Source organism: Leiobunum rupestre, chromosome 1, assembly GCF_980474605.1.
Source record: "Leiobunum rupestre chromosome 1, qqLeiRupe1.1.hap1, whole genome shotgun sequence".
NCBI classification, from domain to species: Eukaryota; Metazoa; Arthropoda; class Arachnida; order Opiliones; family Sclerosomatidae; genus Leiobunum; species Leiobunum rupestre.
This window is the reverse complement of record NC_143384.1, coordinates 45,129,248-45,190,195: the sequence shown is the minus strand read 5'-3', so window position 1 is coordinate 45,190,195 and position 60,948 is coordinate 45,129,248. Positions and strand designations below refer to the sequence as shown.

The 60,948-nt window shown below is 36.7% G+C and overlaps 3 protein-coding genes across 3 annotated transcripts; 1 reads left to right on the top strand and 2 right to left on the bottom strand.

Moving 5' to 3' along the window:
* Positions 1-939: 939 nt before the first annotated feature.
* LOC149963062 (uncharacterized) lies at positions 940-41,938 on the bottom strand. Its single transcript, XM_090170444.1, has 8 exons — positions 41,857-41,938; positions 41,664-41,794; positions 24,546-24,627; positions 13,802-13,963; positions 13,131-13,266; positions 9,857-10,071; positions 4,122-4,420; positions 940-1,757 (listed from the first exon to the last, which is right to left on the bottom strand). Exons 3-8 carry the CDS (start codon positions 24,558-24,560, stop codon positions 1,496-1,498), a joined length of 1,089 nt encoding a protein of 362 aa, XP_090026570.1. The 5' UTR covers positions 24,561-24,627; positions 41,664-41,794; positions 41,857-41,938; the 3' UTR covers positions 940-1,495.
* On the top strand, positions 14,867-21,417 carry LOC149963064 (uncharacterized). Its single transcript, XM_090170443.1, has 3 exons — positions 14,867-14,974; positions 15,695-15,874; positions 20,934-21,417. The coding sequence occupies exons 1-3, from the start codon at positions 14,930-14,932 to the stop codon at positions 21,312-21,314; spliced, it is 606 nt and encodes a 201-aa protein (XP_090026569.1). The 5' UTR covers positions 14,867-14,929; the 3' UTR covers positions 21,315-21,417.
* On the bottom strand, positions 33,242-40,250 carry LOC149963063 (uncharacterized). Its single transcript, XM_090164517.1, has 4 exons — positions 39,830-40,250; positions 36,549-36,766; positions 36,067-36,500; positions 33,242-33,380 (listed from the first exon to the last, which is right to left on the bottom strand). The coding sequence occupies exons 1-4, from the start codon at positions 40,248-40,250 to the stop codon at positions 33,356-33,358; spliced, it is 1,098 nt and encodes a 365-aa protein (XP_090020643.1). The 3' UTR covers positions 33,242-33,355.
* Positions 41,939-60,948: the final 19,010 nt, after the last annotated feature.

Sequence of the window (60,948 nt, the reverse complement as noted above, 5' to 3'; positions counted from 1 at the left end):
AGGAAAGTTGCGTAAAATTTATCAAATTCGGCAAATAGCACAAAATTGTCTAATTAGGAAAAGTTGGGTAAAATCGCTTCAAGTTCGGGAAAATTGAATTAAAATGGGTAAACTCATATATCTTTGAATTAATTTTTCAAATCTACAAATTTCTTACTTTTTGGGTAAATTCCGAACAATATTCGGTAAATTTAAACAAACTTGGATTTATAGGAGTAAACTTCGATAAATATGAATACATTTCGGTAAATGCGATAAATTCCCAAGGGGACAGCACTGTTGATTTATAGTCGATTAAAGGTCTAAAAGTAGGATAACAGACAGGTCGGTTTTACCGAAGGCAATCTACTGCAATTCAACGGGAAATTTGGGTAAAATCCAATAAAATTGTAAAAATGGATGAAATTAGACAAACAAACTATATAGAAAATTAAACAAATTCCAATAAATTGCTAATATTTCGAGCATTTTGAGTAAAATTAAGGAAATTTCAAATTTGCGTAAAATCCATCAAAGTTTGGGGAAATTGGGTTAAATCAAAATTTGGGATTATTCAAGTTTAATTATTTATTCTTTAATGTAGGAAAAATCCATCAAAAAATAGAAAATTGTGTAAACCTTTACAATATGGGATAGTCCAGATTCAATTAGGTTAATATCAATAAATATGAAAAATTTCAGGCATTTTATGTAAAATTAGGAAATTTTCTGTAAAATCGCTTGAAGTTCATGTAAAATGGATGACACAAATGTTTAGGATTTTAATTGTGTGACCCCAACCTCTTGAACCAAAATCCTGGCTACGCTGGTGAGATAGGACATTAAGAAATGTTGGATTTTGGTGTAATATGATATAACCTGATTATTCTAGTTCTTCATTTTTTAAATGTTTAGTATATTCAATATTTATCCATTTAAAATACAAAATGTCGTCCCGTAATGTCTTATTTATTGTGGAATTTATCTTTATTAAATTCTAACAACCTCGTACAAGAAATATTTGTAAACAAAATATATTAAGAGAAAACTTATATTTTGTAGCGAACAATAACTTTGTTAATGGGAATATAACCAATAATATTTCTGTAGGCCCTCTAAAGGGATCCAACTTAGCACATTCATTCCTGTGGATTTTGACATTTTCGGCACTGCTTAGTGTTTTATTGAGGAGGTATTAATCTCCTAAATTATTTTGGGGTTTCCGTAACCAACGTGTTGGGGATATATTCCCTTTAAACGCCGTTGCAGTACAGCAGCCACGACAACAATACTCGGTTTTTTTATAGATACATTTCATTATAGCAATAAGTCTATAATGTATAGGTGCTATAGATATGCTTAAAAGGAATAAAATGGTTTAGGTTATACGACAATTTATACAATTTCAGGCTAGCTTGGCATTTCTGGATTTAAAGCATAGGCTAAGAAAATTTGTATCTTTTGAACATAGTGCAGGGTAAGTGACAGAAACAAGAATCGATGTGCCTTAGATAATTTAAGGTGCTGGCGCAATTTTGTAGCGTTTTGAATTTTTACAGCCAGATCTATAACATTTCCATAGAATCAGAATAGCAGACACAGCCGCGGAAACCTCTATTCCGAAGAACAGAATCCGGAAAATGGGCATTAATCCGTCCAGCTTGACTGTGTCGTAGGCGATGGTGGTGCCCAGTTGAGTGTCAATATATTTCACCATGTCCATGCTCCTCTTATCTAGCGAACGCTTCTCGTGTCCAGACTCCAAGTAACGGTTAATTCTGCACGATACAATAGGTTAATTATTCATTTATAGAATAGACTAGTGTTGTTAATTTTACGGAAAAATAAAGTGCATAAAAATTTCCAAAAAAATTTCCGCAAATCGGATAAATAAAAAATTGAAATATAAATTACTTTTTAAGGGTTTTTAATTTTTTTAACTTTTTATCGATATAAAATGTCTAATAACAGTAAACATACTACAAAACATTAATAGTGTTACATTGTTAATCAGTTTTAAGGTAGTCTAGAGGTTTAGTTTTACTTTTAGATTCGAAAAATTGAGGTGAAAATGCCGCTTTATTTAAATTTGCAAACAATATTAGACTAATCATGGGATGAAAACTTTTTTTTTTCAGAAATTTTTTTTGAAACTAGCCCTCGGTCATTTTCCGAGCGGAACATTTTCCTACTTACAACACTAGAATAGACCAGCCATAAAGCATTTTGAAATACAATTTTTTTGCACGATTGCATTTCATGAAATACATTTGAGTTATTTTGAAATAATCGCCTCTGATTCCTCACATTTTTAGATTTAGTTATTACTCCCTTTAAATGGGCTTTAAACTTCGAACATAATCGAAAAGCAGTCCTTCAGCTACTAAGAACAAGCTTATAATTTATTTGATGTCGATAAATACCAGTCCAAACTAATTTCAGAATAAGTACCTCCAAAGGTTTTAATTCCTCCAGCAAATATTATCTGTTGATGAAGATTTATTTTCATCCTTACATTTAAGTTACACACAGCGCCAAGTTCGTGGGCGTCGCATGTGTAAACTTCATAATCTAGTCAATAGTTTTTTAGGTGCTAAAGAGGTTTATAGGGCCTTTAAGCTGAAATCCCAAAAAGGCTTCCTGGGATATTAGCAATTCGTCAGAACTAGGTTGAGGCTGAAGGATGAAATATTTAAAAACGCTACAATTTAGATGATAATACAGCATTTTATGTATTTCGAACGTTGGCCACTACGTGGCTTTATGTAAACTGAAAATGCTAATTAGCCGCATCAAGGCAAATTTTATTTGGATTTCTTGGTATTTCTTGCTTTGCAAGATTCTTTATAGCTTAAAGGGAGTGTATTCTACGTAGAAAATCACCCGATAAAACTCGCTACGTCTTGTTTCTAACGTAACCAGCACCTGTTACCCCCCAGTTATGTTACCCGAGGTGGCCGAAATGTGAAATTAGGTATTCTACCAGAAATATGAATTTTTCTACTCCCTTTCGTCTTAGACAAGTTTTGCGAACATGTAAATTGATACGTAAGCATTTTGGAAAACCACACTGAGTCCTGTCAATTAAAAAACTTCTCATAGCTAGTGGGACGGTCAATTTCGGCTAATATCGAGGATACACTGAGCAGAAAAATGAGAGCCGTCTTATAATGTAGTCATCATTTGCTTCGCATATTAGCCTCCAGAAACCGGTCTTAATCGGTAATGTAATTATACAAAAATTACTGTTTTACATATTTTGTACTGTTTAGTACCAGAAGAATTTACCTCGTACGAAAGAAATATCCATTTTGCTAATATTATTATCTGAAAGCAAGCACCTGAGCAGGCTATCTGATACCGGTTTCTTACTGAACTCATTTTCATGTGTAACGTTACACTGCTCGTTGGTTGCTCATTGTAGTCATCCAACAGATCTAATCATAATCAATAATAATTATCAGCTAGGCTAATACCCAAGCTTAAGTCATCAAGCGACTTTTAAAGCCATTAATTCAGGTGGCCGGGTTACATTGCGTAGGAGGGTGGTGGCAACTAGGAGCAAGAAACACAAGGAGAACGCAGCTAGCCTTTAAACACGCTAAAGAAAGGTTGTGTACGAATTTCACTGGACGAGCGTCACGAGCCTTTACGCTGAAAGTTTTACGGGCGGGGGGAAGGCAATTTCCGAATTTTTCCCTTCCGACGGCAGCAGGCGCTAAAGCGTCTAGCCAATGAAAACTGTACACAAGAAAATCCACGACTTTTGACGGGTTGCGTTCTCCTTGTGTGGGGTGTTGTGTTTGTTCCTCCTAAGTGGCAAGACCTGCATGCCCCGTGAGCCAACAGCCCCTACATCAACGATTACCGTTAACCTCAACACGTTTTTATGGAAGGGTAATATAAATTTAGCGTTTTGTTTTAAAAAAAAGTTAAGTTTCTGAAAACAACATTGTTATTCATTGATTAGTTTCAACGTATCTAAGAAACCTAATCATATCCCATTACTATTATTATACGCTTTCTAGGTATTTTTTGAGCCGAGGTATGCCCCCAATAGAATCTGCGTTAACGGCCTTGATGGATGATAATTTCGTAAGAGATATAAACAAAGTATGCTTTTATTTAACATGAATAAATACCTCTGATTTATTCTCTCCAAAATAATAGGATCGCAGTTAAGTTTATTAGCCATCAAAACTATGGGAACAGTGAAATATTTCGTCGATCCAATATGCAGAAAATTTTCCGTATTTCCTTCGGTGAGGTTGACAAAGTAGGGGAGCAGAACTTCTATGATCTCGCTATTTTCAATGAGCACGCCGAAATTCTCCATGATGTCCTTCAGTATTTGCCAGACATCAAATTGGTCGTCAGCTCTCAACCCTCTCGTGCGATTCATCTGATTGAACAAGTGAACTGCAACGTCCATATGACTTCTCTGTTGAGAAAATACAAGGATTCGTCAGGAGGCATAGTACCCAAATTACCATCGGAACCACCGCCCCAAAGAAAAAAATTTCGCAGCCCCTATGGGGTTTTGCACACATCGCATATATATTATTAGATCCGTCAAAAACTCTAAATGCAAACTAGATCAGGGTTGCCACGGTACCTGGAAAACCTGGAATTCCTGGAAAAGTCGGGGAATTTCAATATGGGTTTAAAAATCAGGAAAAAGTTAGAGAATTTTAAGAATTAGTCTAAAAATCAGGGAAAGGTCTGGGAATTTGAATATGGGTTTAAAAATCACGGAAAAGTAGGGGAATTTTAAGAATTAGTCTAAAAATCAGGGAGATGTCAAGGAATTTAATTTCGGTTGCAAATAGGAAACCTTTACTAAAATTCAGGGTAAAAAAATACAAAGTTTTTCCACAAAATAAGTCAGGGTAAATCTCCGGATATAGTAAGGGAAAAACCTGGAAAGGTCAGGGAATTTGAATGTTAAAACACTGTGGCAACCCTGTAGATACATTAAACTCAAACTAATATGAGTTCATTATAAACAGACAGAAGGTGAGCACATTTCCGGTGACACAGATTTATCGATTTTACATATACACTGATCAAATTATTTTCGTTATTTTAACAGCAGTTACAATGCCGTATTCAAATTTAAAAAAAGGAAGAAAATTTGTTACATAGGTGGCGCACTAAGCGAAATATCGAAAAGTACGTTTCCCCCGAAAAAATGCTTCGAAAATACGTTCTGTGATTGGAGGAGGTATGTTCCTGAAATCGCTCGGAACAACACTGGTGGGAAGGTGAAGGAATGCGAAGTCGAGCGTAGTGAACGCGTCCAGTCGGCGTTGTGAAAAGCATCAAGCCCCAGCGCACGGAAAAAGGTACCGTTCCGTGGGTTACAGTCAACAGTGACGTATATACAATGACGTACATGTACACAGTTACGTAAATGCATTTCCCGGCAATGAATTCTTATATATCACGTAGAAATAATATGGCCGACCGTTAGCGAGAATATATAAATGTTCCGACGGAACGGGTTTAGTTTCTAGTCAGATTCAAACATAATTGACGAATTTGGAAATGACGTTTACAGGTACATGTCTTGCGCACACAGCCTTCTTTGCGTGCTTTTTTGACGCGCAAAATGAATTTTAAAAGCCATCAATTAAGAACTAATACAAAATCAAAAGTCAAAATTTAGGCCAGAGATTCCAACAGTAGACCGGTTTCGCCCTTTTGGGGCTCATCAGTACTGTGTAGGAACTCTGGCTACATATAGGGAACTCTGAATGTTTAATACAAAATCTATTTGCAAATTGAGTTTTTGGAACGATTTAACCAGGAAGTAATTGTAATTTCGTTATTAATCTCTATTTCGCTCGCAAATCATAATTAAGACTTGGCTAGTTCTATACATTTCCGGTTTTTGAAGGCCTCGTATCAACGGCGATTTAGCGTAGTGGATAAAGTGATTGATTTGGATCTCCGTTAGGGATGATTTTTTTATTAGATTTTAATTTTACTTTACACTAATATTTAATTTTAGTTAGAATAATTTTAATTTTAGTTAGAATAATTTTAATTTTAGTTAGAATAATTTTAATTTTAGTTAGAATAATTTTAATTTTAGTTAGAATAATTTTAATTTTAGTTTGAAAATTTTCTCATCTGTAATATCAAATAATTTATACTACTTAAAACTATAATATTGTTTTACCAAAATGGAGCTTAATATTTTCAGAGTTAAAAAAACTATTCTCAGATTTCTAAGGGCGATTTTCTCCCTTAGCTCTCTTCATATATTGTGTAGCGTCAGTCAAGATTTCAGTTTTATCTTTTCTCTCGCCATCAATTTTATATCACATTTCAATATTAAAAAAAAGTAAGAAATACACGTAAGTAAACACGGGTACACGATTCATATTACAAAAATTTATTTTTTGTTTCCTTGTTCTTTGAAGGCTTTCACCATTTGCTTATTTTGAGAAACGTAGCACCCGAGGAATTTAAAACTTCAAGTGGTTTTCGCGGCTCTTCAGCAATGCACTGCAAATACTAAGATTTAATAATATATTTAAAATTAGGGCGTTTCCTAGAAATCTTTTCCAATATTGTACAATCGCTACTTCGCAGCCCTTGCATCGGGTTCATCAACAGTAATGTATAAAATAACATTTTGAACACAACACTACAAAGAAATTGAGCTCTGGACGACAGTCAATGCACATAGAAATCGGATAACAAACTAGAACGCTTAATCGAATGGCTGGCAGCCCACCGATTAGATTCTTTGCTAAAACGACAGTAACACCAACTACGCCGCGCGCACGAAGCTTATTTTATCTAGTTCTAAAGTTCTAAAGTATTTTAATTCTGACAAAAGGCGATGCCCTGATCAGGTCTACTTTGTGAATAACGTAGGCACTGATGCAAATAAGTCTTTTCCACTTTCTTTAACGGTAAGTACAAAGCGAGAGAAGGCTGCAACTATCCAGAATATGGTTTTTGGATTCATATTTTTCGAAAGGTACATACAGCAATTTTTTGTTATTTTACGAGATGATAGATTATCTTTTGAATAATTGTTGTAACTTATCTTTATTATTAAAAAATAGTTTACTGTATTTAGGGCTAGTTAGGAAGGCTTAGGCTTAGCGTTTGCTATCTGATTCTGTCACTCTTGTAAGCAGTGGCGGCGCCAGGGGTAGGCTACGCAGGCTACAGCCTACTTTTATTTCGCTTGTAGGGCCCCCAAATCTAGATGAAGGGGCCCCGAACAGCCCCCTACAATGATTTGCGAAACTAGAAATATCAAAATCCGAATTAAAAGCCTGCTGTTTTTAAGTTGCGAACACTGAACAGTGATTTCTAATATTGTTTCGAACGCAGCCTTGATTCGTTGTAGTTGCTAAACTAGCTACTTCAAAAAGTGTTGCATCGTTAGACCACGGCCAACTTTGATCACGCGCTGTTCGCGCTACTACGGCCAACACATTCGTCGAAATTCCGCGAGCAAGGATTTTCCCCCTATAAACTGTACTATAATATGTAGGAGTTCAGCGCCACGCTCGGTGGTTATATTGTCCCCAATGTAAAAACTATACTAAAAATAATAATCCGCTAGGGGCGCTGACGTCATACACATATTTTGCTCATAGGTTAACACAGAAACGTCAACGAATGAGATGGCCGCTGTAGCGCGAGAGATGCGCGAGAAATCAAAGTTGGCCGTGGTTAGACAGATGATAAATTGCGCGGTTTTCCGACTCTCCGAGTCCCAATTTCCAAAATAAAGATAAAATAAAGCGTGGCAACTGGCAAGTGTTATTGCAACAATTGTAAGTAAAAATGGAGAATTCTGTTGGAGGATATTGTCCATATGTGCATTGTTATGCTCATCGACTACAAAAAAAAAATAACTTCCGAGTACATTTAAACAGTCATGTACATTTCTTTTGTAAATTATTAAAAATAAACCGGTTTTGTCACAGTTTTGTTTAGTTAGTGTATGGAAAGGGGGGCCCCCAAATTAAAGAATTAAGTAGCCTACCCATAATAATATCCTGGCGCCGCCACTGCTTGTAAGCTAATGTTATGCAATTATATGTTACCTAGCTAGCACATATCCAAAAGTTAAATTTTTTTTCACTGTTTGTTTGGGAATTTTACATTGGTCACATAGGACTAACTATTTGTAAAACTTAGTTTATAGTAGGTTTTCAGTTTGCTTCTGTTAAAATTAGATGTACTTTTGTTTAGAGAAACTGTCTTTGCTAAAGGATTATATAAGGTATTAAGTTATTAACCAAGTATATTCTTGCTGGCTCTGAGGTCTACATTTAGCGTTGAAATAATAAACAATGTAAATACTAATTTAAAGTATTAAATATAATTTATTATAGTTTTATTAGCTCGCGTTCTACCGGTAGAGCAGTCTTATCGGTGTCGTGTTTTCTTTTCAAAGCATTGATACTGGTCTTGTGGATTTAATCCATACGGCAGTCAATATGAACAAATTGAAGTGACCCATTATTCCGACTTTCCCCAAGGTTCATAACTTTCCCCTCTTTTTCTTTCACACAACCTTCACAATAGTTTCATTTTCAAGCGATTTATTGCAGAAATAACAAGAGTTAGCTAGGTGGTAATTTTTAAACATCGTTACACGAAGAGCGGCGGACGCGTTTCAAGTCAACGAAGGCGAAAAATTGTAAGACGCGTTTCGCGTACAACGTTAAAACCGCGAATACGACACTACGAGTGCTCGTATGTAAAATTTAAACCGCCATTGGCAAAATAAAATGAATAATAGTTCGTATTTCTTAGGATAGATGGCGCTGTAGTTCTCCACAAAATGACGTTACTATTTCATATATCTATGGTAGTAACGTGATTTTGGGGAGAACTACAGCGCCATCTATCCTAAGAAATACGAACTATTATTTATTTTATTTTGCTAATGGCGGTTTAAATTTTTATCGATTCTTCTAAATTATCTAATTATTATTATTATTATTATTTAAAACATCTTATAATAGAAAGGTGGAAGTTAAGTTTCTGGAAGCTAGGAGCAACAAACACAGCACCCCACACAAGGAGAACGCAACCCGTCAAAAGTCATGGATTTTCTTGTGTACATTTTTCATTGGTTAGACCTTTAGCGCCTGCTGCCGTCGGTAGGGGAAAATCAGGAGATTGTCTTCCTCATGACCTAAAATGTTCAGCGTAAAGGTTCGTCCAATGAAATTTGTACACAACACGGCCTTAGCGTGTTTAAAGGCTAGCTGCGTTCTCCTTGTGTTTGTTGCTCCTAGCTGGTAGGAATTATTATTTTTTACCGTCTCACGGCCAACACCAGTTACCGAATCGAAGTTGGCTGTGATTTGGTAGTCAAGTGATTTTGCTTCCCCATTTTAACAAGATTGTTAAGAATAAATTTACTTTATAGTTTAACCTATTGGGATAATCTAAATATTGCAATTTACGGATCCTGGCAGTTAATTATTTTTTTTGAAGTTATATCAGCGGGATAGCTAAGAATAATTTTTGTCAAGAATGATCAAAATAATTCTTTTTTTTTTCAAATAAACCAATTTTTCCAATTTTAGCCATTTTGGTTAATTTTAACCCATTTTGTTCAAATTTTCGCAGGTGCAGGGGGGGGGGGCTAGGAATCGGTCAGAATCCCATGTTATTTTCAATACGAATCCTTTGTTGTCAAAAACATTTTTCGTTGCCATGGCCAAACGGTTGCCTATTGCATAAATTCCCTTTAGGATTTTTCAAGTTACTTAATGGTCTATCAATCCCCGAGTTTGAACAAAATCGGTGGGTTACACTTCGGGATGTCTCCTTGTATGTTTCGTTTTGAAAAGTGTGACTATCGATTAGACTTTTACAGTAGAAGTACCTCGGTCAGGTAATAGGATGGCGAGTAGCGAACCATAATTGGCACGACGTTTGGCCGTTGAACGATGTCCTCGAAATGGTTGATGTTGCAGTCCTTCGAGACCACGTAGCTGGTTTTCATGTTGCCCGAGTAGGCGGAGACTAAGATCAGCAATCCCAACACCCAGTTGAGATTCAGCAAGCGAACGGTCAAAGTTCTCGGTAATTTCTGGTATGCTAAAAATATCAAGAATATTATCATTAATATCAGAAGTATATAAGGAAATTACCGATGGTCGCGATTTTCCCGCCAAACCGGGAGTAAATACAACCAAGTAAATAATATTGTTACATAAGTGTGACGCTTCCTATTCTTCACGTGCAATGGTTTTACTGAGAGCTATTCACAAGACAGACTGCATTACGGGCTTCGTCGCTGTTTTGTGTCCGCTTCTAACGCGTCACACGTAGCCTTTGACAGTGCCCTGCTAGGGGTAGATTTTGTTTATGTGATGACGTCACTCCGATACTAGCTCTCAGTAAAATATTCCCCAAAGTAACAAACTTATGGAACAATTAGAGGTCGGTAACGGTTAATCATTATCCATGATTAAATTGGTTTTTTTTGGGAAAAAAATGTAAACAAAGAAATTTACCGGATAATATTTCGGAAAATGGTTAAAAAACATGTATTATTCGTAAAATTTTAGCTTTTTATCGAAAAAACGTCTTTTTTCCGATTAATTTTACAAATTTATCGAAAAAATTAATCGGATAATACAGAAATATAAATTACTTGATCAAAACATTTTACGAATAATTTTGAGAGCTTTATCTATTGAATAAAAGTTAACCATCCCCGACCTCTAGGAACAATATTAAGGACTTATGATACAACGCATCACGGACCAACGTTTACCGCCGATATTTCACCCGACTAACAATGAAAATGTTGAAAATAAAGTACGAACGGATCTACGTTATTATCAAGGCCCGTGCGCGCTCCCATTAGAGGGGAATACAATATTTTTTTTTAGTTTTGCTTGCTACAGATGGCGCTTTGAATAGTTTTTTTGAAATCATAAAATAAGGGGTCTTCTATGCATTTCCAAAATTATATAAATAAGGGATGGTTTACAAAATCTGACTGTTGTAATATTTTAGTAGAATATTTAAGCTTTAAAATAATAATTATGCCATAATTTCTGGTTAAAACCAATTCAAGGCTAGAGCGTTATACAATAAAATTAAATAGATAAATTAACAAATTAAAAAAGGAAATCAAAATCAAACTTCCTTTCTTTACGATTGCTATAGTATCATCAAAAGTGGATATGATTTCGTACAAAAAGTTTCACTCTCGCTTGATTTCGTACCTTTGGCTATGCTTGTCATGATATTTCTTAAGCATAAATAATAGCAGACAACGCTTAATTTTTATTATCCAAGAAGAACTCGAATAGCTAAACCACGTGATTTTTAAAGAAAAGTACAGTCAGAAGGTCAACCCAGTCCCGGTTTTATTAATTATTATAGCGAAAATTGGGAGGTTGTAACTGTTTGGCGTGAGTTTAATTAAGTTTTAGCTAATTTATATACGAATTTGGAAATTTAAAATTTAGCAGTTGTATTAAAACCACAATCGGCAGTGTAAAAGCACAACTGTAAAGTCAGTTCAGTCAAGCCTTGGCCCAATATCGAGATCAAATTGTTATTATTAAATACAAATTGAACTAATAATTATTTACGTAATAAATAAAACTGAATTATTCAAATAGCAATTAATTTTAGAAAGCAAATTTTAAAGATATCATGAATTTTACGACTGAAATTCATTGAACTCTTTTTAATCACGGTAGAACCCCTATAAGGTCGTATGTACCGGTGAATGTCGGCTTCAACTCTGGCGGTAAAATAGTATTCATCCGCCTAGCCTATGAGGGGGGAGCAATAGAAATAACACGTTTCTTGACTTTTTATATGAAAACATATCCACTTTGGTATTTGTCATGCCATCTGCATTATGGATTTCGCAAACAATTTCTATTTTTTCGATATGTTTTCATCAAATACCTATACTAATTTATATAAAAAGTAATGAACAATACTTATTACCATTCCCACTATTAGAAAAAGCGACGGCACTTATACATACAAATACAGAGAAAGCATAATAAGAAAACCACATAATGTATAATAAACTACTTTTATATAAATAAAAGTAGTTTATTATATATTATGTGGTCTTCTTATGATGCTTTCTCTGTACCATTACTACATTACTAACTCAAATTCGAAACAACGTCCTTGGGAAATTTCAATTCGCCAAAAGTTAACGCTAGATGGCAAAAATTCCATAATTCAAGTTCTAGATTTGTATCGGTAAGGTGGTAAAATAGAGGGTGTGGAAAACCAGCAGCCTTGTTTGAAACAAAGGTGTTCAGTATGCTAAAGGAGTACCAAAGTTCGGCACTTTTGCAAAACGTGGTGCAATACCTTGCAAAATCGCCCGCGAAATATAATTGTTTAAACTATCAAGGGCGAGAATGAACTGGAGTGATTCGGAGCACGCCCAGCGGTGAAACCTTGCGAACTAAAATGTCGGAAAAATAGACCTTGATAATAACGTAGGCAACGATTAATATTGATAATTTATCGATGTGTAAATTAAACTGTTTATTTAGCCTAGCTGATTATTATTATTATTTATTTAGAAACCATATTTATTATATATTTTTATGGTAATAGTAGAGGACGTATTTCGTGCTGCAATATTTTTCTTTCAAAATGCATTTTTAAAATATATTATTAAGCGTATTTTTCTTTCTGTAATAGTTAAAACGATTTATTTTTCTTCAGAAACGTATTTTGATAAATCGTCCGAAACATGCGAAAGTACATGATTCAAGCAAATAGCACTATCAGTATAGTAGGTCTCTTTCAAAGATAGATAACCTCCTTCTGATAATACAATATTAAACGTACACAACAGCGTTTGAATTGAAGTCGCTTCCCTAAGGACCTTAGCAATGGAAAAATCTTGAAATTGTATAATTGGTCTATTCCGTATTCGAATTCAACTTCAATATTTTGTACTGTTTTAAGCTCTCGAAATTTTTACCGAATATCAAATTTATAAATGGAAATCTCCCGAGTTTTCTATCGAAAACTAGATTTAGATTGTTCATTGAATATAGCCCCAGGTCTGAAATCCGAACCTGAATATTCGGGGAAAAGTTTGAATTTTGACAAAATTTTTCAAACGCTGTTGCGAATCTGTAATGAAATAAACTAACGTTTCTGCAAGAGGCTAGAAATGTTAAACCAAAAGTGATCCATAAATCTATTGTAAGAAATGCCCCGTCTGACAATTTCTTCCAAATACGAGAGCAAAGAAACGATCAAAAGGGAAGCGCACAACGACATCCATACCTAGCAACAAATAAAAATATATTAGCTGAACACTTTTGCGCGGTTCTAAGGGATGACCCAACGGGCCCGTGCCCACCCAAAAATATAAGATTTATATAAACTTCCAGTTCATTTTCTCCCCCACCCCTTATTATATCCTGAAGTATGGGCCAACCTAAAAGTAACTTTCTAGAGCCGCGCCCACAGTAGTTTTACCTCGTTCTAAGCTACCCTTAGCTACACATAATTAAAACTAACCTATTAATTGTCCAAAGTGTACCTTACAAATAGGCCATATTACAAAGTTTAAAAACAGTAACACAAAGGGGGTTCTTATAGATTCCTGATATAAATTATCTCCTAAATGTATTTTCAAAGAAATAAGGATTATTTAACACCAAACTATGGTAGAATTATAGATAGTTGAAGTGGAAAAAATTTCAATTTTAAAATTAGGGAACTGAAACTGTAACATTTGAATTTTAAAAGTCAAAATATCAGATTAGTCTAGCAAATTCTAGTGACTAATGAAAAAAGTAATTAGCATTTTTAATACTTCTGTGGAAAGTATCTTCAGCAAGAATTCCATGGAAACTTCTTGAGCACTGCAGCTCCTGGACAGTAACTGAGTTCTGGTGACTGAGTAGGCGTTGGTGCAAGTGCACCAACGTTGGTAACTTCCGTCGTAAACCGTAGGGTGGAAAAGTAGGTTCGTTTGCTAAAGAATATTCGATTAAGTAAAATATTTCAATTATAAGAGCTAAATTTTGAAACTATATAGTTTAAACGAATAAAGGCCAAGTTTCGAATTCTAAGTATTCAAGTTTCATGTAGCAGTATTTATTACAGATATTTTTTATTATATGATTTGAGTATATTTTCAGCTTTTAAAAGTCGTGATTGACCATTTCAAGGTCTACGTCACCCTTTCCACTGTTAACATCGCAGCTATCATTGCAATTATTTATTATAATTATTTTGAAGGTCGACATAAACATTACACAAAGTCAAGATCGCTGAAATTCAAACTAATAAGAGGTAGTTTGATTTTCTCTTAATATCGTAAATAATAAGTAACAACTATGTTAAAATTCGACACTTAAAACCTCAACGTGCAATTTTCTAATTCTTAAGTCTTGTTCACACTGGTTCAATTTTCCATTTCCTAGTTTTCTTATTTCCGTTCAGTCTAGTATAGTTTTGTCATAAAAAGGGACAACAAGCAAATCAAGAAAATATTTTAGCGTGCGCGCCTGGCTTTTGAGCAAATAAATTATCGTTGGAAAAATAGAATTATATTTATTTCCCCATTGCATTAGTGGAAAAAATGCTATATTATATTGGTAAGCTACTCGATATTTTATCGCAACTTTCAAAACCACAATAGCGTTTTTCAAAATATTTCCTTTGTATGTATTTCGAAACCATTGGACGCGGAATTAGTGATAAGGTCAATGAGCAAAAACTGTTCATTTTTTAATCTGAACGTTGTAAATGATGATGATTACTTACTTTGAATGTTTACATACAATTTCGAAAGCCGCGGTTGATAATATTGTTTATCACGAAAGGGGTGAAAGTATAAGCAAACAAAATCGAGCATCCCTTCTGACGACGACCACACGAATCTGCTCGCCCAACCGCGGAAGTCGATCTATACCCCGACGTCCACCCAAACCCCGACATGTTCAATATCACGCTCTTCGTTCTGATTTCTTTCGTATTTTCGGTAAGTTTGAAATTTTTATATTAATCTTCACGTTTCATTATTAAATTCAATGGCCTAGATTTTTTTAATACATTCTTAGACCTATTTAGTAATAATATTTTAGACATTTTGCAAAGGCGCTTGAAATATGAAAAGAGTAAGACTTGTTGACAATAGCCAATAGCCTGAATAGTCTTAACTTAAGGACCCGGAATTTGCCAAAACCTATTTTGAATATTCCACCGAAACTCTCTGACCGAAGCGCCACATTTTTAATATTTCAAACGCCTTTGTAAACCTAGCTTGATGATAGATTCATAAATTCTTAAGCACCTAAAACCTTAAGTAACATAATAAAAATAGGTGTGTCAATCAGGAAATTATCATTGAAACAATAGGAAGGATCATACTTATAGTTATTATGTTACTCATGCTAAAACGTAAACGTGTTTGATACCAATTAAATAGAGTAAAATCAAAATCTGCTTAAACGCGTTACGACGTATTTTTAACTTAACTAGCGCCAATAACCTCTAGCTTCTGTAGCAGAAATGTGCAATTCTTTGATACATCATAAATATTAAAGTTAATAATACTCCTTTTAATTTGAATTTAATGTAAAGGTAATTCTACTTTTTTTGGCCAGTGATTGGTCCGTAGAATTTCATAATTAAATTCTTCAATTAAAAATGGTCCGCTTAATTTGGCTTAGTCAGATTCATAATATGTTTCTTCACAAAGGTCAAGATGGCACCAGTCCCGCAGGAGACGACTATTAACCACAGAGATTCTGAGCGAGAGAACGAACTCGCCGAATTGTTCAGTGTGCCAGCGGACGGAAATGACGAGGAAGCTGAATTTATCATCATTCCTGAAATGATTTCGCCAAATCAAAATGTTTCGCTTCAGCCGAGACCCGAGGTATGTCCATTTTTCCTCTTTCGAGTTGTTAAGTTTCGTACTAGAGTTGTTAATTTCCGGAAAAATAATATGCGCAAAAATTTCCCAGAAATTTTCCGCAAATCGTAATAATAAAAAAATTAAACATAAATTACTTTTTAAGGGTTTTAAACGTTTTTAACTTTTTATCGATATAAAATGTCTAATAACAGTAATAGTGTTACATTGTTAATCAGTTTAAACTAGTCTAGAGGTTTAGTTTTACTTTTAGATTCGAAAAAATGAGGCGAAAATACCGCTTTATTTAAATTTGCAAACAATGGGTACGTTCAGAAACAGTCAACAGAAAAAAACCCGATGGATTTGATATTTTCCACCGATGAGCTTTTTCGTCATAATGACGTCGTAAGTTGCTGAACGCTTTTATTCAGTCATCGGTGTTTTTTAAAATAGCGTAGCATTAATAGTAGTTTTACGTCAGTAATGACGTCAGTCATCGGAAAAACCGACTATCTCTTTCGGTGACTTCGGTGTATCACCGATGACTATCGTGACGTAAATACCCGAAATTAAAATGCCGTTCAGTAAAACACCGGTGTCAGCGGTGACTCAACGGACTCACCGGGGAGCGTTTCTGAACGCAGCCAATATATTAGACTAATCATGAAATGAAAACTTTTTTATTTTTTTCGGAAAAATACGGAAAATTTTCCGTAAAATTTCCGACTGAAAACACTATTTCGTACAAACATTGGCGCACGTTGCGAGTTGGTTCTCAATTTTGACAAATGTTTTTTGCGCATCGATAAAAACGTTATTAAAGGGCCACACCAGCGTTTGAAAAAATTCGTCCCAGATTTACCACGTGATAGGAGTTAAAATCAAACGCCGGTGTGTCCCTTTAATCCAAGCACGATGAATATATTTTTTTAATAATAATCAGCTAGCTAGGCTTATACCCAAGGCACCACCTTAGGCCTAAGTCATCAAGCGACTATTGAAGCCATTAATTCATGTGGCCGGGTTACAATGCGTAGGAGGGTGGTGGCAAGCCCTTCATGCCACGCTATCGAGCCAACAGCCCCCTACACTCACTATTACGCGCGTAAAGACCGGGCTACAACGATTATTTCTTTACAATTCTCTCAATTTAATTTTCTGGTTCGCAGGCCTATTAGTAAAGCCATAAGTTAATCATTAACTTATGGTAAAGCATAGCACCGATTTGATTTGGGTTGGCTGCGGCGTTTCGCGAAAATCACCCGGCGGCGTTGATTTTTTTTCGGTGGCGGCGGCGCGAAGGGGCAAAAGTTCCTTCTCCCTTTTGAAAATCCAAAATGTTGTTGAATGAAAAAAAATTAAGTTACGTAAAAATTCTCAATAATAAATTCGGCGGTGGGATCATGAATTAATAGTAGGGAGGGGAATTCCGTTAAATCCAACACCATAGTGACCACTTGCCGCTGCCGGGAGGGGGGCCAATGAAGAAAAGGGGGATGGTCGTGGTAGACTTTTTTTACACTCGATCGGTAGATCGCGTCCTCTATTAATAAGAATATACATTTAAAACCGTTGGAAATCACGTGGTAAATTCGAATCTTTCATGATAATGGATCACCCTTATTGTGAAATAAAAGTTAAGAAAATAACTAAGGCCCAACAGAAAAAGAAAGATAAAGGTACCTTTCCATTTCAGATTTTTGTTACTAAAAACCACTTGTTAAGGCGCTAAAGCAATTTACATATTTCTAGAAATAAATTATTTATACTTTGTTAACTTTTAGCCTTGTCTTAATTTTCTGCTGGCTGTCCCGCGTTTTTCTTGTTTTCAGAATCAGAATAACACCGTCCGTTCGATAGATGGCTACACTGAGTTCAGTTTTCCGTGTCGAGTGTTTAAAGTCTACCCCGAGATCCCCCTTCATTTTAACGGCCCCCACAGATAAGAGGAATTGCACTGCCTAGCCAGTTCAGACCAATAATTTCCCCTCCTTACTATTACCATAAGTTAATGATACCTCTAAGTAGACAAATAAGCCCTTTCAAGGTGGAATCTTTGTCCAGAAAATGTGATGTCAAATCTTGTCTCTCCGATTCCCGCGAAAATGAAAGTTTTTAAAAATATCTCGGACCCAGCGCCGCTGTGCGGTCGAGAATGAAACTATATTGGGCTGAGAGAAATAAACCAATAGCAAAAAAACGTTCTTTGTCCTCTGCAGGGGGAACGAATTTTCTAAGGGAATACCGAAATTTATCTCTTTTGGGGAAGTTCAAGCTAGCCTTGCACCAAACGGGATTAAAGAAACGTCAGCTTCGGCAGTTCCAAGTGTATGTTAAGGCTACTTTGATACGCAGTACGGAGAGACATAGGTCAATTTGGACAAGCATATCCGCCATAGGCAGCATAGCCATTTGTCTACTTAGAGGTATCATTAACTTATGCTATTACTTCATGGTGGGATCAATATTTATGAGCGGCGCACCGAAAAGTAAATTACTCGGCGGCGTTTCGTGCCATAGAAAATATCGGCGGCGCTAGGCTCTACCTTTGCCTAGTGCTTCAAAGGCTCGATAGATGTCGTTGTCCGCCGTCACTTAATTTAATACTTTCAATTTGCTTTTCGAAAGTCGCTATAATGACGCATTTGGCCTGGAGTTTTCATACAATCTAATTTTAAGCGGAATTGTACATGTTTCAAGCAAATAAAATTGGAATATAGCTAAATAGTAAATCGAGAATAATCTAGGTATTATAAAAAGGAACTTAATAAGCACACTTATAAAGAACCCTTTCGTCTTGTTTTCGAGCCGGGAAATAAACAAGCTTGCCTAAAGGTCATATACAATATCTGGATAAAAACGTAAGTTTATACTCTAAAAAATGTAAAAACAACACCATCGCTCTTCGGACTATATTTATTCAAACCCCGAAAACAAGTTGGCCTGTTAGAATTAATGTTCCATGCGCTTCCATAGGGCCTTCCTCTCTATATGAGTGGGCTACTCTATGGTAATAAGTTTGGCATTTGCCATTCCACGAACCATATTTTTTAAAGATAGTTTATTTTGCCAATCTATATAATAAGCGTCGGAACCGGAAGTTATTATGCGCCTATATTAAAAGGTGGGTAAAAATGTCGACCCATCCTGCGAAATTTGAATTTATATGGAGACGAATATCTTGTCTTGCATAACTTCGTGTTTTCGGTTAATATCGTCTGCTTTTCAGACGACGTGTAACGAAATAACAGTTTAATATTGGTCTTACAAATTAATTGTGATTTATCTTGCTAATAAACATTTCTAGGTTTCAACTGAGTTTTTAATGTAATTATTTTCATTACGTTAGAGTCTCCTAATGTCCCTGTCCGTAGGTTTTCAATATTTTTTACAATGGGCTAGGTAGGACTATAGCCCTACTACTTTTTAGTAGTATTTATAGTTACAGAAATCTAGGAGCAACAAACACAGCACCCCACACAAGGAGAACGCAACCCGTCAAAAGTCGTACATTTTCTCGTATACAGTTTTCATTGGTTAGACGCTTTAGAAATTGTCTTACCCCTTTCCGTAAAACCTTGGAGGATAAAAGTGTTTCTGGAGGGGAAAATACGATACCTCTAGCATAGGCGGTAATATAAGCACGCGCGGGACAAGGGGAGTGGCCCATTTGGTCGAACGTACGTTTTTAATGATATCTAGTGGTGAAGAAATTTATTTGGAATTTGATTTTGGGTGAGAATTCGTCTCAATCGTCTGCTTTTATATTTTTTAAGTTGACGCCGGTTGTAATAATTAGTCGCGTACGCGTAACGGTTATTAAGGCTTAGAATGATTTTTAGATTTTAAAATTTAACGTCTAATTAAATATTATGGAATAATTGAAATTCCTGTTAATTACAAATTACATTAATATCAAAATTCAAATTTAAAATGAATGTAAATTTATCCCATTTGCTCTGCTGTTACTTTGGTGTAAAAACCGAGAAAATAGGTTCTCTAGTTCTAAATTTGTCTCTGTAATGGCAGCACTAAACGACGTTCGACCAAAATAAAACTGAGCGTCCCGAGCTGGGGAACCGAAATTTTCCCCTCCAGAAACACTTTTATCTTCCAAGGTAAAACGTTCAGCGTAGCTGCGTTCTCCTTGTGTTTGTTGCTCCTAGTTGAAATGAATAGCTTCTTTAACATGGAAGGGTTCGGCTAGTAACTATATAAATAATTACTTAGACAAGCAATCCTCTGCGCCTTGATACCCGAGAAATTAAAGCCTTAAGAGTCAGACTATTTGACGACTAGGCCAAGGCTTCGTGAAAACCGAAACTTTTCCAAAAATAAAAATATTGCTTAGTTTGGAAAAATAACGAATTATTGGAACGAAACGGAAATTTTACTGTTATGAACACTGACATCGTTACTTAATAGTTCGGTTTGCTCGTATTTCCGATTTGGCAATCGCTTTAAGACAGATTATAGTTAACACTTGGAATGTCTAAGAAAGATTTTTACGGCCGTGATGAAGCTCGTAGAAATGGGCGTGTCTTAAAGCGGGAAAACTCACGAGAAAAACTCTCGCGCCTCGCTACCCTCATTCGACGAAAACTCGTCATTAAGCCTAGTCATGGTTATTATATTATTAGCTTACAGGATTATCAATTTTATAACCATACAAATACCTGAAATTAGGTATCACTACGCTTCTTTCGCGAAGAACATTATAATTACTTTAAAATATTAAGTCCGATTACAAGTTGAGGTTTTTAAATCCATTGTTTTATAAGCCTATTTTGCGCGGGAAGATCGCCTATTTGTTACCATGACGACGCATTCTTTTCGCGTCGGACCTCGAGCCAATGAATTTGAAATGTCGTGTTACCTCTTACACTTGACGTTGTTAAGCCCCGCCTTTTTCTCGACGCGCTTTCGTATCACCGTCCCAATGGAACCTTAGACATTCCAAGTGTATACCTCTATAGTTTCCTGATTTTACTTATGTATTTTACGTTACTTAAGAAATTCGGGTCATTAATTTTTTAAACCATCGCTGGGTCGTTTATTTCAAGAGATTTGTTTTATTTAGATTATTCGCCATTTAATCGAGTACAACGACGAAGCCGCCAGACAGAGGATTGCAGAGTCTCTGCTGCCCGATGTGGCCCTGCCGAAAAAGGTGAAATACTCCATCCACCTTCTCAACATCAAACACTCCGAGAACGCCTCGCTTTACCCGGAACCGGACACCTTGCCCGACATGCTGCCTAAACTAGAATCTCGGGACAATGCACCCCTCGGCGAACAGAACTATACGGTCAAACACGACATTAGCCAGGTAGAACCGGAAGCCATAATCGACTGGATGACGTCTGTTCTTCCATGGAAAATATTAGAATTTTATAGGTCCCAAATTGAAGATTACGTCCGTTACAGAGTATTAAAAGTAATTCGCCATTTCGACTTTTAAAGCCGGAATGCTTAACTGGCGTCATTGTCTTGTGAATTTGAGAGATGTAACGTATAATTTTAATCGCAATATTTCGAATAGTGCAAATAAATATTTTATCATACCTGCGTACAAGATGTCATTTTAATTTCAGTTTTCCATACTGTATTTTTTGTCGCTTTAACCTAGGAACAACAAACACGAGGAAAACGCAGCTAGCCTTTAAACACGCTAACGCAGTGTTGTATACAAATTTCATTGGACGAGGCTTTTCATTGAACGTTTTACGGGCAGGGGGGAAGGCAATTTCCGAATTTTCCCCTTCCGACGGCAGCAGGCGCTAAAGCGTCTAACCAACGAAAACTGTACGCAAGAAAGTGCTTTTTGACGGAATGCGTTCTTCTTGTGTTTGTTGCTTCTAGTTTTAATAGACTATTTTATTTTTTCATAAATTTTGGGTTAAAAATACCGAAAAACGTTGTATACTAAACATTGATCATTCTAAATTATCTTGGACGTAGAAATTGGCGTTATTTCATTACTCCAGGGTGACCATTCTTCCTTTATTTTATAATTTTTCTTATATTCCAATGCTTTCCTTTAAATTTAACCACGTTTCCTTTATTTTCATATAATTTAACCATTTTTCCTATAATTAGATATTATTTTGCTTTTCGAGCGGTTTTTTCAAATTTCCCGTGTAATACTGGGGGCCTATTCTGTTAATATTCGAAATCCAATTTTCGATCGAAAACTAGATTTCGAACTTCGAGATCTCGACGAATGGTATTCGGTAAAGATTTCGAAAAAGCATAAATCAATGCAAATTGTCGAAGTCGATTTCGACATGGTATAGGGTATCGAGATCGAATTCCCAATCGATTTTTTACAGAATCGCCCCCCAGATGAAGCTCAATGTACTAAATCCCTTCGATAAAATGTAAACTGCTTACTGCATTGAACGGAATTAAGAATATCGTCGTCAGCTTAAAAAAAAGTTCCTTTTATATTAAAACCAATTTAAATTTTATTTCTGGAAATTTTCCTATATGTTCCTATATTATCAAAGATAATACTCCTAGATTATCCTATTAATCGACTGTTGGATTTTCTATAGAGTGTTGTCGTCTGATACGATTTTGAAAACTTGTAACGTCACAGCTGTAGACTACAGCCTGTAGTGTTAATAGTGGCCGCCATGACAGTTACCGTTTTTTATCAATAGGCAAATTACAATGGTGACGTCGCAGGGTTTCAGACGACAACACTCTATATTCCTATAAATTGTTTTGGGTTTTTCAGTAGTCACCACACTTACCCCTAAAATCGCTTCGTTTTAGATAACTAGTTTTCAAAACCAGCGTGAGAAATCGCTTCGTGTTGGTTCGGGAAGCAACTCGTCGAAGTCGGTTCGCTTTAGAATCGCTTTCAAAACGACCAGGCGGGGAAGTAAAATTGCTCGTATTTTCCAAAATAATGGGAATAAAATTCGAAATAATGTCAAATAGTATAGTAAACATGATTAACTAATTGTTTTGGGATACATTATAGTATTTTCAAAATTCTGGGCATAATTTGAAATGGCCTTTAGCCTTGGCTATAAGCGAACCGGGGTGAAGCGATTTCGCACTTGTGAACCAAGAATTATCGTCGGTGGTCAAAACTGCATTCAAACCGACCTAATCTGGGTTTTAAGCTCTAGTGTGACCGTGGCTTTATAAAATCCTTGTTCACCTGATTACTGAATCGTTGATTTTTCACCATTTCTCGGTGATTTCCATTGATTGGCCGTGATTACTTACGATTTATACACCGGATACTAAAGTGACAATCCACTCGTTTCTTTCCCCCCGATGAAGTAGGTGATCGAAACCCCGTTAGGAATGCTTGGGCCGGCCAGCAATTTCAAAAATTTCATCGCTGATCATCGATAGAAAATAAATTACGTGTTTGATCACTTTTCCCACCGAATTTACTTCGATAGTGGTTACGTCATGTTGACATCGATTAAAGCCGTATAATATTGGTCAAATTTTAAACAAGGCTAAATACGCTTCTAATATAAAGCTATCTTAGTTTTTATACTAAAATATCAATAAGTTTTTATATAATCAGTTTATTTGCAACTCTAAAATTTTATGGAAAATTTATTGTTCGATTTCAGTATCCTTTACTGAAATAACTTCCCCTATATATTTGAGAAGTTAAACCGTTGTTGGTTTAATTGGCACCAAAATGTTAATTTTAAATTTTAGGAGGTTCGTAAAGCAGTTTACAAAATTACTTTAATAGCTTCCCTTTACATTCACCATGCAAAATTGCACATTTGTTTTTCAATTTGGTTTGCTTCGGTTTCATTTGGAAGGTTGAGGTCGCTATTTACTAAAAATCGCTTTTTCGGGGACAAGAAAGAAATATTTACATTATCTTAGTTAAATTGGATTGACCGCCATCTTGGAAAATGACTAATTAATAAGACTAATAAGACTAATAAGACTTTTAATACGACTTATATTTGTATTTTATTTTTTATTGTTTTGCGTTTGTAGAGTGTTTATTGTATGAGGACGTTATAGTTTTAAATGTTGTTATAATTTTCGTAACTTTAAAACGCTAAAATTGTAGGCTGTGCTCCGGCCCTGTGTCGGAGCCGCCCTGTTATAAAAGGGTGTATAATAAACCTGTAAACCTGTAAACCGTCATTAATCTTTTTAAATTAATAACTAAATGGTCATTTTCCTGTACTTAGTAACATTGGCTCATAATAATATTCAATAAACGATAAAGGCCTAACCAAATAAAGAACAGAGAACCACTGTTGTACAATAAAAACTTTATCAGTTTTGCCTGACGACGACGCCAGTTTTAGCGCCGAAACGGCCGTAGCATCGCCTTTTTTAATCAAGTTTTTATTGTACAACAGTGGTTCTCTGTTCTTTATTTGGTTATAACATGTACAAGTTAGTCCTAAAACATATTTAGATAAAGGCCTAGGTTTTCTTCTGCCTGTCACCCTTTAAATTTACTTTCCTTCCAAACAAATAACCTGGTGGTAGGCCAACAGCAGAACACATTGGCCTACCACCAGGGTATTTGTTTGGAAAGAAAGTCAATGTAAAGGGTGACAGGCAGAAGAAAACCTAGGCCTTTAAGTCTTCAAAAACAGACTTTTCCTTTAGGTAGCTTGTTACCACGAGCTCCCACTAGCTAATCATCTTCCGCGAATCGCCATGAAAAATGTTTAATACTTACATTGAAGTAGAGCATGCGGGTAAGACCTTCCCACTCGGATAAATTACTCGTTGCCTTGGTAGATGGGGTGTGTAATGTATAGCTTTGAAAGAAAAAATGGTACATATAAAGGTTTTATAATTTGCTTTTAAAGTAAGCGCCTATAATATGTGATTCCGAAATATAATAACGACAAATACATGTACAAAAGAGTTTATTCTCTGAGCGCGCGCTCTTGATATATTTGTAGAATGTGGCTCGCACGATTTTGCACGCGCGTTGAAAATAAAAAACAAAGCACGCGCTCAAATACACTAACCATTCGACAGAAAGTAACCAGATCATGTGACCACCGATCTTTTGCCGAATCACCTATAGAGTCTTAAAAGCCAGCGGCCTTTGACGTCATTTTCTAATGGTCTTGGACCAAATTGTTTTCAGTCCTATTACAGCGCCATCTCGTATTAAAAAATAATAGTTAAAAGTCTAAGAAAATAGAAGTGGTGGTCACCATTACCATAGACTATGAAATGTTTACGCAAGGACATCCCACGCGGCACGCTTCCTGCCTTCCTGTTACGAGCAGCGCCAGAGATAAATTCGGGGCAAACGCGCTTTCGTGTATTTTTATGGAACTAAATATTAACGCTTGCGCAGATTATAAAGATAATGATTTTCCGATTGCCGTTTCCCTTATCGTCTGCTTAATACTTCTGAAAGTTCTAAGTCTTTTAATTTTCTGTTGATGTATTACAATTAGAAATGAATATGAAGTTTTAGATATTTATCGTTCATTTTAAATTTAAAACAATGCTTAAAAAGAAAATGTGTGTACATTTGAAGTGTACAAGTGTCAGCCGATATATGTTAAATGAACATATGAAAGATGTTTTTTTATCCCATTTCCTAAATACAAAAGAAATCCCGAGAAGTGTTTGAATTGGATTAAATGGCTAAATCGACCCGATATTGAAGCAAGTAGTATTACCATAAGTGGTATTACCACTTATGGTATTACTTACAGCAAGTTTGCATGTTCGAGACATTTCCACGGACCATGGTGGAAAAGGACCAACTGAGGAATTTCCTGATCCCATAGACATTGGATTAGAAAATAGACCAGGACGGGAACGGTTAGGCACCATCCAGTTAAATAACGATAATCAAAATCAACAAGAAAATCTTTTTTTTTTTATTCTTTCAAATATTAGTGTTAAATCTTGTACCCGCCTTGAAGGCATATATTGCCGAAGTACCGCGGTTTTCTCTTATAAAAAAACGGTTATTTCTACCAAGTTTATGTGTATTTTTTAAGAAAATCATAATATTGACGATTTAAATGTGGGTTGTTACGTTAACATTCCGAATACGCAACCAGAGGAACCGAATGAAGAAGATTTTAATAATAAAGAGGAAATTGTTGTTTATGATCATAGCTATTTGCTGGATCCCTCAAACTACAGAAACAATGCCTTGCAGTTATTTAATTCTTAACTCCCGGTTGATTGGCAGCAAACATTTTTACCCAAAGAAATTCGACTATTGAAGATCTACAATGAGGATTCTATAATGAAAACTACTCTATGAACTGTGATTGTTGACGAACAGTTTTCATACAAAATTGAACTATTAGAAAAACTACAAGTTAGTCATCCATTATTGGAAAATTTACCAAATCGTGTAGGATCAAGTGATGAATTATTGAACCTTTTAACTACACTTGAAGAGTTCAGAGTTTGTAAGGGAAATACGAACCAAAACTGCATTGAACTATAAGATAGAATGAACTCTAAAGTTATTCACCTTTGCCCATATACATCACTTCTTCGTCACAATGATTGCTGTTTAATATCTGAAAATAATAATTGTGAGAAATGTCTGACCTTGAATGGGACTTTTCGAAAAATGTTGTCTAAACAGCGTGCTGTTGATATCAATAACGACGGAGAGCCAGCTTTGAAAAAAATTAGAGTTGGAAATATGAACAAGCAGGAACTTTTGGACAATTTAACAAGAACAATTGAACGAAATAGTACAATAGAAAAACAACTATTATTACAAAAGAAAAAAAATTCAATCCAGAATTGAAAAGAAAGGCAAATCCATAGATGAGGCTGATCACGAAGTTCTGATAAATGAGTTAGAAAAGCTTGTAGAGAAAAGCGAACCAACCAAGAAATTTGCTGATCTTTTCTTAGAAACTCAGTTAAAAATGCTCAAAAGTATTAATCCAAAACAACGTAGATAGGTCCCTCTAGTCATTCAATGGTGTCTATATATGTATAGGAAGTCTAGATCAATGTACAACGATTTAAGAAAAACAGAAATTTTACAGCTATCATCACGTTGTACGTTGCTTCGCCATAGTGCAGAATTTAAAGTGAATCCCGGCTTTAATGACAAAATAGAAGATTTTGTCACTGAAATCAATCCAAAATCTTTGCCTTTACACAAACAATTTAAATGAAATAAAGATAAAGCAAGATCTGGTGTACAAGAAAGGAAATGGCGATTTAATTGGTTATACAAAGCTAAATGACAGCTACGAAAACATTCGTAAAATGGAGGACCTCTCGGCAACGGAAAAACCTACACATGCTTTAATGTTGATGATCAGAGGCGCTACTTCTAACATTAAGTTCCCAATAGCACATTTTTCCACAAATTCTTCAACATCAGAAATGCTAAATAATATTGTTTGGGAAGCTGTGAAAAGACTCGCAATGTCCTGTTTTAAGATTATATGCATCGTAGGTGGTGGAGCTTTCACTAATCGAAAGTTTTTTAATACCAATGCTTCTTAAGAATTCAGTTATAAATGTGACAATCTGTATGCTTCGGATGAGAGGGCATTTACTTTATTTTTGATGTTCCTCATCTCCTGAAAACTGTCCGAAACTGTGTTTTTAGCAGTACTGATGACTGTAAATTGCGAAAACGTTATATAAATGGTCAGCATATTCTCTGGACTACTTTTGAGGAAATATTTAAAATCGAGCAACACCGAAACTACACAAGATAACCTACGATCATATATACCTTACAACATTTAGTAGGATGAGAGTAAAATATGCATCACAAATCCTTTCAGAAACCATGGTCAACGTTTTACAACATGAATACGGAAATAAACAAACTGAACGGGTTACGATAAACCATGAAATGTTTCGACTCTTTTAACTCCTGGTTTGACTTGATGAACACTAGGAACTGTCTGGAACGGTATTACACCATTAACCCTAACTTGAACCCATTCAAATCACCCAATAATCATCGATTCGAGTGGTTAAGAAGGGTTTTTTTTACCGTATCTGGAAAATTGGAAGGGACAGGTGGACAGTCTACCAAATTTAACTTTAGTCCAGAAGAAAAAAAGCTTTCTAAGTTCAGAAACATGCACTGGGTTGGTTCAAACTACAAAAGCTATAATGGAGGTAATTCCTTTTTTACTGGGAAAAGGAGCCAAGTTTGTCTTCACCGGGCATTTCAACCAGGATGTTCTCGAACATTAATTTTGTACGCACCGGCAGCAATCAAATGGAATAGCGAGCGACCCAAATTTAGAACAGTTTTCTACCTCAGTGGGAAATCTCAATCAAATTAGAAACACCAAATCCAAAATAAAGTTATTTGGACCAATTTCTGGAGAAAATACTGAACAAGTAGGAAGTTATGAAAATTAGGATGAGTCCAAACGATTAGGAAGTGGTGAAAGTTTGGATGATTCCGACATGATTCCGAAGAACTAGATAATAGTAAAAATGTGTACAGTAACAAACAGACAATTGTAAAATATTTTATTAATTTAAAATAAATTCAAAGGCTTACTGCAATACACGGGTACCATGCAGTCAGCCTTCTTCCAGTGAAAGACAGAGTAAACCGAAGATTTATGTAGTCGGCCTTTAACGTTGTGTTTTTTGGAGAGACGAGTCCGGCCCGACCCGACCCGACCCGAAAAACGTAAAAATAAATATTGCCCGATCCGACTTGCCCGACCAGACCCGACCCGAAATTTTTTAAATTAAATTTTGTCCGACCCGACCCGAACCGTAAAAAATGAAAATAATTTTTGCCCGACCCGACCCGACCCGATAAATTAAAAAATCGATTTTGCCGGCCTGGCCCGGAAACCCGACAGGACCCGAAAACCAGATAATTCCCGAAAACCCGACCCGACCAGGAAACCCGATAAGACCCGAAGAACCCCCCCCCCCCCCTTTTTTCTGTTACACTCTAGTCCCTTTCGGGCATTGTCTGTAAATATTTTTTTTTATATTCCTTTTTTTTCTCACTCATATGATCTCATTGTGGTACATTATATCCTGGAATCACATTACTTTTGTATCTAATCCGAAGTCTGTATATAAGTCGGCAACGGCTTCACAAATGTTTATGGTTCAAATAAATAAATAAATAAAATAACCCGCCGCAACCCATAGCATGAAGCTTTTTTTTTTAATTTTATTTATATAGTGTAGATGTAGATATGCAATACAAAATATAACAAGAGGCATTTATTTATTTAAACAATTTTTGTGAAGAACAGTTTGTTGCGAAATAGTTGAACCTTTCAAATTCGTTCTTCGAGGACCAAGTATCAGACCCGTGCTGGATAATACACGTTCGTCACTCGTATCGTTTGTGACGCGGGAATACCTAGAATTCTTTTAGCTATATTTTTTCAAAGTACGCCGAGACACGCGACTTGCAGATTCGCAATTTAACGGCGGGAAATCGAAAGTAAAACCAAAACTAAACGTAAGATAAGTTAAGGCGAATCGGACGACTGAGACGACCTTGAAATGATAGTCAATAGACGCTAGTCGCGCTGCACGCAGAATTCATTACGTCTACCTCTCTCCCACCCCCCCCCCTCTCTCTCTCTCTTCCTCTATCTCTCTTCGTACAACACCCGAGGGGCCGAAAGATTTCACACGCCCTACGCAGTACGCAGTCGCGGGTAAGGGTCGGGTCGGGTCGGGCCGGGCAGGGCCTTTTTTAAAAACCCGGCCCTTTTGAAAATTGGCCCGGCCCGAAATTTTCAAAAATTAAATTTGCCCGACCCGACCCGACCCGACCCGACCCGACCCGTAAAAATTAAAATTTATTTCTGCGGGCCGGTCGGGCATAAAAAGCCCGACTCAATCGGGGGCCCAACTCGTCTTTAGTTTTTTGTACCAATTCTCGCAGAATTATTTTTGCTCTTCTGTTTCTCTTTGAAATTATTCATAAATTTTTATCGCTCTCCATCCCCTTCTGTATTGCACAGTGTAGTGATAATCAACTTTATGAGAGTTTTTGCTGTCTTCTCTGATAGGCTACTTTTCTGGACAAAATACTCCCATTGGTCCATGATCCTTTTATCTTCGAAAATACTTTGCTTTTGTTTTTCATGCAGAGTCCATTATAAAATTGAAGAATTTTCTCCATGAGCCCATAAAAAAAATTTCGGCTTTTGACTGAAGTTGTTCCATTTATCATTTATTATCCCTTCCGATTCGAAAGAACTAACTTCCATAACTTTGGCAAGATTCATTGCCTCAGTTGAATGCTTTAGTAACTTTCTTAAAACCGAACCAATAACGTAATGCTACTACTGATATTGCATTTTCCTTGTTTGTAGGTGGCTTAAGCGATATAAACGAATTAAAGATTTCATCTAAGATGATACGAACTCCCACTTCTTTATCCTTAAGGGATAGACTTCCATCCTGCATATAGTTAAAATAACCAATGAAGTTACGCTTTGAGCTACCTCAATCATGATTATTTGATCAAGTGTCAAAAGAAAACATATTTCTTTTCTATCCATCAGTTGTTTGTCTTTAATCCAGTTATTTTGATGTTCTAATCCAGTAAGCTGGTTCATCAGAACCTCTAAATTTGTGAAATCCAATTTAAAATGGAGATTCGATAGACCAAATCAATGAAATTGTTTCCTGAGCGTGATTTTAGCTTTGTCCAAACATGTCAGTATAAAATCTTCCGCCGATGGTCCAAATGTTTCTTCAGTAAATTGAGAAACCACTTTAGTTATTAAAAACATTCCCACTTAAGTAACAGCTACAACAGATAAGACATTCTTTGAATGGTCTTCGGAACTTCTTTCCTTTTTCGGGGATTTTTCTTCCTAGACTAATGTTAAATATCAAAATAAATTCAACGAAAATTTGTCATTTAAAACCTACTTTTTAAATTCATTTATTCTTTCTACATAACTGTGAAGAGTTATTTGAAAGATTCCCATTTGTATACATAGTTTGCACCGAAGGGAGGGGCCTATGGTCTCCAAGGAAATTGGGAGGGCGATCAAAAACTCAAACGATTTCGCGCGTAGCTACTAAATAGGTAGCCATTTTGTTGGTAATCTCGTCAAAGCTACAAAACGTATTAGATTTATGCTTTAAAATTTTAAATGGGCCCTAAACAAAGCCAGATAAGATTCTAAAGCCGGGTTATTTAAATAAAATATCAAATTACGACAGAAATATCTACGAAAATAAGTAGACAAAGCTTATCAAAGTTAGGCCTTTGCGGTCATCCTTTTTACAATTACCTTCGCTATCGAATAAAATAAACAATTTTCGCTCTCCCTTGGTAATTGAACTACTCGAACAATTTTTAACCAGGCAGATAACCATTTTTATCGTGAAACAAATTTCTTAATCATTTGAAAATAATTAAAATCCGCAAACAGACGATTGAAACTGTTAACCCTCCCGTTTTACTAGGAAATCTACACCAGCAAAATGACGGCATAGAACCGTTCATTCTTGCTCAAATTAAATATTTATTCTTGGTTCTTATATCTATACTTGGAACTGCGTCATTGATGACGTAGGGATGCAAACTATGTATTCCCACACTGATTTATTGTTGTATGATTTGTATCATCATCTGAATTATTCACATGTGCAACGACAAGGGTTACGTTGTCGTCTTCCGATAAAGACTTAATAAAGTCTGAAAAATAAAAATAATGAAACAGCTATTTTTTATTAATTAATTAGATATGTTAATTGAATTTATACCGTAAAAAAATTCTTCATTATCTTCTAAATCCATTTTGTTACAGCAAGTTCATTGTCAGTACGGTATCAACTGATTTAACTCTAATGACTAGAAATTCAAGATCAAGAATTTTGCCGTCGGCTACGCCAAGTAACCGTCTACGACTGCCCAGGGAAAAATCAACTCTTGGCTGATTTGTCTTTGGTTCACCCCCAAATTTTATGCACCTAGCGCCATGACGCGGCGAGTTTATTTCAATCTAAACCCTATCCCTATGACATAACAGTTACTTCATAGTTTGAGGCGCATGAAAATTTCAAAATTGGAATATGGGGCGAGTATGTTGTTTAAACACTTGTCGCGGGAGTAGCAAAAGTGATTCTAGTCTTAGATTTTTCAATATTCCGACGGTTATTATCTATCAATTTGATAAAACTAAATTATGGTCGGTGAAAAGACGTATAAAGGGACTTAATACTATAAGCCTTAGCCTAGACTTGATGCACTGCCGAATACTCTTTTTGGGGTATTTGGTACGGGTCACGATTGTCGCAAAACGTTTTAATCTTATCTAAATATCGTTTTTTAAGGGGGTAGAATACAGTAAAAGCTTCTTTTTCGTTCAAGCTAAACGTTTCTGTTTTAATAACTACATAATTTAATTATATTTTTCTTATTAGGCTGAACCTTCCTCTAGTGCTTAAAATAATTTTGATAATTCTAATATTAATAGTTAACGAGATATAATAATTTAAATTACTTTTAAATTTAAAATTGTAAAAATTATTTTAGTCACTAAACAAGAGGTGGTTCTACACTTAAATATTAATCTTATAAGTTAAAATAGAAAATTAAAAGAGTTCAGCTTGAAATAGCGCGAAAGTAGACCATGGCCACTGTAGTCTTCCCCCTTAACTTGCGTTTTTAAACTTTCAAAATATTCTGCCTCCTACCAAACCTTTCTCGTTCTTTTTACATTTTGGGTACCGCTAAGGGAAGTTAAGGGATCCATTTCAAACCGATAACTAAGATGGCGCCAAAATTTGTTTCTTTTCTAAAAATTAGCCAGAGCGAGATGGCGCTGTGAACGGTACAAAAGTGTTACGTCACATAAATTCAAAAAATAATTTAGTGAAAAAGCTCTATTGGTCTCCGTATGCACGTCGTTTCGCCTTCCACGACGCCTTATGGACGGATGGACCAATAACCTTGACTGCCCTATTAAATGTTGTTTCAAAAGTGTGTTTTGCGCTGATTGGCATTTTTCTTCGTACACATTTTTTCAAATCATTTGCATGTCACTTCTACTTTTTAGGAAACATTTAATTATACATTGTATTCTTAGTCATGAGTTTTCCATAACTTCAGTATAAATTCCAGTTAATTATATTCACCATGAATAATATTAGTCTTTCTATTGGAAAAATTAAAACAATGATAATAGGACCGTTAATTTTAACGAGAAAAAATGCAGTAATTCGGCAGAATATGCCTTCGAGACGGTTACAAAATTAAATCTAATCTCGTTACAAATTCTATAGTTGAAACCTCCTGCTGTACGGTACCAGAGTAATGACATCACCGAATATAAAAATGGTGATTTGAAATTAAATTGCTGTACCCCACAATTTTCCATATCCCATTCAGGACACGTAAGAAAATAGAATTTATTTCATGAGGAATTTTTTTTATTTATATATATATATATATCGAATATTTATGTTACGAAATGCAAAAAAGTAAATATTTGATAATCGGGAAATCACAATAAATGTAAGACTTTTTTGCAAACCGTGAGACAATTTCGGATGTTCAAATTAGGATCCCAAACTTGCAGTGGCCCTGAATAAAAATAAACATTTTTGTTATTAAAGGGGCGTTTAAACAAACTTTTAAAGCTTAATTAGTTTGGCCACCAAACTCGATCGACTAATTTTTATTTCAGCAGTGTGAAAAGCAAACCGTTAGTAAGAATTAAGTTTTTAGTTTTCGAAAAATATGAAAATTAGTGCAATAACTTCCAACTGCCGAAGACTTTTTAATATTTTGGCATAATTTAATTATTTTAGTATTTTCTTTAAGCCTGATATGATTGTTTTTCTCACTCTGTCGAAAGCAAAGAACTTGTTTGGTAGTAACATAAGTGTATAATATTGTAACAAAAGTTTTACTGAGAGCTATTCACTAGACAAGACTGCATTACGGGCTTCGTCGCCGTTTTGCGTCTGCTCACTAACGCGTTACAAGTAGCCTTTGACAGCGCCTCGCTAGGGGGATATTTTCTTCTTGTGATGACGTCACTCCGTTACTAGTTCTCAGTAAAATATTCCCCAAAGTGACAAACTTATAGAATAATATTATAGACTTATGGTAGTAAGATACAATCCATCTTCTACGATCACCCGTCTCCAGAACATATTTTGGAATACTGAGAACAAGGGACAAACTTAATTTTAAGTATTTTGAAGTATTTTCACCGCAAATCTCGCGTCTATTGCGTGTTGGAGCGATACGGTATACTCGCAGGGGCAAACGTGCTGAGCCAGACGACGCAGCGCCGCGCGAGGAGAGAGAGTGTTAAATGTTGATAATTGGCTTTTTCATAAAATAAGCTACGTTTGTTGAACTTTTTATATTGTAGGGCTTTCCATAGTAAAACGTCATCGATACGTCACATAAAACCAAGAAGGCCAATGTTACTTTATAGAAAGGCCTATTGAATTATTTATTTGTGCCTGACTTGCCCCCCCCCCATACGTGAAAAGGGGAAATACACTAAAACACAAGATTTCTTTAACGCCCCCGCGTCATTCGAGAACAACTTTCTCTTCGATTAAAACGATATTGTTTACCTTGAAAAGAATATTAAAAAGCAAAAGTTTTTGTTTTATTGTGTAGAAAATAAACATATTAGATTTGTCGGAAGTTCGACTAAAATTAAATAAACAAAAATAAAATAAAAGAATGTGAACGTGAATGATTATGAATGTGAATAATAAATGAAAATTAATTTATGAAAGAAATTATACTCAAAGCCAGTTAATTTTTCCCAAAAAATAAATAAAATTTGTCATTATTTTAATATTAATTCGTCTTTCATTTAACATTTCGTTGGCTTGGTTTAATAAAGTCGTAACTCTACTGAGGACATTTTCTAATGTAAAAACGGACGATCCTTCCCCTAATTCAGTTAAAAATTAAATATAATTTAAAGTTATGGAGATATTACAATTTAAAAAATGTCGTATCTTGGTTACGATATTATTGATCTAAACAACTGGGTTTAAAAAAGTAGTGACTTCAATTTACGATATTATTAATCTAAACAACTGGGTTTAAAAAAGAAGTAACTTCAAGTTACGATTTTATTAATCTAAACAACTGGGTTTAAAAAAGTAGTAACTTCAAGTTACGATTTTATTAATCTAAACAACTGGGCTGAAAAATGTAGTAACTTGATATTTCCTATTTTAACATAATATTTTAGTTTTCTAACTCATTGCAACTTGTTTTTCATATATATTATACTCTAAAATAGTTTCTATTTTATACTTCTCTAAAATACCTGATTTAGTATAAGGTTCTAAAACTTTAAAGTTGAATTTCTCAAAAGTTAAATTTTCAAGTTACGACTTTACTAAACCAAGCCAACGATGTTTCGGTCATTTCATACCTTAATTCTTAGTATTTTAGTTTTACAAAGCCTCGCATTGACGAAGAATTAGATGAAACACGGGGGCGTTAAGGAAATCTGGTGTTTTAGATTATTTCCCCTCCCATTCAGGGGGAAGGGGAAGAAGCAAGTCGGGCAGCGCGTAGTACCTTTCCCCCTGAACTTACAACTAAATAAGACAATTGACAACATTTTACGCTCTCCCTCCTTGCCCATGCGCTGTCTCGTCTGGCTCAGCGCGTTTGCCCCAGCGAGTATACTGTATCGCTCCAACACGCAATAGACGCGAGCATTGCGTTGAAGCCTAGGACTGGTCCAAGGTGCCGCGCAGCACCCGGTACATATTCAAATCCAGGGGCGTGCCAACGTTTTTACGAGAGCGGGGGCAAAAGCAATATTATAAGCACATACCTCGTTAAATAGGCTGCGTCCGAAAAAAATGACGAGAGAGAGAAAACCAAACACAACGGTGTCGTATGTTTAGTCAGCCTGGCAGATTGGCAAATAAATATCCTTAGTGAACTACAACTCTGCGCAAAGCCTGCCCTGGGAAAAAGTAGCGGGGGCAAGTCGCCCCAACTGCCCCCGTGGTTGGCACGCCCCTGTTTATATTTATCATTTTCAACTTAAAAATACTGTTGAGAAAACAAATAATAAGATTTCAAAATTTCAACATTAAATGGATAAATATATAAAATGTTTCTCCTTTTACAATTTATGTAATCTGGAAACTTATTTTGAATATTTATTTAAATATGAAATGGCAGACTCGGGTATTACACCATCAGAGCGCAAATTAAGTCTCTTTTACTCAGTAGGATAATTCTAATTGAATAATTTTTGTATAAAACCTACCTCGCGTGTCTGCGTTTGTGCTTTTGCAACGAGTGTTTATCCTCACTGGAATAGTTGCATTTCGAACATTTGAATGGTCCCACTAAAGAATGACGCCTGTGCATTTTACTGGTATGAATCTTTAGGCCCAACTTGGATTTGAAAACTAGATCGCACTGATTGCAGCGATATTGCGGAGTGGGCCTTCGATCATTTCCACTGTCAGGTGTGTGTTCCGTGCTACCGATCTGGAGATTTTCGATGGTGAGTAACGGATCACAAATTTTATACTCTTCGTACTTTAAAGAACACTTCCGAATATTCGTTCCGATAGAATTTGAAAAATCGTGATAGTGAAACGTGCTGGGATCGAAAATCCTCTCCTCATCGTACACTGAAGGAGAACTTTGCTCACCGATTGGAAACGCCCGGTTAGACCCCTCGTCAAAAAATACATCGCTTTCGTACGCTGGAAGATTGCCTTTCCCGAAAGCGGAAAAGACTTGATTTTGATGAGCGTCAAAATTGTCCTCCTCTTCTGCAGGGGAAGTAGTTTCCTGAGTGGAGGCGGAATATGTATTATTCGTTTCTTCAAATACCGCGTCTGTATCAGCGTTAAAGGGTGTAAAAACAGTCCAAGAAATCTCATCTGGTTCCAAATTGGCCACGCATCCATCTTCGCTTAGTACCGAATGCAGGAGAGAATTGTCCAACGATTCACCTGATGTTAAATATTCGATTTAAAATCTTCTTGAAGGCCGGGTTCGTAGATTTTTGGGATAGTAGTGAATGATTTATTTGAATTGACAATTTCCCAGGCCATAATTACAGTTGGAGAAATACTCGGTTAGTAATAATAAGCTAGGCTAATACCCAAGGCACCACCTTAGGCCTAAGTCATCAAGCGACTTTTAAAGCCATTAGTTCAGGTGGCCGGGTTACAATGCGTAGGAGGGTGGTGGCAAGCCCATCATGCCACGCGAGTCAACAGCTCCATACACTAACTATTACCGTTAAACTAAATAACTTTTTATGGAAGGGGAAAACCACTTAAACCAGTGGGGAGAGAACTTGCAAACTCAACGCGGAAGGAGTTGTTCCGTGTTTTCACACAGTGCCACATACTGGGATCGAACCCAGCTCCTCTTGCTGCGAGGCGAAAGTACTAACCACTCCGCCACCCCACTGTTTACCCTGTTGGTGACGACGTACCGAAGTCTCAGAATATCAAAATTATAACGGAAATACGAAACTGTTTAGGATATTTTATATTATGATTTTGGTTGTTGATTTCGGGTTTTCTTATGCTCATTTCCTCATGCACCTTGTTTAATAAGTAAACTCCAAGCCCAGTTTTGTGTAAAGGTACAACAGTACTTAAGGTTAAAGATCTTCCATTAGACGACGCCTTACTTTGCCTTAAAATGTTACTCTTAGACATATTGTAGGGTTAAAAAAGTATAACGATACTCTTAAGTTAAGAGTAACGTTATACTTTTTTAACCCTACAATATGTCTAAGAGTAACATTATCATCAATGCAAATAAAGAATAAATATTAGTTCTACCGGGACATTTTTGCGTCGAAGCTCTGCGCTGTGGCGTTTTTGCCCTTGTTAATCCAGACTTTTGGCTAAACAATGTGGGGGAGGGAGGTGGGTGATAAAATAAGACTGACGTACTAGTTGACGTTGTTAACTCTTTAATAGATAAAAAAAGTCGTCAGGTCAGGTGGTTATGTTAATTTCATCGTACTGTTTAAGTTAACAGTGCGCACGCATTATTTTCATTCGGGAGCATGCGCTTGTCCTATATACTGAAATATTTAACAGGTTAAGCGACCCTCAAAAACGAGTAAAGGAATCTAGTAGCCGAGTGTAGACGTAGCTTTATTGCGTGCAATCTACACTCCTACAATATTCTACTACACGCTTTGATGAGCGGCTTAACCAGTTTAGTAAACGTGCGCAATCGAAGATTTAATGCTTCATGCATTTATTAATGGATATTATCGCTTTGCCGAAGAGAAACGATATCACATTAGATTTTCTCAATTTCTCACTGGTAGCGCCGCAGTCTAGAATAAATTTGTAGAGGTTAACGTAAGTGTAGGCTAAGACCATTTACACCTGGACTACAATGCCAACGTTATAATTCCGATTTCAGAGTGTCCGCTACAAAACACCACCAAGTGGAGAAAATCCGCGATAGTAATCCACAAACATGCAGCAACCCCCCCTTTTTTGATCCCCCTTCTTTAGGAGGCGAACGGTTCGCGCTCTCTTCCGCTATTTTCCGCTATTTTCTCCGAACGCTGTAAATAACGAGCGAAAATTGGTCCGAGTAAAATGAAGGAAGAAGAGCGCGAAGTTTTTTCAGCCCGAATTCTCTCGTGGACGAGAGTTGCCTATAAATAACGATGGTGGCGTTGGGGTAGCGGCGACACTAGCCTAACAACAACGCCTACCTTCATTGCAGTCCAGGTGTAAATGGTCTTAGGTATAGGGAGCTGTTGGCATGAAAGACTGGCCACCACCCTCCTACGCAATTTAACCCGGCTACCTGAATTAAAGGAAATAAAAGTCGCTAGATGACTTGGAACTAGGGTGGTGTCTTGGGTATTAGCCTAGCTGATTATTATAATTAGAACGTGGTAGAATATTCAAATTTACCTTCCAGCTGCGAGGTTTATGGAATTATCTTTGGCAAATACACGCTCGTGGTAGGTTTTCTACTCCGTTCAAGACTGTTAATAATACCACAAGCTTCACCTTCCCTACTAGGTTTTTACTTGACAGTCTGGTCAAGACCAATAGACCTTTAGAATTTTACACATATAGAGTGGAAGGCCCTATGGAAGCGCATGAAACATTAATCCTCACTTGCCAACTTGTTTTCGAGGCGTGAATATATATAGTCCGAAAAGCGATTGTGTTGTTTTTACATTTTTTAGCGAATAAACTTACGTTTTTATCGAGATATTGTACATGACCTTTAGGCCGACTTGTTTATTTCACGCCTCGAAAACAAGACGTTGCGTACGGAAAGTGTTAACAAGTTTCGCTAAGAGCCTTCCACTCTATGTGAGTAGGTTACTCTATGGTTTACCCATCGAGGTGCCCAAAAGTTTTTAAAGGGATATCACCTGTAACATTTCTGTCGCCCTAAAGGGTTCGAATATTGACTGCTCGCTCCTATGTCGTTTGAAATTTTCAGCGCTGCTTAGTGTTTTGTTGAAGAGCTAATCTCAAAAATTATTTTCGTCTTTTGTAAAGAACGCGTTGAAGTGTATTACCTTTAAGCATCAGTGGTAATTATCGCGTATACATTCAAGATCAAGACTTAAAAGATTATATTAATTTTACCGTCGTTTGAAGCGAAAATTTGTAAAACTCCGCAATAGACCCTTCTATCAAATCCGAGCTAAATCGGACAAACCCTTGGCAAAGACCTTAAGCCTATTGCTGTAAGACTGGCAACTCTCATTATTCTTTGGTTTTAGGACTTAAGCTTATGCTCAGTCCTTATTTAGGCTAGACATTAAATTTATATAGTTATTTTATTATGACCAACCAACCAGTGTTACGTGTTTGCCAGATGAAAGATAATAATGAGCCGCCCTGGTTCCCGCAAAATCGGGCTAAGCCTTCAGTAAATAAGCACGTATTAAGTAGTATTTTATAGAATGGTATATTAAAATATACTATTTTGCAAACATTTTTAAAGGGTCAACAAGTCGGAATAAATAATTTTCAGGCGGTTCACGGCACTAAAATTAAACTTACTATACTTTGTCATACATTGCAAGTTGCTATCAAACTCCATTTCGTCTAAAATCACATCATTCATTTGATTTTTCGCTGTCAAATCCTTTGATACAGGGAAACCCCGTTCTTTTACTTGATTAGTATGTCTTTGGTGGGCTAAGTTCAATTGCGACTTGTCAGCCCTTCGATTTTCTAGGGTAGATAGCCTCGGAGTTGATTGAAAATGTTCATTACACACACCTGGCTGTTGATTCGGCTCTACTATCATGAATCCCTCATTACCGTTACCGATGGCGTTTCCCTCCGTTCCAAAAATATAAAAATCCGGAGGTTTGTCTTCATTTTGAGCTGGCCAAAGCGCAGACTTTTGCAGTTCTTTACTGCCAAAACATTTTAACACAGTCTGTAGTAACAAATCGGACGACCGTAAAAATACCATTTTAATTTGTAGATGATCAATTATTTTATTAATTTAGCTATTATCTGACTAAGAAATGTTTAAATATTTGCGAACAGACGATGAGGGAAAAAAAAATGTGTGATATTTCGCTGGTTTTTTAAGCGGTCGGAATGGAAAAAAATTAACGACGTAGAACCTTGGTAGGCGTTAATCATGGAGCCCGTAACGCCATTTCACAAATCTCACTGATAATAATTTTAATATTTATGGAATAAGACCTAACCATTTTTTCGCGAAAAATAGGCTTAACAGTAGGTCTAGATAACAAAATACTGAATAAATTACAAATTGAAAAAGCCGTTGAAATTTATTCAACTGTCTGTAATAGTCCACATAATTATCAGAAAAACTATCCCAATTACGGTTGCACAATGAATGCCAAAGTAGAATAAATTTGTTATTAATTAATTAGGTAATTTCATTTAAATTAAAATGTGGAGAAAATTTTCAGAACTTTTTTTATCAAAACCGAATAACTAGACGCCAAATTAAAGGTTCCTTCTACCATCGAACCTCAAAATAATGCTTTAGAACTACCGAAAACTATCAAAATCTCGATGTGTCAACAGTGACGTAGCTCAGATCCCACGGCGGGACCCGCGAAACTATTCCGAAGCTTTATAGCAACAGTCGGCTCTATCATTGCCACCTGCATTATGATAAGGCCGTTGTTATTAGAGATGGCAGTGAATCTTTCCGATTCTTCGAAAAAAAGCGACTTTACTGGAGATTGTGGTGCCATCTATTAATGTAAAAGCAAGCTAAAATTCAATAACGTCGTCAGAGAACCATTGTTGAGTACTATAGTTATACAACTTATACTCTACTTAATGGACTTTAACCTAAATTATATATCCCATATAAAAATATTGTTCAAAATTACTATAATTTAAGTTATTGGCAAATTTACAAACGAGCCAATCAACGTTTATGTCCCACCTTTTGAGTCAAAATGTAGCTTAAGCATCCGGTTTAGATTTCAACGCTAGAGGCATCTGTAGAAAAAAGAGCTATTTTACCTCGAGCCGATACTTGCTTTAAGCCGGTGTCTAACCCATAGAATGAAAATAATTTAGCCGAGGCATTGTGAGATCATGGACGAATTACTGAAGGACACTTCTCGGGCTGCCTTCTACCTCGCTATCTCCAAAGTTTGACTTCTGTATCGAGGCTAATTTATCTCACTGTGGGAAGACACGTGTTCAAGGGGTAAAAACGCACTTTTCAGGGGCAAGAGAACTAGAGAAGTGATCACTCTCGAAACACTGTTGCCCTCTATTGGCGAATTTCGGAACAATTATAAATAAAATACTGTCTGCTCTCGAGATAAATATTCAAACATTTTATTTTAGGTTTTTAATAAAAGTATAAAGTACTTTTTTAATTACTTACCGCTTGTTAAATCGCCAATAGAACTTTAAAAAATCGCACGCTGGCTTGTTTTAAATACACGTGGAGATTCGGTGGTCACGTGACGTTTTATTGGCCCCTGTTCTTGTTAATCTGATACACCAGAGAAAACTCTGAAAAAAAAACAATACTCCAGTACTCTCTATATTTTTTAAAATAAAATAAGCTTACTTACTTACTTACCTTCAAAGTTACTTGAGCGTTTAAGACGGAATACCCGGACGCACCAAGGCTTACTGATGAGGAAACATTTGGGGACAACAACAATTTTCGATACATAATTACTTTTGTTAAGCTTTTTACTCTTTTTTTGGATTTACATTCCAAATTAATCGACTGAAAACCGTGTTTAACTACGAGGTCCATTTAAAAATTCAGTCGAAACACGGACATAACCAAGACGAGCGTAGCAGAAGAAATTCACTAAGTTATTTCAAAATTCATCCTCTTTTACTCGGCATTTTTTGAGAGTCGAATAAGTAATTGGAAAGTACTCTTCGATTATCGAGTACCAAAAAATTGCATAGTCGGGTACCCGATTACTCGAATAAGCTGCTCTCGAAACTCGTCGAGTATTTTTTTTATCCTCGTTGCTTCAAAGTTCAAAGAGGGGTTTTGGGGTGGAAATTAACGTCACCTACAAGACGGATGACGGTTTTTAGTACGTAGGGGGGCAGTGCGGTTTTTCTTCAAACAATATTATTAGGTTTTGGTTTTGGTTTGGAGTGTCACTTTGTTTGTCTCTTCAAGAGTTCGGATGTCACCGGCGTTAGGACTCAGGAGTCTTAACCATTGAGTTGGGAATATTAATCTAGAGGTCCAATCAAAACGTTGGATTTCAGTATTTCACGAAACAAGCCGTCTGCTCCCAAATGACGAGAAAACTTTATCATTCTACCCGTGGTGCCGTCTATCTCTCAATGGTTCGTTCAAATAAGACGCGTTTTCCGGTAAAACGATTTTAGCGCTTGCGCCTCGCAGCAAGAGGAGCCGGGTTCGATCCCAACTTGTGGCACTGGGTGAAAACTCAGAAATACTCCTTCTGCGTTGAGTTTGCAAGTTCTCTCCCCACATATCTAAGGGATTTTCCCCCGAGTTCTTCGGTTTCCTCTTTCCATAAAAAACTTGTTGAGGTTAACGGTAATAGTGAGTGTAGGGAGCTGTTGGCTAGCGTGGCATGAAGGGCTTGCCACCACCCTCCTACGCGTTGTAACCCGGCCACCTGTTTAACGGCATTATAAGTCGCTAGATGACTTGGGCCTAAGGTGGTGCCTTGGGTAATAGCCTATCTGATTATTATCTTATCTTTAAAACCACTGGTCTGGCTTCTTTCAAAAAAATCCGCCTTTTTTGCAACCCTGTTTAATTTCCTAATTAATCAAATAAAACCAGCTCCTAATCAAGTATACTCGATAATCCGACTCGTGGAAAATATTACTTTAGGACTTTTCTTAATTACTTGACTCGAATAAGAGAAAGTTTCCCCTTAGTCAAGTACTCGATTACTCGACTCAACTTCAATATTACTCGACTCGAATAATCGATGAAATAAAAATGGTACTCGATACCTGACTCGAATGCATAAAACCACCATTCGCACAGCCCTAGTAGGCGGTGATACCTTCTGCTAAAACTAAACTACGCACGAAGCTTTTACCTGTAGTGCGGTGCTAAATACTAAAGTTCTGTTTTCTTAATTCGTAGCTTGCTTGTGGGTGGTGCTTATGTTCGTTGCCATGGTAAAGCGTATAGGTTGTCCATGATATGAAGACGCCGATGGTGGTCTCGTTAATATTTTGCAGCAACGTTTCGCTTTCTGCCTCGGAGTCTGTGACGTTTAATAATGTCATGGCGGCCATTTTAAGGCAGGGCTCATGTACGAAATATGCCTACGACTCTACGTTACTTACGATTGTACATAAAATACGGCTCACAGCTACATTTAGTGGTGTACTTATGAATATTGTTTCTTATGATTGTACATAAAAATACGGCTCGCAGCTTCATTTAGCGGGGTACTTATGGATACACGGCTTCATTTAGCGTCATACTTATGGATATTGTTACTTATGATTTTACGTTAAACCCACCATTCGCGGCTTCATTACGGTAATACAGCTTCCCAAATGTTAATACGAATGCTTTACTCCACCATGCTCTTATAAATGTTATATTTATTAAATTTGAATGTTAACGGAGAAATATGTAAGCCTGGGGATAAGGAAACATTTACATGCTTCGTATTTCCTCCCAGTATTCCAAAAGAAAAGTTTGTGCGTTACAAAAAGTAAAAATGTTACAGATAATAAGTCTTAACCATGGATCCAAATGCCAGCTAGAGCAAGGGCCATTTGACTGCGCTTAGACGCGTCTGACTTGCTCGGAGCGTTGTACATAATGATTTCTTTTTCATAAATAAAAGGTGATACTAGTGTAATTGGGATATATGGCGCATTGGAACTTGTTTAAAAAATGTGCATCAATTATACCTCCACGGAACACCAGCGCTATCTCTAATGCTGTCGCGGCACATGACTACTACGACTACTACTACAACATTTTGATCAGACCAATAGTGTAACTCGATATATATATATATATCGATGTGGAACTAGAAAGCACATAGAAGTGAATTCTTACTGTTTCGTTGACCAGTATCCTACGTTATCATAATTGGTTATCATATTATTCAACATTTCTCAATTTTATTCATTTTTCGCGTTCAGGATCTGCCAACGCGGTCTGTAATAGTTGCATCGTGATCACCAGCATGGTTACAGATACGATTCGGAAATACGCGAGCGGTGAAAATACAAATAAAAGAAAACGGAAATTGGGTGAACATGTGGAAAAGAAAAAAAAGAATATTTTAGACAATAACTAACTACTACTACTAACACTACAACATTTTGGTAAGAACAGTAGTCCCACTCAAAATATATTTTTATGTGGAACTAAAAACACACTCATTATCAAAATATATTGAAAGTAAGCCCGCTGGGTGTCCGAGGGGGGTCGATCTTAGCATCCAGTCGGGTTAGAGTTGCGTGTATTTATCATAGATATTATTGCCTCTAGAGAAAAAAGGCTTCGGAGCGTAAAAGTAGTTTTATCGCGAACATTCTACATTCGTTTACGTGCTTACACGTTTATTAGAGCTGGCTTGACTGGGTAACTTTTTGTTTACCAATAATTGGAGATAAATATCCCACTAGGCCATTAAAATGAACACGTAAGCTCCTCAGGATTGACGCAGATTCCATTGTGCACAAATTTCCGGCCAAATCGCGACCTTGTACACCACCTTACGGAATAAAATTTACAGCGTGTACGTTTTCGCCAAACGATGTAAATTGTAAAAATTAGGAATATGTTATCTATAATTGTTTTAGAAACTCGCCTCACACTATTTGTGTTTTTGAAACTCAGCTGAAGCCTGCGAAGGTACGTGTTACGAGCGAGGCACAATTGCAATTTAAGGAGAGATGTCTTTTATACTTCAGGTCAAACTAAAGCCTGATTCACACGATACCATTTTGTTGCGGGCAACCAGTCGCGCGCGACCAAAATTAGAAAATCGCTTCCTGTGAAGGGTTTTTTTTTACTACGACCAAAAATAGGTAGAAACCTATTTTATCGCATACGACTTGCAGCTTCAGTAGTACAACAAGTGGGTGTAAGTGGGATTATTTCGAAGTTCATTCTGTGCGGCCAAAATCTGAGTGTATCCTTCGCTTAACACACAGTATAAATAGGTTGATTGGTTTTATTTACCCGTTGTTAAAATGTCGAAACGCCAGCATTGAACAAGAGGAAAAATTAATTGATTTTTATGCGGAAAAAGAACTTCTAGTAGAAGATAACCATCTGGATTATTTGAACAAAAATAAACGAGACATTTGCTTCCGATAAGGAATTTTAAGGCTACTTCTTGTTTCTTTAAAGAATATGGGCATCTCTTTGTTATTGGTTTTAGCAAACGCATGGTGTGAATGAAATTTAGACGCGACCGGGCTACGAGTCGCGCGCGGCATCGAATCGCACGCGACAAAATGCTATCGTGTGAACCAGGATTAACACACGCAAATATCGAATTGCGATTTTCTGTAAAAAGCGTAACACTATTTTTCAGCGGAGGACATTCGAAATTACCGTTTGCGGCTGATTACGAATTTGGCCAGGATTTAAAAGTTCTTACTTAACGTTGAGAGAAACAATGATGTAGTGAAACAATTCGAAAATTTTCGTGCTAATGGCATTTCCACAGTTGTTTCGTTTAAAGCAATTGTACTCCTCCTATTGGAAACTAAACACAATTAGGCGGGTGTCGAACTATTTGCGCTAGTAGTACACAAAGAAGTTTGACAAATACCAATTTTCTTGGGCACGTGTCATACCATAAGTAACAAATAGTATTAGTTTGGCACTTGCTATTCTCCCCATGCAATTTTTTTAATGTTAGTCTGTTTACCAATGACCATTTGGGAATTGAAAAGTAACGGTGCCTCTAAAATTTCCGCCTACAGATTATTTTGAAGAAACAGCCAAGACAATTACAACCCTGTCAACAGTAGTTTTTCCCAGGGATATAAGTTGCTTTGAATAACGAAGGTAAAAGCGCCAGTGATAAAACTCCGACACATTCTACACGAAAATAGAACGCTGCAATAACTGTCTCCTCGTATGGAACTGTACCCAATATAACCAACTGGTTAATGACAATTTTAATCGATTATACGTTGACTACCTTTTATCATACGGCTAAGATTTTCTCGTGTGTATGCCTAAAGAACTAAGAAACTCGGTCTTTTGGCTAAGATCAAAGTGTATTATCTTGCATATAGCGGATATACCTAATTATTAAATTAATTCAATTAATAAAAATTGTTTTGCTGACCGAAACCTTCGAGAACCACAGTCAGGTTACCATAAGATAGTATACCAAATAAGGTCGACCTAAGTTGAAAACTGTAGATTCCTATATCTGACAAACACTCATCTTTATATATTAGATTATTGATTCGGAACATATATTTTAAACATCCTATTATTTTCTGAACGTAGTTATTTTCGAATTCAAGACCAAACCAGATTTTTGATCATATTCATCGTCTATCAAACTAAACTGGAAGTAGTTTTGGCCTCGAAGAGAGTATAGACCATAGAGTAACTCATTCACATAGAGTGGAAGGCCCTATGGAAGCGCATGAAACATTAATTCTAACGGGACAACTTGTATTCGAGGCGTGAATCAATCTAGTACGAAAAGCGATGGCATGGTTTTTACCTCTCCGAGGGTACTATGTAACCTAGGAGGGGTTATACAATCACCGTGTCTGTCTGTCTGACTGTGTGTCTGTGTGTCTGTTCGTCCTGCGAACGCGTTTTCCGTGCAAAGCTTAATCATTGCGTACGCAGTTTCTCGAAATCTCTGCGTTCGCAGTTGCTAGGAATTAGGGAACGAAGTCGAAGGGTTGGCAAAACCACCGTGCGACGGTGAGCGTTAGTTAAACTCGGTTGTTTCGTCTCAATTATTTTAATTAAAATTAAAATTTTATACCGGGCGGGATTGAACCGGCATTACGTTTTTAGTAAATAACTCTGAATTTCGGAGATATCTTTAAGGGTCGTCTCGAGAAATTAATACCACTACGGACAATTCTTCCGAGGAGAGGTATATTTTGGCTTGCCAACTTGCAGTGCCCCCGCCAGCAGTAGGCACAAGTAGGCACGTGCCTATGTTGAAAAAATTTAGGCCTATTTAAGGGGCCTCTAAAAGTTTAAAAAAAAATACCCACTTGGTCCTCCAAATGTGACCGAAAATGATTTTAACTTTTTTTAAAAATTGGTCATCTAGCCCTCTGAAAAATTAATCCCATTCAATTTTAATTTCCAAAAGTCCTAAATGGCCCTTACAAAACGTTATCTTTTGAACCACCTATACTCGAAGTCAATATTACCTGAGTTCACTACCAAAGGCAAGTTTAGTGAGAAAAATTGTTGTTCAAGAGGTAAAACGAATCCGGTGGATTCCAGTCTGTAAAAGCTGACGAAACTCGGCACAATGCGGGAGTAGATCAGTTAAGTTTTGTATTCGATATACTCAAGCAGAAATAGGTGTCGTAGAACGATTTCTAGTGTTCACAGATTTACACAAGTTTGATTCTGAGAGTATCAGCTTGGCAATTATAAATATTTTAAAAGAATGTGGTTTCAAACTGGAGAATTGTGTTGCACAGACTTATGATGGGGCTAGTGTAATGAGAGGACATGTAAAAGGAGTATGGGTGAAAGTAGAAGAAGCAGTAGGTGCCCATTGTCCGTACGTTCATTGCTACGCCCACCGCTTAAAGGGAATATAACCTCTGGTATTTCTGTCGCCCTCCGAGGGTTCCAATATTGTCCGCTGCCTCCCATAGCTTTTCACACTAGCGGCGCTGATAATCGCGGATTGTGAAGGGAATAAAGGAAATTGATGGGGTCTTCCATAAAGAACGCGTTGGAGGTTCTATTCCCTTTAAATTTAGTTTTATTTGACTGTTGCTCCAAAATATCGACAATTAGGGAATTACTTGGTTTGGCTCAAGCCATTACAACTTTCAAAGCAATTCGGTCATTAGAAGTGAATATTTTGAAAACTCCCAAATAGATCTAGGCTACGATATACTAAAAATGCCACAAAGCTGGAACACTCGATGGTGGAGCAAAAAAGGGGATTCACAATTTTAGAAATAGACTCGATTCCGTAGTTTTAACTTTAGAGAATGTGATAGAAAACGGAAAACCCGACTAGGCTGCCGTGTGTCATGGGTATATATCCCAATTAGATAACTTTAACAACTTAAAATTAGTCATTGCATTAGACGAAGTATTAGGTGTAACAAATTCCCTGTCGAAATATTTACAAAGTTACAAAGTTATTTTTACGGAAGCCGTTGCCATTTGCCAAGCTTAACTGTCAAGACCTTAGAAGAGTGTAGAAACTCTGAACGCTTTGATTCTATTTGGGAAGAAGCTACTAAATTCGCGGAATCGTCTTTATTTGCAGTACCTGACCGTAACAGCGAACCATTAGCTTTACGGAAACATAAATTTATCCCTAACAGGAGATTAAAACATATTGTGGTAACAAGTACAACGGGGACGGGAGAAACTGAAGCAAAAACCCTGATAGACCAGATGAGGTCCACCTATTTCGAATTAATAGACAAATTAATTTTTACATGAAAATACGATTATTAGCTAACTCTGGTCTATCATGGCGTCTGACCCTAACTCTGAGAACTTCTTAAACGAAATCGATATTATAACAAATTGTAACACATACGATAGGTTTCATTCCGACCTTTATTCCTTAAAAAGTCAAATTAAATTGGCGAGAAATCTTATTATCCCCAAACAAATTAACAGCGTAAGCGACTGCTTCCACTATTTAATGACCGTGGAAGATGGCTTCCCTGACCTTGTTGAGTACTACAAGGCTGTTTCGTGCATTCCTGTCGCAAACACCATCTCCGAAAGAAGTTTCAGTTCCCGGAAAAGAATAGAAACACGTCTACGAACAACTATGGGATAATTTAGACTTTCAAATCTGGCTACGTTGTCCATTAATCGGGATTTGTCGAATTGTTTAAAAGAAAACCCTAATTTAGTGGTTGACGAATTTGGTAAAAGCTCTAATCGAAGAGTTTGCGACACTTTTTAAGTTTATATATAATAATGAACTTATAATTTGTTAAGTTGAGTTTAATTAAAATAACTAGGGGAAGAGAAAGTTAAGAGTCAATTAGTTGTCTAGGGGATGAATTTGGAATATAATTAATTAAACGTCAGCATTAAAAGATAAACAAATAGACAGAATTGGTAAACAATTCATTTATTGAGATTGAAAAAAATAACACTTGGAAACCTAATTATCATTTCAAAAAGCTTACTTACAAACTATATACGCGATAATAACGGTTTGGCTGGTTCCCATAACTAGATGGAAATTATTATTAGGTACCGTACTGGCGAACTAGCAAGTTGGTGATAGTTCCACCGTTGATCGCTGGCGTGCGTGGGTTTCCTCGGCAGCGTAGCTTTGTTGTGGCCGGTGACGGTCGAGTTTCCATCGGCAGACTGCAAGGTCCAGGAGTCAGGACGGCTTTCTTAGGTGGTCACTTTCAGTAGCACGGCTTTAAAAAATTATCGCTCTTCGGATCTTTTCACACTTGAGAGCGAAGGACCATGTAGAGCGCGGACACTTGGTTGGAGTTCGTTTACTCGTCCGGATGCAGGAATCCCCCGAATAATGGGGAGCTTCCGCTTTTAAACGTTCGGGCTTCCTGGGGAGAGTATTGCCCCACGCGGAGAAAGTTTATGGGAAAATAGCGAAGGTTGCACGCCGTAAATGTTTCCACCGTTCGTCCATAAGTGGGAACCAGCGAAAAAGGGGAACCCAGCCATTATGTTTTTCAAACCAATTTCCGTTTTAGAGCATATTTTTGGGAATAATATTTCGAACCTAAATAAACGATAAGCCTAAAAGTCAAAAAAATTCTTTAAAATAGAGCATTTCTATATTAAAATATATAGATGGGGGGCCTCTTAATCAGACCGGGCCAAGAGAACATTTAAATTAACACATTAGTGTCATAATTTAAAAATTTTAACTATAGTCAAAAAAATGTCTTTAAAATAGGGCATTTCTAACTTAAAATATATAGATGGGGGCCTCTAAATCAGACCGGGCCTGTGTATTAAAAATTCCTAGCGGGAGTACTGCCAACTTGTTACATTTATTTGAGTATAAATTTACTTTTTTATCCAGATATTGTACATGACCTTTAGGCCAACTTGTTTATTTCACGCCTCGAAAACAAGACGTAGCGTATGAAAATTGTTAACAAGTTTCGCTGATAGTCGTCCACTCTATGCAAGGGGGTTACTCTAGGGTATAGACAGTGATAAGTTTCCTCTTCCGAAACACAATCACTCCGCAACAGACTATTCTAAGACCGTAATCATTTATTGTCATACTTTTGTTAATGTAGTTACTTATGGTCGTACCTCTCAACAGAAACTCGCGGAATGTCAGTATGGTAGATAGGTCAAAGTGCATTGATAAAATAGCATAATATGACCGTGGACGTAAAATGTCAAAACAGTTAGTTTTTTCTCATTTTTCCTAAAATTAAAAAAACATCTTTTTGCTTATTTCCATAAATCTATCTTAACTTAATTTTTTTTATTTAAATAAATTCATGTATTACGGGTAGTTTATTTGACGCCTTTTAAAATTAATTTGGGACTTAAAAATACATTTTGGTAGTTAACACATCCTAGATATGATATCTAATTAGTTTGGTAACCCCGATAGAGGACTCTGAATTTAATGCGGGGACGTTTTGACCTAATTAAGTAAAAGACAAATTATTATTACCTAAATAGCAAATTAGTAACACCAAGAATGTGTGAGTTAAGCATTAGCAACTAGTACGACCTCGCAAGCATCTTAGGAAAAGTTCGTTTGCTAACATATTCTTGATTAACCAATACATTCTTGTCATGTATTGACAAATTGACGAGCAAACGGTATAAATATTTTCTATGGCCATTTTCAATCTTATTTTAAGTTTAAAATTTCCCGTGAATTTGAAATTATTGTACCTTGCGTAATCCAAGTTTCAGAAGTGGTTCCGAAGACACGGCTCTCTTTTCCATTACGAAAATAAATATTTTGGTAACTGAATTTTGTAAATATCTGCTTGTGTGGTATACGATGGTGAAGATTCAAGTATAAATGAGAATTGACTACGGTTTATTTAGGACTGGATTCGATTCGCAGGTGTTAGAATTACTTTCGATGTGAAAGTCATTAATATTATTCGTTCTCATTCTTTTCTATCGAGAGGCAGTTATATATAATGACTTCTATCGGGAACAGCGCAAGCGTTTTCGACTGTTATTAATCAATGTGCTATTGAAATGATAAAACCCCATTTAAATCGACATCAACGAGACCTAAGCTTATTACAGGTGTTCAGTGGCTTACTCAGGAAAGAGGCAAGGCCGTGCTTAGGTGTGGCGAACTGGGCTGCCGCCGAGGCCCGCTAAAATTAAGGGAAGTTTAGGGCCCCTAAAACGTCTTAAAGCATGTAGCACAGAAAAGTATTATACAATTGTATTCATACAAAAATTTCAAATGCCAAATCTAATAAGAAAAATGGAAAATTATTAACAACGTCACTGGTAGAAGTTAAAAAAATTGCAGTCTCTAACGACATAAATACTCATTTTACGACCGTAGTTAACTCAAACCAAACAGTCCAAACTCTTAACTCCTCAATTGAAGTAACCTCTAATACCTCAACATGGGCACTCTATCATGTTACCGAACAAGAAATTATAAATATTTCTTATCAAATTCCCCAAACTTCCTTTCCAATTCTACCCAAATCCAATAAAAATCGTAATGGTTTATCTTCTAACTCCGCTTGTATTCCTAATAAATCTTTCTTTCGCTAAAGGAACTCATCCAGACCGTCTTTAAAAAAAAAGTCAATTACCCCAATCTTTAAAAGAGGAGTTGGAAATTACAGTTGTCTATAAAACTATAATTAAAGCTCTAGATAATTCGTGTTATTGCCTACGAATTTTTCTCGATCTAGAAAAAGCATTTGATAGCGTCCCTCACAAACGTCTTCTACCAAAATTAGAGCGCTTGGGTTATAGAGGCCCGACCTTGGATTGCCGGAAATACTTCAATTGGGGTTCCTCAAGGGTCTGTACTTTCTTCGCTACGTTTTAACTTATACATCAACGGCATAACTCAGATTCTACCGCAGGGCTTTGTAAACGTATAGGCAGACAATGCAGTTCTCTTATTAAAAAAGTTTTATTTCAAAACTCTTATTAAGAAATCAAATGGTTATAAATAATTGGCTTGAAAAAAAATGAATTAAATAATTCAAATAATTCCAAAACGGAATAAGCAGGATGTTTCAGAGAAGTCTGACACAAATTTGCATGCGTGTTCTTTAGGTAACAAGGAGTGAAAAAGGTCCTAAGAAACGTTTTCCTAAATTGAACCGTATCCGAGTAACTGGCCTTCACAAATTGGCCTCCAAAACGTTGAAAAACGCGCAAATGTGCAGTTTCTATTATTCCTTGGACCCAATTGTTTCCTTTCACTAAGCATTGATTTCTCATCTTTTCCGATAACAAACAATACTAGTAAAAAAGTGCGTTATATTATATTTGAGGGCCGACGTGTCGATGGAGCACTGGAATATAATTTTATCCTGCTGTCTCTTGTATATTTTTCGGACTTAGAAAAACATCCACCGTCCTGTTACAATTGGCTAATGTTTAAGTAATAATGATTTCAAGAATATTCCTAAAGCAAGAGCACTAAACTCAGTTAATTAATTACTATTATACTTAAAGGTACTTTTTATTTTATAGCAATTGCTTTTTACTTAACAATGTTTCCCTACTCCAGAAGATTAATTAATCTTCCGAACGTCTCCCTCTCTCTGGACACAGTCAGATTGTAAATGGTGAATGAAAAAATCCCTATTCAAAATTAAATACTACCAGCTACTCCTGCGTACGGCACTTATGTAATAATCTGTACAAATGTTTTCTTTTAAGTGGTTTATTTTTAAGTATGTCTGGATATAATCCGACACCAGTATTGTTATTGCTTGCTTCAATTTTTAGGTTGTTCCATTTTTTAAAATCAGATAAGGAAATTTTGGGGGCTAGCAAAGCAGATTAACCACGAGATTATTCTGCTTATAGTAATGAGCACTGCTTTTACGCAGCTGAAGCTCTTTACATTTGGGTTGTTTAAGATGGGGATTAGAGGCTTGCACTTCCTCCGCAGAATATGAATGGTCTTCATCACCCGTTTTTAATTTTTGGCTCCATAATAACAAAGCATAACTAAACAATTGTTAAGTGCTTATTAAAATATTTCACAAAACCGAATTTAGTCAATAATGTATTTAACAAATTTCTACACAATTTTCAAACAATACTAATTTTTTTTTCTTTAAATTTATTTTTGTGATTTGGAGAAAAGCCTGTAGGAATGGCGAATGGGTGAGCCATTATCATTTTCAAAATTTGATTTAAGAGCCCTTGGCGCCATCCCTATGCTAATAAAACCAATAATAGCAACATAAAAGGTGTAATTATCTCCACCGCCTACATTTGGCTGTTGGGACATAGCTCCAGCCGCTTAGTATATAGCTACTGATAATACAATCACTAGTTCGCTACTCCTATAAGTTCATATTTCTGGCTAGAATTTAATTCCATAAAGTAAACGAACTAAAGAATATTCGTCACTTGTTGGTAACTTCACGAAGCTCTTCTACCGTTTTTTCCCCGTTACTGAGTTGTCAAAGTAAATTTATTTCAATAAATTGTACACTAAAGCTGAATATGTAATAAAGAGATTGTAAAAAGGAATTCTATTTTAATGCTGTTTTAATTTCAAACAAGATTCAGATTACTAAAGGATTATATAATTAGCAAATAAGTAGATTAGTCCATTATGAAAAGGGATAATAAAGCTAAACCCTAAACAAATTTGAAGATTACTAAGGAAGGTTATTTTTATTTATTGTTATTATTATAAAAGGTGTTGTTCTAAAGTTAATGAAATTTAAAGATGGCATTGTTTCAGGGCTATTACGTTTTAGTTTGTAAAAAGATGGCGTTAGAAAGGTTTTGAATAAAAAATGACAAATAGTTGGCATTGCAATATAGCTTCAATAAAATAACACTAGATGACATTGTACGCTTAATTTTGGAGTAGGGGACGTTTTAAAGTGATTTCCGGAACATGCGTCATCACGAGTCACGTCACACTAGTGACTTCGCGGCAGCCCTTCAATTGACCAAGTCGGGTCCAAGGTAGAGGCTTTCGCCGCCGCTAAACGCCGCCGATAATTTTGAACGCGCCGATCGCGCCGCCGCTGATTGCTCGAAAATCGGCCGATACAAAGAACGGCGCGCCGCCGTTTCTTTTTTTTTCTTTATACACTTTTTTTTGGTATATTAAGCTTGGTTTTCATTTACGCGAAAATACCTACATTTGTACACGACGTCGAACGTCAAATTTTGGTTTTCGGATTTCGGTCGACGCAGAGACAGAGTAATAGCATTTTCACTTAGCGTCAAATAGATTCTAGCATTGCTATCTTGGCTATAGAGAGTGTCACTAATATAACCAAGGCTTATCCACATTTTAAGTATCTTTAAATTTAAATGTTGCTTGGTTTATCGATATGTTTTCTAAAATTGCATTATAATAATCAGTGGCGGATTGGGTCTAATATTTTTTGGTTGCTAGGAGACTAAGGGTCCCAGCTTTAACAACTATAACGCTACCATGTTTACGGAGGCCCACTTCATGAAAGGTCCATGGGATCCACGCCATCGGGCAGGTTACCTCTGTGGCCAATCCGAGAATGATAATAATTTTTTACTATAAATTCAATAAATTAAGCATTTGATATACTGCATTTTAGACGTCCAATACGTTTATAAAATCACATCATGATACCTTAAATTATATTTAAATGGAAAATAAACATATCAAAATAGCAATATGTATGTTCACCGTGCGATGATAACCTTCGGCAGCAAAAATGATATTATTCGTAACACGGATTTATTTCTGTTTGGAAGGCTCAGAGCGTCAGTGGCGTAAACAGAATTTCGTCAAAGGGGGTCCAAGAATGTTAATATTAAGAGGGGTGTCGAGAAGGGGGTTTCAATTTAGTATAGTCAAGGTAGGCCCAGGGGGTTGACATTGAACCATCCTTGTCTACGTCACTGCAGAGCGTTATCGTGGAGCACGACCAAAAAATAAAAAGCCCATCGAGCCTTCAACCGAATTTCGACCCGGCATAACTGCAAATAATTTTGGATGTCGTTTGACATCAGGCCAGTGGCCTACCTCGGAAGGACCATGGACTAATTAATGTACTTTGCACATTAAAACATTAAAACAAACGTTTTACAAATTGAGCCAGTCCCACGTGTTTTCCAGCTGCTGAGCTACATTTGTATTTTCCCTCCCCTCACCCCTTTTCCTTGTTCCCCGGAACAGTTAGTTAGTTCCTAACTCCGCCGCCAGAGCGCACATTTTACAATCCCCGAAGCAAATATTCGGGAACGGAACGTCCCTATGCGAAGCACATTAATTAGTTCATGGAAGGACTAGTACAAGTTGGTATTTGCCCGTGCCCTTCTGCTCGCGTGTTTTTTAAACTGTCGCTACAAGAAATAGCTCTAAAATTTATACAAACGCCGGCGTGCGCCGCCGCTGCCGATCATTTGGGCCACGCCAAAGACGCCGCCGCCGCCGCCGCCGGTATATTTTGGGTCAAACGCCGCCACCGACCCATATCAGATCGGCGCAGGCCTCTAGTCCAAGGATTAATAGAAACTGCACAATATTTCGATGTTTTGGGGGCCGATTTTTCGAATACAGTTCAATTAAGAAAAACGTTTTATACACTCTAAAAATTACAGGTTTAAATATGGCATATAATTGGTTTAAATGGAAATTGTATACCATTAATGGCGAAAATTATGGATGTATAATGGTTCGTAAATAATTTAACCAACTTTAAACCATAAATGGATTACCTGCTGTACTGGTTCTAAACCATAAATATAGTTAAAATTCTTCCATTATTGGGTAGCCTTAAGTGTGCTGCTGAAAGCACTATATTGGTTTAAAATTAAGCCTTTAATATACTAGCAGGAAGCCTTTATTATACTGTTGAAAACACCATAATGGTTTATAGGTAAACTCTTTTTATATTTGAAATAAACCATTATTGTGCTATTTAAGTCAGCATAATGGTGGGAAGTTAAACTATTCTTCCAATATTGGTTAACCCTTACTGTGCTGTTGAAAGCACTATACTGGTTTAAAAGTAAGCCTTTAATATACTGGCAGAAAACCTTTACTATAAAGTTGAAAACACCATAATGGTTTATAGTTAAACTCTTATTATATTTGAAATAAACCATTATTGTGCTATTTAAATCAGCATAATCGTGGGAAGCTAAACTATTCTTCCAATATTGGTTAACCCTTACTGTGCTGTTGAAAGCACTATACTGGTTTAAAAGTAAGCCTTTAATATACTGGCAGAAAACCTTTACTATAAAGTTGAAAACACCATAATGGTTTATAGTTAAACTCCTACTATATTAGAAATAAACCATTATTGTGCTATTAACACCGTATAATGGTGGGAAGCTAAACTATTCTTCCACTATTGGGTAACCCTTAATGTGCTGCTGAAACCATCGAGAGAAAAATGAAATTATAAAAAAGGTCGGCATTGGACAAACTTCGCCGGTTTGTGGCGCATCGCGTAGAAAAACAAGTTGGCAAGCCAAAATATACCTCTCCTCGGAAGCATTGTCCCTAGTAGTATTAATTTCTTGACACGATCCCCAAAGATATCTCCGCAATTCAGAGTTATTTACGAAAAACGTATTATCGGTTCAAACCCTGCCCGGTAAAAATTTTAATTTTAATTTAAATAATTGAAACGAAACAATCGAGTTTAATTTATTCAGAATATTATAAATTAAGTAGTTACAACAGCGAGTTAGACTTACTAAAACAATGCACAATTGAATTTAACCCTTTTTACAGTACATGTTTATCAGTTGAATATAATACTAAGCAAATTTTAATGAAAGAAATATCTACAGATGGTAATTGTATTTTTCTCGCTTACGAAATACTTGCCGCATCTTTAACGCTCATTTTATTTCAACACTCGTAGACTTCCAGTTGACGTTGTGACACATACCGCATGAAAAAGACCAATGCCGTCCAATTTCCAATATCATATAATGACTCGCACACCCAGGAAATCATTGACTGCGTTAGAAATCGTAGATATCCAAATATCCACACCAAATATATTTACAAGAAGCAAAAACCTTACCATCAACAAAGCACCGAGAGCCACTTGACTAACCGCCAGCTCTTAAAGCAATAAACGTTAAATTATCGTCTTTGAATTAACACAACTATATATAGGTCGTTAAGAATACCCGTAAATAAATAACAAAAAACTAACAAAGTGTACCACCCACAGGGTCTACCCTTTAACCCTCTTATCTCGGCTGACTGCGCTAAAACAAGATTTAACCTTTAAAATTTCATTCGTAAAAAAACCAGATTAGGCCTTCATAAATTCATTAATAAAAAAAGACTTTATTACCTATTATGCTTACGATGCGTGTCTTAATTTCAGTGAACCTAAGCAGCTATCGGTGGTTCTGTGGTAGAGCGCTCGACTGCCAAGCCGATTGGTCTGGGTTCGAAACCTGGGTGGCGCATTTGTTTTTAATCAATAGAGAAACGCTAAATTAGAATTTCTTCGATGCAATAATTTCAATTTCAATTCTATTTCAATTAAACCAAAATTTCGTACTCTATTAAATACGCTTCCGATAAAGCTGAAGGTCTTATTTTCAATAAGGCGTAACAAGTGTCGGTGGTTCTGTGGTAGAACGTCAAGGAGGAGGTCTCGGGTTCAAATCCCGCGCGATGCGATCGCAAATTGATACTAAGACGAACACCGTGTACAAATGGTGGAAAACCTGCCATTGGACGTTGAGAGGTAGCATTACACTCAGCACTCGGTTCGTCCCAAAGTCATTAAGAAGAAGTTGGAGAGAAAACGCCCATAAAAAAACAACAGTCACAACATGCACAACCATCAGAACACAAACACAACAAATTCAACACTCACAACCGTCGCATAAACATTACAAAAACGTAATACAACAAACCGTCACGACGGTGAGCGAAAAAACACCATCCAAACCAAACCGCAAATGAATCCGTTAACGCTCACCGTCACACGGTGGTTTTGCCAACCCTTCGAGAAACTGCGAACGCAGAGATCTCGAGAAACTGCGTACGCAGTGATTACACTTTGCACCGAAAATGCGAACGCGTTCGCAGGCCTGACAGACCGACCCACAGACCCACAGACAGACACGGTGGTTGTATAACCCCTCCTAGGGGACTTTGTCCCCTCGGAGAGGTAAAAAGTTAAATAATTAGCCATTTCGCGTTAAACGTGGATTTTTTACGCATGCTGGAATATTTGAATGTCATTGAAAGTATGACCAGAAATAACAAGGAAGTGTGGCACTTATCGAAACATTATGCGTCACTTTCAACGTATGACCAGAGGTAACACATAACTCTTTCCCATTGATGAGGGAAGGGCTAAAACCTGGGACCCTTTGGTTGTACGGGCCCTGGGAATGTGTACCGGCTTTTATATACGAAAACTGTACGGTTATGCCACAGGCGTTACAAAAGTTATATTTCTAAGTAGGTGATGGTTGGTTTGAAGGCTGTGCATATGGTATCGTATTACCAAAAGTAACACAACAACAATAAGTATACGATAACTGTATGGTTATGACAAAGATAAGTAAACGAAAACTATACGGTTATGACACAGATAAGTAAACGAAAACTATATGGTTATGACACAGATAAGTTAACGAAAACTGTATGGTTTTGACACAGATAAGTAAATGAAAACTGTATAAATATAGCTAGAGACAAATAAAATCCAGTTAGACAAAGTTAAACGATTGTAGTGGTTGTATGAACTCTGCCACAAGCGTTACAAATTTAAGTGTATGGATACTGTATTATCAAAAGTAATATAATATAACATGTAAATTTTAACGTTTTTCCTTGGTGAGGCTTTTTTTCGTACGTAAATGTGTTCTAAGTGTACAGGGTGATTAAAACATTCTTCGTAACTAAGGAAAATGTTAATTCAAATATTGCTTATAGTTAATGTATAATCGAGGTCGAGTTGGCGAAACGAAGAAGACCTCCATCAGCATCCCCCCTTTTGAAATTTTATTTACCGAAGCTTCGCCCCCCCCCCTTCTTGAAATGTTTCGTCAGCATCCTCCCCCTTGAGTTTTCCCTAAACGTCGAAGTTATAGTTGGTAAAACCATGCCTTGCCCCCCCCCCCCTCGGCTAAGGCTCGACTCGGTTTAGGCTCGACTCGGTTTAGGCACGACTCGGTTTAGGCTCGACTCGGTTTAGGCTCGACTCGGTTTAGGCTCGACTCGGTTTAGGCTCGACTCGGTTTAGACTCGACTCGGTTTAGGCTCGACTCGGTTTAGGCTCGACTCGGTTTAGGCTCGACTCGGTTTAGACTCGACTCGGTTTAGGCTCGACTCGGTTTAGGCTCGACTCGGTTTAGGCTCGACTCGGTTTAGGCTCGACTCGGTTTAGGCTCGACTCGGCTTAGGCTCGACTCGGTTTAGGCTCGACTCGGCTTAGGCTCGACTCGGTTTAGGCTCGACTCGGTTTAGGCTCGACTCGGTTTAGGCTCGACTCGGCTTAGGCTCGACTCGGTTTAGGCTCGACTCGGCTTAGGCTCGACTCGGTTTAGGCTCGACTCAGTTTAGGCTCGACTCGGTTTAGGCTCGACTCGGTTTAGGCTCGACTCGGCTTAGGCTCGACTCGGTTTAGGCTCGACCCGGCTTAGGCTCGACTTGATATGTGTTCAGCTCGTTTATGGATCGGTTCGACAAAGGCTCGAAAAAAACTGACTCGGCTCGAGTTCGACTCGGGTGGCGCTTTAGCTCGCCGAACCCTATTTTAGTCGCGCTCGACTCGTTTAATACTCGCTCGCCGCATTACTCGCTCAAAATGTCTAAAAGTCAAAATTTCAGCCGGAGAATCCAACCGTAGACCAGTTTCGCCCTTTTGTGGCTCATCAGTACTGTGTAGGATTTCTGGCTTTTCTCGAAAAACTACCGATATCACTAAAACTAATAAAAAGCTGTGTATATAGAGCAACACAGTTGTATATTCGCTCAAAATGGTTTCCGATATAAATTGCTCTGTTCGACTTGTGTAAAATACATAGTTGTACCGAGCGAGTTTATGAATATAAATAACCACTTAAAATCCGACAATTTATGTTTTAAAATTAATTACCCGAACAATAATAAATAAAACCTTTGTCACCACTCGAGAATGCTATTTACAATTTTTATTCTAGCACCAAAAAATAAAGTAAAACTTATTGTCGAACTAGATAGTTTAAAGGCCCATCCACACTATCCAACTTTAGTCAGCTGACAACTTGAAAGATTTTTGTCGGACGAACAAGGTGGCAAATGTGAGCGTGTCAGTTGGTTAGTGTGAATGCAAAATAAGTCAGGCTGACTAGTCTGCCT

Excerpts from the sequence above, each read along its gene's own strand:
- LOC149963062 (XM_090170444.1), bottom strand. Across the intron at positions 13,267-13,801 it reads TGAAGATACTTTCCACAGAA|GTATGGATGTCGTTGTGCGC; the intron begins GTATTAAAAATG and ends ATTTGTTGCTAG. Across the intron at positions 10,072-13,130 it reads TTCTAGCCTCTTGCAGAAAC|CATACCAGAAATTACCGAGA; the intron begins GTTAGTTTATTT and ends TGATATTTTTAG.
- LOC149963064 (XM_090170443.1), top strand. The coding sequence starts at position 14,930 with ATGTTCAATATCACGCTCTTCGTTCTGATTTCTTTCGTATTTTCG. Across the intron at positions 14,975-15,694 it reads TGATTTCTTTCGTATTTTCG|GTCAAGATGGCACCAGTCCC; the intron begins GTAAGTTTGAAA and ends TTCTTCACAAAG. Across the intron at positions 15,875-20,933 it reads CGCTTCAGCCGAGACCCGAG|ATTATTCGCCATTTAATCGA; the intron begins GTATGTCCATTT and ends TGTTTTATTTAG.
- LOC149963063 (XM_090164517.1), bottom strand. The coding sequence starts at position 40,250 with ATGGTATTTTTACGGTCGTCCGATTTGTTACTACAGACTGTGTTAAAA. Across the intron at positions 36,767-39,829 it reads GCAATGTATGACAAAGTATA|GTGAATCGTTGGACAATTCT; the intron begins GTAAGTTTAATT and ends ATTTAACATCAG. Across the intron at positions 36,501-36,548 it reads TTGACGCTCATCAAAATCAA|GTATTTTTTGACGAGGGGTC; the intron begins GTCTTTTCCGCT and ends TACGAAAGCGAT.